Genomic DNA, 72089 nt, shown 5'->3' with positions numbered 1-72089 from the left:
CATGAGACCAATTCTTTACATGTTGCGTTTATATTTTGTTCAGAATATTTGGCAATTCCTCTGCAAACTGTAATAGTAGCCAAGTATATTATACAAAATATACCCCCAAAAGTTGTCATGGCTTTTAGGTGGGTTTTGTCTGTTCTTTGAAATTTCCTTCATGACAACGACTATAGTGAAGTATGAAAGTTATAGAGCCAGGAAAAATATAATTCAGAGTAACATTTTACCTTCCTAACACTTCAAATCTTTTCTCCCATTACTTAATTCACTTGGCTATTTGTATTTTCCATAATCTACAGTTCAACAAACAATCTAGGCCTGCAACAACAAGAGATGACAAGTGGTGTTCTCTATTCAAACCACTGACATTTGTCTTTAGAATCAAGACACATTACTGATAACAGCTAAAGTCTAAATTATTTTTCAACACCAAAAGGCCACTCTTACGACTCTACAGTAGCTTACCCTACATCCCTAGCCCTTGATCATGACTCTCAATTGCATTACATTACACATAAGAGGCATTGGACGAAGGCATCTTCCTTAGGGGGGGGGGGGGGGGGGGGGTTTGTTAAGAGCTGCTACACTCTGTCTGAACATTAACACCCATTGCTTGTGGTATGGTTTTGGAAGCATGAGGACCTTCTTTATCTTTCATATCAGCAAAAAACTAAACAGATGAAATTGATCAACTTTATATGTTTAGGGTTCCCACACGGACATATTTCCATGTCACAGCACTTGTTTGTGGAAAACAGATGGAAGACAAAGTGGACTGGCAGAATCTAAGCGATAGAGGTGAGAGAGACATAACAGGAGAGATGGCTGCCAAGATGGTGGACAGGAAAAAAAGGAGGAAAATGGGACATGAGTAAATATGGAGTGGGGAAATGCACAAGCCTTCTGAAAGATCTGAAGGAGAAGATGGTGGACAAGAATAGAAGGAAAAGTTTAACATGTCTTGAGGGAATATGGAATGGAGGAATTCACAAAACTTTTGGAAGAGCTAACCGATGGAAATTGAACGCAACGAGAGTGAGGATGAATTAACTGCGGTGGCAGTGATGAACACCGAGAAAGAGCTGAGTGTAGAGGGAAGCAGTGTGGTGAGGAAGGTTGGCGTCCAGTGCAAAACGAGGGACATGTGCTCCAGTAGTTCAGAGATGGAACCTGGTGAGAGTGAGGATGAAGTACCAGCGGTGAGGACCACCCAGTTCATGCCTCAACCCAATGACGACAAGTATGATTCTGGCCCAGTGGGATTGAGATTTCTGGAGAGAATCTATCCTTGTATTCTGGCTGATTCATGTGTGGTATGTGGTTGGGTAGAGAAGAGAATCTGTTGAATCTGTGAAAGTAACTTGAAGTGGACCCGTGATGATTTATTGTGTTTCTTCCGTCCAGTGGGAGGGGGTGCTCCGGACCAAGCAACAAGGACTGGGACTTGCTTCCCTCTCCGGAGCAGGGCGCCATTGAAAGGAGTGATAACAGGGGTAGCATTAGGTGTTGAGGAGGATCAGCTGAAATGGAAGATTCCTGGTGTCTGTGACGCCCAGCATTTGGTGTGACGCAGATCCGGGGTGGAATTGGTGAAACGGTGAAGACATTGTCTGTCCTGCTGAGTTTTGATGCAGAGTCTTTGTCCATCAAGGTCATGTTAGGATGTGTCAGTCAGTTATCCTATGAGAGATTTTGTTACGAAAATACTACAGTGTTTTAGGTGCCAAGCATGGTCATGTGGCAGCAGTGTGTAAGAGGGAGATTCGAGAAGTGTGCAGGAGGACATGAGATGAAGGAATGTGTAGTATCGGTGGAGAAAGTTGTGTGTGTTAGCTGAGGGGTTGCCCATGGGTCTGAAAATCAGAGGTGTACGGTGAGAGAAAGGCAGGTTGAGGTTTCCAGGGTCAGAGTAGTAAAGGAAGTGTTGTATGCTGAAGCAGTGAAGAGAGTGGTAGAGTAAGATGGGTACAGGGTGAGGGAGCCTGAGAGGATTCCTGTGAATAAGCAGAGACCAATACAGGGGGCTGGGAAGAATGTGCTTCTGTATGGTGGGTTTTCTTAGCATTCATTGCCATCGTTGTCAACTGTACTGCAGGAACAGTAAGTCACAGAAAATAAAGGTTGTGGTGGCTAGCTGTGCCACTAGAGGTCCTGGTTCGAGTCCAGGCTCTGTCGCAGCCGGCCGCAGACGGGAGACCCATGGGGCGGCACACAATTGACCCAGCGTCGTCTGGATTAGGCGAGGGTTTGGCCCGGCCGGGATGTCCTTGTCCCATCGCGCTCTAGCGACACCTGTGGCGGACTGGGCGCATGCACACTGACACGGTTGCCAGGTGTATGGCGTTTCCTCTGACACATTGGTGCGACTGGCTTCCGGGTTAAGCAGGCATTGTGTCAAGAAGCAGTGCGGCTCGGCTGGGTCGTGTTTCAGAGGACGCGCGGCTCTCGACTAAGAAGTAACGTTAGCTCCTTCAGTCCTATATTGGGCAGCTTACAACCCATAACTTACAGGGAGCCAAACAAAATACACTGACTCAATTGAAAACAATTCAACAATTCTACAATTATTTTTTGCATGAAATAGGAACTGTCTACAACCACACACCATTAGCAAAGCGATTACTGGTAATGAAGTGTTTTGTTATTGTTTAAAAGATACTTCAAACTAGCCCATACGCCAATGAAGGATGGACATTTATTATGACACTGCAATTTGGACCACTGACGACTAGCACTGCCGGACCTGACGATGAGTCATAAAGTTCCAACTTGAAATAATGTAAGATATTCTTTTAAACGTAGACATAATGCGTTGAGCCTATCAAAACCAGCTATCTATTAAAAAAGTTGCAATTTACCCATTTTCTATTGTAACAATCCATGGTTTAATTGTGGATTCATGCAATAACTCAACAAAACTAGAAGTTTTTCCATTAATAATGTTTCGGCCAATGAATGAACGGGAACACTCGAACTGAAGCCGAAATAAAAGATGATCAACTGAATGATACATTTTATGATACATTGCATTTTGAAGAACTATTTAAAATCACCAACGTTTAAACATAATTCATTCTTCGATTGCAATTCTTCAAGACCAACAGGAGCTTGTTTAAAACTGACGAAAAGCCTTCGCATTTCCTTCTCCTTTGATGGGGTTTGATGGCGGTTGGCACCCAATGTTAATGGTGCATTACTGTCACCAGCTGGACGGGGTATTGAAAGAGAAAATAAAAACATTCATTGTGGAAAAAACACTTCAACAAACAAAACGCATCCCACTTATTCAATCACAGTCCATTTCAGAATGCATCCCTACACAGGCTCAGAGGCCTGTGAGGATTGAACATTCACCGATCAGATTTATTGCAAGGCCTCGGCTGTGAAATCATGAATATCCCAAAAACTATAATCTGCATTCACAATGATTCCAATTTTCTCAGACTTCTTCTCTGATTGTGCTGTACAGTTTATAACCATTGAAATAAATAATACAATGTCCACCTTTTTAACATGTAACATTTCATGACCCCTTGTTTAATGAGAAACTAGTGTGGCTCTACTACCATTGTTTCTTCACCGCCATTTGCTCCTTCCACTCTTCTCTCCGCTTCCAGATAGGAGACACTCTGGACACCCCTTACTCTTTCCACCTCTGTCTCCTTCACCCTAAAAGGGCACTCCAGGAATTCGGACGCATGTTCACCACGACAATTGCAGCATTTCACTTCATCTGGCATATGATACTCTTCCCGTCTACACGCATTTGACACAAGACCAAAACTTCTGCATTAATGACACTGAAAGGGTTTGTGCACAAAAACTCATGAATCCTGACTTTATATGAGAAGGGAAACACTCTTCATTAAAGAACACTAGTAGGGATGAAGTAAATGTATTTTCTCCATCCACCATACGGGTCAGTCAAGGTGCAACAACCACTCCATCTACAGTATGTCTTCAGTTATATAATCTGCCTTTACTTCTTACGCAACCCCAGAAATAACCCTCTTGATAGGCAGGCACCCTGCTTCGGAAAAAAATCCATCCAGGAACATTCCACCGATGATCTTTTTAATAAGGATTAAAACATGCTTCTTCTGCTCGGTAAACACACAACATGTCTAAATATGACCACTTCTTGTGTCTCTCACCAACAACACTTTCCTCCAAAATATACCAGATTTTCCTTATCCTTCCGACTAAAATCTAGTCTAGGGTTTCCTAGTTTCCACCACAACTCTACTTATTTTGTTTCAGTTCTTCACCACTGTAACCCACTTATTCTCACTATCTGTGCTATTATCTTCACCCGACTCACTAGCAGTTTCAAACAAAACCAAATTATCCACAATCTCGTCAAATCCTTGGTATTACCTGACTGTCTTTACCCATAATCGGAACTAGTTTTCCCCCATTGAGATAGCTAGAGGGCTCTTGTGCCCAAATTTCAGCATGGGCAACGCCATTAAGAACTTTCACCATTTTACAGTAGTCAACTGGGTTAAAAAAAGAAAGTAGTCAACTTGGTGGGACCTCCTATGGATTAAGGAAGGATCACATGATCAGTGTTGCCAACAAATTTTCGGGGTAAGTTGCTAGAGGCAGGTTGATTTGTTGCTAAATGACGTTGTGATGTCATTGCGTGATAACGTAAAACTGCGTCATTATGTAGAATAAACAATAACGTTACTGAAATTGACTGGCCATCTTGGCAAAAAATATGATTTGACATTTGTTCAGGTACAGACTCCCACTCTCTTCTGTACTTCTGGCTGTACAATTTTGATTGAGACATGTTGATTGATGTTGTAAGTTCTGTTCAAGATCAAACATTCATGACCAACTATATTCATTGGGTTTGGCTTGTCGAACCCGTACTACTGCTGCTGCAGTCAGCCAACAATGATTTGCAATTTGCTGAAATTGCTGCTAGCCTGCTGCTGCCTGTGCACGAGCTGAGCGCCTGCTGCTGACGTCACTCACAATGCACTTTTGCAGCCAGGCACGTGTGTTGTGACTGAGTGTGTGACAGAGAAAATCGTTTTTGTTTCATTTAGAGGGAAAATGTGTGCATTTTAGCATTTTAGTCACTTTTCAAAAGTTGCTAAAAGTTCTAAATACATTTTTAAAGTAGCTAAAGATGGCATCACTGCACATGATTACATCCGGGTCACCAGAAGGGATCTTCTAATGAATTATACTGGTGAGCAAACATTCCATAACTGGATATGGTAGTAAATTACAAACCTTAGCTTTATACCTTTTCAAACAACCCACTCTAGGTGGCAGAATGCCCCCATTCAGTCTGTTTGCCAACTCCTAGAAGAAGTAGAAGAAGAATATCGACTACTTCAAAATGAAAATGGCCTCAATGGTGCTTTAGCTAATAGTCAATGTATTAAGCCTTAAAATTGCTACTTGATATCCACAACTCAATTTAGAAATTCTAGTTATCTACATGGGATAGCGATGTACATTGTAAAATGACTTTGCCTTGTTTTCTATTACTGTATTAATTGAATTAATGATATGTAAACACAATAGAATAGAATAGAATAGAATACCTTTATTTCCCCAAGAACTTAGAAGGTATTATATACAGTATATCTTACACATTTAACAGATTTTCTAGAAACAGAATCAATTGTTCCCACTGTGCAGAAAACAAAAACAAACACAGATAGTCAGTCTGTGAGGCTATAATGGGTTTCTCTACTTTATAATGCAAGAATTAAGAGTAACATTAGTTTGTCTACATTCGTCCGCAGTATGCCTTTACAGACACAATATGAAAATAATAGCTTTTCAGAGAGACACCAGGGATTGTAACATACTCTGCTTCATGAAAACATGGCTCTCTCTCAAGATATACTGTCTGACTCTGTAAAGCCAGTTGGGTTCCCAGTACATCGCGCCGACAGGAACAAACATCTCTCCGGGAAGCAGAAGGGTGGAGGTATATGTTTTATGATTAATGACTTATGTTTTAATTGATATCATTCAGCAAATCAAGACATTCTGTTCACCTGATCTAGAATATCTCACAATCAAATGCCGACCGTACTATCTCCGAAAGAGTTTTCGTCAATAATAGCCACAGCTGTCTATATTCCCCCCAAGCAGATACCATGGTGGCCCTCAAAGAACTTCAATGGACTTAATGCAAACTGGAAACCACATATCCTGAGGCTGCATTTATTATAGCTGGGAATTTTAACAAAGCAAATTTGAGGAAAAGGTTCCCTAAATTCTATCAACATATTGATTGCTGTACTCGCGCTGCTAAAACCCTCGACCATTGCTATACTACGTTCCAGAATGCATATAAGGCCCTCCCCCGCCCTCCATTCGGCAAATCGGAACACGATTCCATCTTGCTTCTCCCCTCCTATAGGCAGACACTCAAACAGGAAGCACCCGTGGTGAGGACTATTCAACTCTGGTCTGACCAATCGTAATCCACTCTTCAAGAATGTTTTGATCACGTGGACTAGGATATGTTCAGAGTAGCTTCAGAAAATAATATTGACACATTAGCCACTTGAATTGTTTGTAAATATTGCATCACACATCTCATATGTATATAATGTACTCTATACTATGTCACTGTATATTAGTCCAATGCCGCTCTGACATATACAGTTGAAGTCAGAAGTTTACATACACTTCAGTTGGAGTCATGAAATACGATTAATTAATTTATCAGGAAGTGCATAGGAGATGTTGTACCCACTGTGACTATCAAAACCTACCCCAACCAGAAACCGTGGATAGGTGGGAGCATTAATATAATGTTTACATACCGTACATTACTCATCTCATATGTATATGTATATACTGTACCCTATATCATCTACTGCATCTTTATGTAATACATGTATCACTAGCCACTTTAAACTATGCCACTTTGTTTACATACCTCACATTACTCATCTCATATGTATATACTGTACTCGATACCATCTACTGCATCTTGCCTATGCCGTTCTGTACCATCACTCATTCATATATCTTTATGTACATATTCTTATCCCTTTACACTTGTGTGTATAAGGTAGTAGTTTTGGAATTGTTAGGTTAGATTACTCGTTGGTTTATTACTGCATTGTTGGAACTAGAAGCACAAGCATTTCGCTACACTCGCATTAACATCTGCTAACCATGTGTATGTGACAAATACATTTGATTTGATTTGATTTGCGCAAAACTGAAAGCGCAAACCACAACATTTAACCAGGGCAAGAAGACTGAGAATATGGAAGAATACACACAGTGTAGTTATTCCCTCCACAAAGCAATCAAGCAGGCTAAACGTCAATATAGGGACAAAGTTGAGTCCCAGTTCAACGGCTCAGACACGAGACGCACGTGGCAGTGTCTACAGACAACCACGGATAAAAGGAAAAAGGAAAAAAAGCCACATCGTGGATACCAAAGTTTTGCTTCCAGACAGGCTGAACACCTTCTTCGCTCGCTTTGAGGATAATACAGTGCCACTGACGGGGAACGCTATCAAGGACTGTGGGCTCTCCTTCTCCGTGGCCAACACGTGTAAGACATTTAAGCGTGTTAACCCTCACAAGGCTGCCAGCCCAGAAGGTATCCATAGCCGCATCCTCAGAGCATGCGCAGACCAGCTGGCTGGTGTGTTCACAGATATATTCAATCTCACCCTATCCCAGTCTGTTGTCCCTACATGCTTCAAGATGGCCACCATTGTCCCTATACCTATGAAAGCAAAGGTAATTTAACTAAATGACTATCGCCCCGTAGTGCTCACCTCTGTCATAATGAAGTGCTTTTAGAGACTAGACGAGGATTATAACGCCTCCACCTTACCCGCCACCCTAGACTCACTTCAATTTGCTTACCGCCCCAAAAGATCCACAGACGATGCAATCGCCACCACACTGCACACTGCCCTGTCCCATCTGGACAAGAGGCATACCTATCTAAGAATGCTGTTCATTGACTATAGCTCAGCATTCAACACCATAGTACCCTCCAAGCTCATCATCAAGCTCGAAGCCCTGGGTCTGAACAAAGGCCCTATGCAACTGGGTCCTGGACTTCCTGACGGGTCGCCCACAGGTGGTGAAGGTAGGAAACAACACCTTTTCTTCGCTGAACCTCAACACTGGGGCCCCACAACAGTGTATGCTCAGCCTACTCCTGTACTCCCTGTTCACCCATGACTGCATGGCCAAGTACGCCTCCAACTCAATCATCAAGTTTGCAGACGACACAATAGTACTAGGCTTGATTACCAACAACGATGAGACAGTCTACAGGGAGGAGGTGAGGGCTCTGGGAGTGTGGTGCCAGGAAAATAACCTCTCACTCGACGTCAACAAAAGAAAGGAAATGATTGTGGACTTCAGGAAACAGCAGAGGGAGCACCCCCCTATCCACATCGATGGGACTGCAGTGGAGAAGGTGGAAAGCTTCAAGTTCCTCGGTGTACACATGACTGGCAAACTGAAATGGTCCACCCACACAGACAGTGTGGTGAAGAAGGCGCAACAGTGCCTCTTCAACCTCAGGAGGCTGAAGAAATGTGGCTTAACACCTAAAACCATAACAAACTTTTACAGATGCACAATTGAGAGCATCCTGTCGTACTGTATCACAACCTGGTATGGCACCTGGTATGGCAACTGCACCGCCCACGACCGCAAAACTCTCCAGAGGGTGGTGTGGTCTGCCCAATGCATTACCAGATGCAAACTTCCCGCCCTCCTGGATTCCTACAGCACCCAATGCCATAGGAAGGCCAAAAAGATAATCAAGGACATCAACCACCTGAGCCACTGCTTGTTCACTCTGCTATCATCCAGAAGGCGAGGTCCGTACAGGTGCATCAAAGCTGGGACCGAGAGACTGGAAAACAGCTTCTCAAGGACATCGGACTGCTAAACAGCCATCACTAGCTGCCTATAGACATCTACTTTGTGCATGACACAAGTAATATTTCCAACAATTGTTTACAGACAGATCATTTAACTTAAAATTCACTGTATCACAATTCCAGTGGGTCAGACGTTTACATATGCTAAGTTGACTTTGCCTTTAAACAGCTTGGAAAATTCCAGAAAATGAGGTCATGGCTTTAGAAGCTTCTGATAAGCTAATTGACATCATTTGAGTCAATTGGAGGTGTACCTGTGGATGTATTTCAAGGCCTACCTTGAAACTCAGTGTCTCTTTGATTAACATCATGGGAACATCAAAAGAAATCAGTCCAGACCTCAGAAAAACAATTGTAGACCTCCACGAGTCTGGTTCATCCTTAGGAGCAATTTCCAAATGCCTGAAGGTACCACATTCATCTGTACAAACAATAGTATGCTGGTATAAACACTCAGCCGTCAAACCGCTCAGGAAGGAGACACCTTCTGTCTCCTAGAGATGAAGGTAATTTGGTGCGAAAAGTGCAAATCAATCCCAGAACAACAGCAAAGGACCTTGTGAAGATGCTGGAGGAAACAGGTACAAAAGTATCTATATCCACAGTAAAAACGAGTCCTATATCGATATAACCTGAAAGGGCACTCAGCAAGGAAGAAGCCACTGCTCCAAAACCGCCATAAAAAAGCCAGACTACGGTTTGCAACTGCACATGGGGACAAAGATAGTACTTTTTGGAGCAATGTCATCTGGTCTGATGAAACAAAAATAGAACTGTTTGGCCACAATGACCATCATTATGTTTTGAGGAAAAAGGGAGAGGCTTGCAAGCTGATGAACACCATCCCAACCGTGAAGCACAGAGGTGGCAGCATCATGTTGTGGGGGTGCTTTGCTGCAAGAGGGACTGGTAGATGTCCTAACCGACTTGCCAAAACTATAGTTTGTTCACAAGAAATGTGTGGAGTGGTTGAAAAACAAGTTTTAATGACTTCAACCTACGTGTTTGTAAACTTCCGACTTCAACTGTATATTCTTAATCCATTCCTTACTTAGATTTACGTGTATTTTGTGTTCATGTTGTGAAACTGTTAGATATTACTTGTTAGATATTACTGCACTGTTGGAGCTAGAGGCACAAGTATTATGCTACACCAGCTATAACATCTGCTCAACACCTGTATGTGACCAATTGTTATTTATTTGATTTTGAAAATATTGATTCCAGACAAATTTTTGTCATGTTTACAGGAATTAGAATACTTTGCCATCAGCCTTGAATTTACTTTGAAATGTTTGTATGGATGATCATGCATCTCTCAACAATCCCAGTAGCTAAAACTGTGCCCAGACACTTTTTAATGTGAAAGTATTTTGTTTTTACTAAATATTTTTTGTCTCTAGATTGTTCTAGATACTAGATAGTTCTGGTTAATTCAAGCCTTTATTGGAAAAAAGGAATAGAACTGGCCAACAGTACCCTCTCCATCAAGGTCATTGAGAAAGTCCACAATTTCCAAAGCTGCTCCTCCATTACGAACAAGTTACAACAAAACACGGTTTCTGTTGTCACGGTGTTAAGTAAGTAGAGTAATTTCTGCTGCCTTCTTGTGGAAAATAATTGATATAGAAGTATCTTGTTTGGCATGAAACAGATGGTGGGCATACCAGTTGAAGAGCTTTTTTTTTAAACAAACAGTTCAATCAAAAATAGTTTAGAACTAAGTTAGTTCAACTAACAATGCCTAAGTGAGTGAGTGAGGGATAGATTGAGAGAGAAACACACTTAGGGAAAGAAAGCCATCTCATGATCTCTGAGTTTAATGAGCAAATGAGTGTCTGATTAGATACCTCACTGACTTCTGTCCTGATTTTATGCTGTGTGGACCACATCCTTATCTTCCAATGGGCTGTTATTGCCTCAAGTGTTACAGATTTATTTCTAGCCATGATTTAGTTTCTAGCAAATAGAGACTAAAGCTAATGGGTGTGTGCCGCATTTAAGAGCCCATGAAAGTTATGTTAGGGGAGAGAGGTGAACCGAGAGGTGTGAAGTGGGCCCAAAATATGAAGTTTCCAGCAGGTGGCGGTTTTTTGCCCCGCTCTGTTTCTTCCATTACGGATAGTGGACGAAACAACACGAATACTGTTCTCACGTCGGTCAGTGGGTAGCATAATTTCTGCTGCCTTGTGGAAATCAATTGACATGGAAGCGTCTTGTTTGTCATAAAACAGATGTTGGAAATAGCAGTTGAAGAATCTTTTGTAAATTCTCTATATTATCTGCTCAATCAACAATGCCAGATTCTTTGTACATGCCAGACAGTTTCAGTTTTACTGCAAAGGGTTGTGGGTAGAGTGCGACCACCTCTTCATGAAGGTTGACTTCATTTTGGACACTGAACTGGTGGTGATGCATGAGACAATGGGAAGTGATACATTGTCTTTATTAAAACACTAGGTGGCGACGTATACACATCTAATTCCGTTTTTCCTCTGACAAAAACTGACGCGGAAGCCTCCTGAACAAAATCAAGGAGCTCAATGGGTGTGTAGTGTAATTTGTATTTCAATAATGTCACATACCATAGAACTTAAAACATTAGTGAAATACTGCACAGTACTGTTGGCCAATCTTTCTCAGCAGCAATGATACTGTGATTGCTGGAGCAACTTCTGAGAAGGTGAAGGATGTATTGTGATGTCAACTGACACTTATCACCCTTCATTCCCCCATTGCTTTCCACTGAAACATTCTGTGCTGTATTGTGGTGTTCTCTGTCTCTGACCGTGTACCCTGATCCTGACCTTGTACCGTATCCATGACCTTCAGAGCCTTAATCAATCAAACTCAGACCATAGCTGATAACAGTCAATGTATTTAGTCATACAATTTCACCTGGATATCCACAGCTATGCATTAAGACATTGTAGTAACCTACTGGGATAGTGGTTTATAATTATAAAATAACTTGTTGTTTGCTGTTACTGTATTTCTTTCATTAATGATCTCTTAACATACTACCTTTATTTTCACAAGAACTTACAAGATATTAGACAGTAAAATATTAGACATTACATACATTTTCATTTTCTATGTATTGTGCCCAGTGTGAAGAAAATAAAAAAATGAATATCCTATTGTTCTGGATAGTCTGTCTGTCAGGCTATACAGGACCTCTCTACTCTATAATGAAACATTTAAAATAACATATTAGTTTGTCTGCAGTACATTGTCCACAGTTAACTTGTACAGACTCAATTCAAAATGTGGATTCCAGACAGCCTTGAATTTCCTTTCCAGTGTTAGTATTGATGATCATGCATCTCTCAGCAATCCCAGTAGTAAAATTAAGCACAGACATTTGGAATACGAAGGTATTCAGTTTGTACTAAATTAAAATTTGTCCTAGATTGCCCTAGATTTGTCCTAGTGGTATAGTGAATATATTTTCCACATGAATCAATCATAAACAGGATATGCAAATTTGACTGATTCGACAAGCAGTTCTGGTTAATTCAAGCCTTTATTGTAAAAAAAGGTCTAGAACTGGCTGACAGCACCTTCTCCATCAAGTCCATCCAGAAAGTCAACAATTTCCTCAGCTCTGTCTCCTCCGTTATGGACATTTGACAACAAAACACGAATACTGCTGTCACGTTGGCCAGTGGGTAGCATAATCTCTACTGCCTTCTTGTGGAAATCAATTGACCTGGAAGCATTGTGTTTGGCATAAAACAGATGTTGGGCATACCTGTTGTAGAATTTTTGTAAATCCTGTGGTTCCATTCCTTCTATTTCAAGAAGCAGGTCCTCGAAAATCTTATCTGCTCTATCAACTCTGCCAGATTCGTGGTACATGGCAGACAGTTCCAGTTTAACTGCAAGGGATTTTGGGTAGAGTGTGACCACCTCTTCATAAAGGCTGACTGCATTTTCAATCAGAATATGCCTCATTGGGTTCCTTTTCTCTTCCAGAGAGAAAATCTTCCATTTGTAGCACTGCGCAAGACGCTTTTTCAGTTGGCGTGAATCAGGGTGTCTCTCCAGGGTCCTTCTTGCCAGGTCAATGCTTGAATCATGAGAGACGTAATCTCTGAAAAATGATAGTAAGAGTCCAAATCCACCAAAGCTGTCCAAAGGCTTCTCTATCACTTCCTCTGCAAGTTTACGTGCTTCCTCAACCTGGCCGCTATCTGCAAGCCTCTGCAGGTACATCACTGTGATGGTCAAATGTTCTGGATCCAATTCTCTAGCAATCCGTAGTTGCTCCAACATCTCAGATCGCAGCCTTGGGGTAATGTCTTTATTTTCAAAAGATTTACTAAATGCTATGGCATAACCACAGCGCAGCACCTTGTTCTCAGGGTCCCCTTTCAAGGCCATCCGGAAGCAATATACCGCTACCTTCCTCTTGCTTACATCAAACTTATTCAAAGTCCAGGCCCTTTCGCCCCATACTACACCTGGGCAGGGCGAGGGGTTGTCCCGCAGTAGTCTCCCCACCTTCTCCACATAGGTCTGGCTCTCTGTTAGCTCCCCTTGGTGATAGTGCACCCAGGCCAAGTTCCCATAGTGGACCACCAGACTTAGCTCCACGTCGTCTGGGCTGTTTAGGCGAATGGCCTCTTCAGCCTTCTTCAGGCATTGAAGAGCATCCTCTGTGGAGCCCAAAGCGTGGTGTAGGTAAGCCAGGAGGTTGTACAGATGACCCGTCCAGGAACATTGAACCCCCTCGCTGCTGATGATATCTATCAGGGTATGTCTGAGACTTTCCAGTTTAGATCTGCTGTCGTCCAACTTCCAGGTGAAGTGGCATTCCAAACCCTGCAGCCTAATTTTCAAGGAGTTCTGAGCCATTCTGGTTTAAAAAAGGCAGCAGTTCAATCAAAATAGTTTAGAACTAACAATACTTAAGGGAAATATTTCAGACATGGATGGTGAACCAAGGACTTGTTTAGAGAGAGAGAAAGAGAAAGAGAGAGCGAGAGCTTACCTCTTAGTTGGACAAGAGAAAGCCATCTTGTCGTCTCTGAGTTTCAAGAGCAAATGAGTGTCTGATTAGATACCTCACTGACTTTTCTCCTGATTTTATACTGTATGGACCACATGGTTATCTTACAATCAGCTGCTCATGCTGTTTACTGCCTCACTTTACAAGCAGTATCAAAGTTTAATTTCTAGCCATAGTTTTGTTTCTAGCAAATAGAGACTGAAGTGAATGGTCATTGAAGACACCATTCCAATATCATTTACATTTAAAGATCAATCAACTTCAAACAACCAACCAACCAACCGACCCATCATCACAATTACTTAATATATAGGTATATGATATTTCTGAGAAATGAATACAAACATAATTCAGCCTTTTTTACTCTATGCAAAAGTAAGAAACACGTCAGTGGATTTCTAACTGACCCATTTTAATTGGCAGTCACAGAGATGTTGAGTAAACACGTTGAGCCAAAGGAGGTTTTGTGTATCACATCTTACAGGTTAAAGTGTATTAAGGTCAGAGAGCAGGCTCTTTCAGGTCCAAGGTCTAGATGTGTTGTACACCAGATGTAAAGGTTTCATATTTTATGACATCACGTTTGGTTTAGCTCCTCTTGGTGATAGTGCACCCAGGACAGGTTCCCATAGTTGACAACAAGACTTAGCTTTTTTAGATACATTTTATTATAATGTTTAAAACATCTTATGATACGAGTTCTTCTCCTTAAGAAATCAAAAGCAATGTTTCGTCATCTCACTTTTCAAAGAGAAAAAGATGGTGAGAGATGTGACGTTAATGTTAAATCGCTGTGTGCCCCTTTAAGAGCGCACAAGAGTTATGGGCTAAGCCAGGGTTTCCCGAACTCGTTTGCTTTTTTCCCTAGAGCTGATTCAAATGACTAAAGCTTGATGATTAGTTGGTTATTTGAATCAGCTGTCTAGCGCTAGGGAAAAAAACAAAATGTGGCCCCAGGACCGTGTTTGGAGAACCCTGGAGTTGCCAATCCCTGCATGAGACGATGGTGAAGTGATGCATTGACTTTATTAAAACACTAGGTGGAACCTTAAACAAAAATAAAATCCTGTTTTTTGTCAAGCCATTGCAAGGAAAATAGTGTTGTATTTCACGAAGACTGAAGGGGTAGTCTACTTTATAGTGATGGGCATTCCGGTCTTTTTGGTGAGCGGATCATTTTGCTCCGTTCAACTAAAAGAGCTGTTAATTTGCCTCTCAAATAGTTCTTCATTCTGTAGTGCTTAAACTTTTACATGAAACCATACAAAAGAGCACATCTGTAATGTAAAGCACAGCCTTTTACCTGCCATTATGTCACAATGTGACATGCAACTTAAAGTATATTTTTATCTGACCAAATTAATAGACGGCCTGCAAAGAAAATGTGATAATTTTTTTAACACAGTGTGTGGACCAGAATGATGCTCTCTCCTCACGACCTATTATTCCTGCAGTGAGGAATCTCCAGATAATATTTTAAATAACTCATCTACAGATAATTGTTGTTGGCAGCTCAAAAAGCAGTGGTAACAGCAGGCTAGACAAATCTGGGAGACGAAGAAATGTCTCTTCCACGGATGCGATTCGACGTTCACCAACAAGAGCCGTTCAAAAAGAGACGTTCGTTCGCGAATGACCCACTGTCACTACTACTGCACTGTACAACATCAAGAAGATCAATAGGTGTGCAGTGTAGTGGGTATTTCAATAATGTCATGTACAATAGAAGTTTAAGAATATGTGAAATACTGTACAGTAGGCCTCCTGGCAAAATGTTTCTAAGAGAAATTATACTGTGATTTCTGGAGCACTTCTGAGAAGGTGATGTATTGGGATGTCTACTGAAGTCTAGTCACCCTTCATTCCACATAGCTTTCTACCAAAACTCTGTCTCTGACCGTGTACCCTAACCCTGACCTTGTACCAACAGTACATGTCAATAGTTTGGACACACCTACTCATTCAAGAGTTTTTCTGAATTTTTTCTTATTTTCTACATTGAAGAATAATAGTGAAGACATCAAATATAAAATCAAATCTTTGGGTTACTACATGATACCATAGGTGTTATTTCATAGTTTTAATGTCTTCACTATTATTCTACAAAGTAGAAAATTGTATGAATAAAGAAACCCCATTAATGAGTAGGTGTGTCCTAACTTTTGACTGGTACTGCATATAAATCAAACTCAGGCGTATTCCTATTGGTTAACCCAGCAATAAATACTAAATACTAGTATTTTTGTAAATAAAAACACGAAACAAAACAAACATACACACAGTTGGAAACTAGAGTCCATGACGTGATCAAATTATGTATTTACCTGTCTATGGTTCAAGTGGGTGGAAAGGTGTTGTCATAGTAGACCATTTGAAAACAGTTACTATCAACTATGTTAAACTAATGAATAATGACTTACTTCGTTGTCTGAAGCATTTTGTCACCCTAAACATCATTTTATTTCCCTTTGAAAAATGACATTTTGATTTGAGGACAGTTGTTCATAGACACAGAGGGTTAAATAGTTTGGAGAGTGAAGCATGTCGTTCCCTCCTTGCGGAGTTCCCCAGCAGGAAAAGACTCATAAGGACCTGCTGAACGTCACACAGAGTAACAATACACCCTCTTTAAAAGGCAGGGCATCCTCTACTGCAGACTGAAGACCATTCGATCAGTAAAGATGGAGCCCTCACTGGAGTCCTCCTCTCCTTTCCTGCTACAGACTTTATGGGACAAGATAAGAGCACAAGAAGACTTTCTCCGCTCTCCCTTGTTCCCTGTCCTGTTCTCCATGACACTCTATCTGAGCTGCTGCCTGCCTTACCTATGCCTGGACACCCTGTCCTCCAGAGTAGCCCTGGTGCACCGCTACAAGATTCAGTCACAGAGCAGGGTGACCTGGGCAATGGCATGGAGCTGCCTGGCTACCTCCCTGCACACCCACGCTGTGTTCATTTTCCCCCTCAGTGTTCTGCACTGGTACTGGAGACCAGTGGTCCTCCCTGCCCAAGCCCCTGGTTCTCTTCGTGTGGCCTGGGATGTGTTAGCCTGTCTCCTTCTCTTTGACCTGCAGTACTTTGTGTGGCACGTGCTGCACCACAAGGTGCCCTGGCTCTACCGGACTTTCCATAAGGTGCACCACCGCTACACAGCCACCTTCGCCCTGACCACAGAGCACTCTGGGATCTGGGAGACCCTGAGTCTGGGCTTGTTTGCTGCAGTGAACCCTAACCTGCTGGGCTGCCACCCGCTCACCAAGATGTTCTTCTTCACCCTGAACATCTGGCTGTCTGTGGAGGACCACTCAGGTTATGACCTGCCCTGGGCCCCTCACAGACTGGTACCCTTTGGGCTCTATGGCGGATCTCCGCACCACGACCTCCACCATCTCAAGTTCATGGTCAACTACGCACCCTACTTCACACACTGGGACAGGCTGTTCGGCTCGCTGCTGCATACAGACAAACCAGACACGTTTGATGTAGATGTGTTGGATGCTTCAAAAAGATGTGATACAGCATCAAGTGGTGTGACTGATGTAAGCCATGAACCAGTGTATGAGACTACACAAAGCTGTGTGAAAGACTATGAGGTACAGTTCAGAGGAAAATGAGGAGGACCTTTTCTCTGACTGTTATTTGGATTTTTATGAATAATGACTAAATTATGTATACATTTAACTTAGAACGAAAACTAAACAGAATAGTACTATGTCACTGTATGAATGTATGAATCTTATCTCTGTTTTAAAAAAATGCAAAACTGTGAAGAAAAAAATGGAGAATCATGTGACCAATGGACTATTACTGTAGCTGCTTCAATACAATGAATGTATGTATATGTGTGTATATGAGTGTATATATGGGTGATTCTGCAACTTTGGCAACTTTGGCCGTGCAAACTTTCAGAAAGTAAAACTTATTCAAACACCATTTTAATAGTATTGTACTTGTCTTTGATTTGTCTAGAAACTATATCTGATAATGGCTGCGATCGTACTATTCAGGAATGTATATATATTTGTCCCTTTTCCCAGACAGCCATAGACAAATGTCATTTCCATCATGTCATTAAACATCCATTTTGTTGAAAATCAAATATCATACAATTGATTTATGACGGAGTTCTTATACATTTGTACATGAACTTGTATTGAATATTATTTTAAGTGATTTTTAAGGTTTTCCTAATATGAATAATTCAACACGATGCCTGAATGTATAAACTTGCCTTGGTGACAGTTGAAAAATGTATTTATCATGAAAAATAAGATATTTCCACCCAACCTTTTTGTGAGATTATGATAACAACCGTATGATTTCCATATCTAAACAAATAAATATGTAAATAATACATAATATACTCATTTACCTCAAAAATATGGGTTGTGATGGAAATGACAAGGTGTGGTGGAAATGACTTCTATGTTAAAAAAAACCCATATGAAAACAAAGTGAACTGCCTGGATTTCACTGGTGTTTTTACACAGGTACTGTAATTCTCTGCAAAGTTAATATGCACAATGATCTCCTCTTTCTCCGGATTCTCTATTAATTCTCTCAGTTTGGAGTATTGGTGTCAAATGTTGTACACGTGTTTCCCCAACTTCTCTTTCAATCCGTTGGAAAAGTCCTCCAATAGAATCTGCAGTGTGCCACATACCTTTTATTTTACTGTCAAATGTACAGTGAACTTCTCCATGTTTCCCTCTTTGTTTTTCTTCTCTCTCCCCTCAGCTTTGTTTTTCCACTCAAACCACTATGTCTGCTCACCAGCATCAAAGTCAGATATTTTAAGCTCTTTGGCTTGGCAAAGGGAGCACTCTCTATACATGCACTCTTTCATCAGGTTCTCACAGCACAAAGACTCAATAACTTTCTCAACGTTGCTGCAGCTGATCACTTTGTGATATTGTAGTTTGTCCGCCATGAACTGGAGGTTGGCGTGGGTTTTGCAGAGACATGTATCCCTATCTTGTACTGCTGCCTTGACAACACCAAAATGATGTCTTTTGCAGAATTCACAGTAGGAAATTTGAATTTCTGAATATTCCCTCTTAAACTTCTGATAAAGGTTCTGAATTGTGCCATTCAAGAAGCGCTTCTGCTTTTTCTTCTTGTTCCTCGTTAGTGTGTCCTTTTCCCTGTTGTCTCTGCTGTTGTCATCACGTTCATAGAATCTTGTGATGTTCTCTTCTGTGGCTGTGCTAATTCGGTTACACAAATTTTTCCTGGAGTATTGAAGACTTGACGGCCTGTTTTCATTGACCCTCATTTGTTTTGCTGAAAAGCAAAATTCTCTGTTTGCGGCTTTGACCAGGCCATTCTCAAGATGTCTGAGCATTTTTGAAGCCCCTTGTTTGTCCTTGGCACTGCACTTTCTTTTATACTTTTGTTTTAACTCTGCAATGATGGCATTTTGAAACAATTACAATCCTTCTCAAGTTCTTCAGAGTTCCCTTCATTTGCGGTTTTGTCTTTGTCTTTGGGGAATCCTGTCTCTCCATTTTGTTCATCAGTCGATCGTACCTTTTTTTGTATTTCTCAGCTTTCCATAAAGCATGATCAAGTTTGACATTTGTCATAATAAGATCTCTGTATGCTCTGTATGCACACTCACAATAAATATTGATATAGATTTTATTTAATTGACTCTTTCTGTAGTACATAATATTATATAATGTGTAATTATTAATGTTTTCTCATAGAAAAACGTAGTAGAAGCTTAAAAGTCTGGGTTAGGGACAAGGGCAAAATAGTGAAATTGAGGTATACAATGCATCTGAAAAGTAGCTAGAATACTTGATAGAGAGGTGTTTTAAAAAGTATGGGGTGATTCCAGTGTGAACTTAACATACAAATATTTGTATTTGTTTTATTTTTTATAAAATCCCCAAAATTGACCCGAGGACATAGAAGTGCCCGTAGTTGCATAATCACCCATATATTTATAGATCTATATCTATATCTATATCTATATCTATATCTATATATATGTGTGTGTGTGTGTGTGTGTGTGTGTGTGTGTGTGTGTGTGTGTGTGTGTGTGTGTGTGTGTGTGTGTGTGTGTGTGTGTGTGTGTGTGTATACATATAAATATATGTATGTGTATCTATATATATATATATACTGTATATATATATCTAATGTGTATATATGCTAAATAAAAACATGTGAAATGTTGGTCCCATGTTTCATGAGCTGAAATAAAAGATCCCAGAAATGTTCCATACGCACAAAAAGCATTTTTCTCTCAAATTTATTGCAGAAATGTGTTACATCCCTGTTAGTAAGCATTTCTCCTTTGTCAAGATAATATATCCACCTGACAGATGTGGCATATCAAGAAGCTGATTAAACAGCATGATCATTACACAGGTGGACCTTGTGCTGGGGACAAGAAAATGCCACTAAAATGTACCGTTTTGTCACAACACAATGCGAGGGGAGCATACAATTGACATGCTGACTGCAGGAATTTCCACCAGAACTGTTGCCAGAGAATGTAATGTTAATTTCTATACCATAAACCACCCAACCAGCCAAACAACCGTAACAATACCAGCCCAGGACCTCCACACAAATACCTTTTTTTTGTCTTAAAGGGGCAGTGTTGTATCTTGAGACAGGCTTGAATAAGCTAAGTAGCCAATGGGCAGAGGTTAGCATAATTTGTCTGATTCTCTGTAATAATAATGCATTTTATTTAATAAGGTGGATTCTTGCATCATTTTCAGTCAACTCCTTGTCTGAAGGAGAAGTGGATAAACAGGTTGATATCAAGCCCTGCATGTGTTTTTTTCAAAAGTCTCACGGAATGTAGACCTACATTGAATACCACACATTGGCTGCTAGTGTAGGCTGAATGATTGAACAGCTATGTTAAGATGTTATGGGGGGCATTTTCTCCATTGTTTTTGATGGTAGGTCACTCTGGTAGGCCTACATCATGATCAAATAGCCACAGTAGCCTTCTTGGCCACTTTTAAAACTGTAACTTAAAGTGGGTACAGCCTCAGAGTTCACAGTAAAAGTTTGCTGGAAGTTGCACAGAATTTTCACAACGTTCAGGTTTGCACTCAGCAGACATGACATTTGCTCAGTGACGAAAAACATTTGAGGGAACATTGGTGGTGGGTGCTGAGGAGTATTTATGTCTATAATAAAGCACTTTTGGCTGGGCTTGGCTCCCCAGTAGGTGGGCCCGGCTCCCAAGTGGGTGGGCCTATGCCCTCCCAGGCCTACCCAATTTCCTTATATGAAATGTAACTCAGTAAAATCTTTGGAATATACAGTATGTGTGTGTATGTGTATATATGTGTGTGTGTGTGTGTGTGTGTGTATATACAGTACCAGTCAAAAGTTTGGACATACCTACTAATTCAAAGGTTTTTCTTTTCTTTTGCTATTTTCTACATTGTAGAATAATAGTGAAGACATGAAAACTATGAAATAGCACATATGGAATCATGTAGTAACCCAAATAAAGTGTTAAACAAATCCAAATATAGGTTATTTTTGAGATTCTTCAAAGCTTTGCACACTCTTGACATTCTCTCAACCAGCTTCTTGAGGTGGTCACCTGGAATGCATTTAAATTAACAGGTGTCACTGGTTAAAAGTTCATTTGTGGAATTTCTTTCCTTCTTAATGCGTTTGAGCCAATCAGTTGTGTTGTGACAAGGTAGGTGTGGTACAGATGATTGCCCTATTTGGTAAAAGACCAAATCCATATTATGGCAAGAACAGCTCAGAAAGGCAAAGAGAAATGACAGTCCATCATTACTTTAAGACGTGAAGGTCAGTCAATTTGGACAATTTCAAAAACGTTGAAAGTTTCTTCAAGTGCAGTTGCAAAAAACATGACCGCCAAAGGAAAGGAAGAGTTACCTTTGATGCAGAGGATACGTTCATTAGTTACCAGCAATAATATTTTTCTTAGATTTTTTACTGAATAAAACACAAACATGAAAAGCTATCTGAAATGTATAGTGTGTACATATTCAAACCAGATGTCAAACTGTTAAGGAGAGCACACTGTGAGTAGAGTAGATTTATGACCTGTATTTCCTGACCAGTAATTCCTGTTTTAAGACCGAATGGAAAACTCACTGGAAAACTCACTGAAATTGTACCTCCCTTCCAACAGATCAGTACATGTCAATGAACTATTGGCAGAGGTACCAAAATTAAAACATTACTCACAATACAACTGTGACACAACATCCGCTGTGCAAAAATATCTTTCAAGACAAAACAATGCACAGAAATAGAGAATCATGCCTTGTCAGGTTCTATGTAGTAGGGTGCCACAGTGTTTTTCTTCTCACTTGGGCATTAGAGAATTGCGAAAGCAAACTGAGGTATGTGAATATTATGGGAGCAGTATGGGTTTTGGGATGTTAAATGCACATGAATCCATCAATGCAAAACTCACATTTACATCCACAACTGGTTCGTTTTGGGCATAACGTGAACTGTACCCGTCCCAGCGAAGAAAAACGAGGTTTGGGATTTTCCATTAAAAAAATGCTTTAGATTGAACTTTCATGACTATGTTTAGAGCAAATCTAATCAAATCACAGCAAATCAAATCAATGTCATTGGTTGCTAACACATATTTGCATAATGCATGTTGATGTATTCAGTAAGACTGGCTGAGACAGAGTGGCTGATGGTAAAGGGACAATGACCCTCAACAATCTTGTTCGCTAACCTGACATCCATATACAGTACCTGCTACTCCCTGTTCCTCTCGTTCCCTTTCCTTTTCTTTTCACCCTCCCATCTCTCTCTTGCACAAAACTTCTCTCGTTGGCTTCTGATATTTAACTTAATTATTCTCATGGCCTCATACTGTAGGTAGCTAGGAACCATTCCCCAGTGTATGCTCCTAAATATCCTGAAAAAACTTTCCCTGCCTTTCCCACTGATGACATAATTTCAAATGAAATTAACATCAGATGTTCATCAGATGTTTTTAAGACCAAGACAAACGCCATTAGATGCCAGAGACAGTGAAATATGTTTTTCATACAATAAACTCCTGGCTGAATAAAATAAAGTATTTTTTGTTAACCAATACGTTTTTATGTGAGTCAGGCTATACATGAGACAGATGATATCTAATTAACATTATATTTAATGTAGTCTTGCTATCTGTGCCAGGCTATAAATGAGACAGATGACGTAACATCATGCACAAACCTTTTCGTACTCAGTTGCTTTCATTCAGTAGGCCATTGCAAAACAATTATCAGTAGGTCATGTGTAGAAAAGGTGACATAGTGTTGATCACAATGTCATTGTATTATCCTCAACTTCTCAACTGTAGGCTAGCTAACGACTAACGTTAGATGGATATATGGAAACTCTTCAAGAGAGGCAGTGCCAGCAGCCAGAAGGCCAATTCGGTGAGAAATTAAGATTTGACCCGTTCAAACAAACAAATTAAAACTTAAACTGATTAATCACCTGTTAAGCCTTGAGTTATTGTAAATAGGAGTTTAATAACAATACATGTCAAAACACAGCAGACAAGAATGAGGGAAAGCAGCTGGAGGCTGACAGGGCTGAGGGAGAATGTCTGATGAAGGTTAGTGAGAAAAAAAGCAAGTAGATGTTTAAGCCTTCAGTTCAATTTGTACAGCATATGGCAGCATACAGTGGGGCAAAAAATTATTTAGTCAGCCACCAATTGTGCAGGTTCTCCCACTTAAAAAGATGATAGAGGCCTGTAATTTCCATCATAGGTACACTTCAGCTATGACAGACAAAATTAGAAAAAAAAATACAGAAAATCACATTGTAAGATTTTTAATGAATTTATTTGCAAATTATGGTGGAAAATAAGTATTTGGTCAATAACAAAAGTTTATCTCAATACTTTGTTATATACCCTTTGTTGGCAATGACAGAGGTCAAATGTTTTCTGTAAGTCTTCACAAGGTTTTCACACACTGTTGCTGGTATTTTGGCCCATTCCTCCATGCAGATCTCCTCTAGAGCAGTGATGTTTTGGGTCTGTTGCTGGGCAACACGGACTTTCAACTCTCTCCAAAGATTTTCTATTGGGTTGAGATCTGGAGACTGGCTAGGCCACTCCAGGACCTTGAAATGCTTCTTACGAAGCCACTCCTTCGTTGCCCGGGCGGTGTGTTTGGGATCATTGTCATGCTGAAAGACCCAGCCACGTTTCATCTTCAATGCCCTTGCTGATGGAAGGAGATTTTCACTCAAAATCTCACGATACATGGCCCCATTCATTCTTTCCTTTACACGGATCAGTCGTCCTGGTCCCTTTGCGAAAACCAGCCCCAAAGCATGATGTTTCCACCCCCATGCTTCACCGTAGGTATTTTGTTCTTTGGATGCAACTCAGCATTCTTTGTCCTCCAAACACGACGAGTTGAGTTTTTATCAAAAGGTAATATTTTGGTTTCATCTGACCATATGACATTCTCTTTTGGATCATCCAAATGCTCTCTAGCAAACTTCAGACGGGCCTGGACATGTACTGGCTTAAGCAGGGGGATACGTCTGGCACTGCAGGATTTGAGTCCCTGGCGGCGTAGTGTGTTACTGATGGTAGGCTTTGTTACTTTGATTCCAGCCCTCTGCAGGTCATTCACTAGGTCCCCCCGTGTGGTTCTGTGATTTTTGCTCACTGCTCTTGTGATCATTTTGACCCCACGGGGTGAGATCTTGCGTGGAGCCCCAGATCGAGGGAGATTATCAGTGGTCTTGTAAGTCTTCCATTTACTAATAATTGCTCCCACAGTTGATTTCTTCAAACCAAGCTGCTTACTTATTGCAGATTCAGTCTTCCCAGCCTGGTGCAGTTCTACAATTTTGTTTCTGGTGTCCTTTGGCAGCTCTTTGGTCTTGGCCATAGTGGAGTTTGGTGTGTGACCGTTTGAGGTTGTGAACAGGTGTCTTTTATACTGATAACAAGTTCAAACAGTGGCCATTAATACCGGTAATGAGTGGAGGACAGAGGAGCCTCTTAAAGAAGAAGTTACAGGTCTGTGAGAGCCAGAAATCTTGCTTGTTTGTAGGTGACCAAATACTTATTTTCCACCATGATTTGCAAATTAATTAATTAAAAATCCTACAATGTGATTTTTCTCATTTTGTCTGTCATAGTTGAAGTGTACCTATGATGAAAATTACAGGCCTCTCTCATCTTTTTAAGTGGGAGAACTTGCACAATTTGTGGCTGACTAAATACTTTTTTGCCCCACTGTATGTCTTACTTTTGTTAGGCATCAATAAATGATGTTCATGATATCTTAAACGGTAATCAGAAAGAGAGGCTTCTGTGCAAGGCAGAGAACAATATGCGAGCTGTATAAGTGAGAGAGAGCAAGCACGCCCAGAGAAAGAGGGACAAGAAACAGATCCAGAGAGGGAGGGATAACAAACAGATCCAGAGAGAGAGGAACAACAAACAGATCCAGAGAGAGAGGGACAACAAACAGATCCAGAGAGGGAGGAACAACAAACAGATCTAGAGAGAGAGGAACAACAAACAGATCCAGAGAGGGAGGGACAACAAACTGATCCAGAGAGGGAGGGACAACAAACAGATCCAGAGAGGGAGGGACAACAAACTGATCCAGAGAGGGAGGGACAACAAACAGATCCAGAGAGGGAGGGACAACAAACAGATCTAGAGAGAGAGGGAGGGACAACAAACAGATCCAGAGAGGGAGGGACAACAAACAGATCCAGAGAGGGAGGGACAACAAACAGATCCAGAGAGGGAGGGACAACAAACAGATCCAGAGAGAGAGGAACAACAAACAGATCCAGAGAGGGAGGGACAACAAACTGATCCAGAGAGGGAGGGACAACAAACAGATCCAGAGAGAGAGGGACAACAAACAGATCCAGAGAGAGAGGAACAACAAACAGATCCAGAGAGAGAGGAACAACAAACAGATCTAGAGAGAGAGGGAGGAACAACAAACAGATCCAGAGAGAGAGGAACAACAAACAGATCCAGAGAGAGAGGAACAACAAACAGATCCAGAGAGAGAGGGAGGAACAACAAACAGATCTAGAGAGAGAGGGAGGAACAACAAACAGATCTAGAGAGAGAGGGAGGAACAACAAACAGATCCAGAGAGAGGGAGAGGAACAACAAACAGATCCAGAGAGAGAGAGAGAGAGAGAGAGAGGAACAACAAACAGATCCAGAGAGAGAGGAACAACAAACAGATCCAGAGAGAGAGGGAGGAACAACAAACAGATCTAGAGAGAGAGGGAGGAACAACAAACAGATCCAGAGAGAGAGGAACAACAAACAGATCTAGAGAGAGAGGGAGGAACAACAAACAGATCCAGAGAGAGAGAGAGAGAGAGAGAGGAACAACAAACAGATCCAGAGAGAGAGGAACAACAAACAGATCCATAGAGAGAGGAACAACAAACAGATCTAGAGAGAGAGAGAGAGAGAGAGGAACAACAAACAGATCTAGAGAGAGAGAGAGAGAGAGAGAGAGAGAGAGAGAGGAACAACAAACAGATCCAGAGAGAGAGGAACAACAAACAGATCTAGAGAGAGAGGGAGGAACAACAAACAGATCCAGAGAGAGAGAGAGAGAGAGAGAGGAACAACAAACAGATCCAGAGAGAGAGGAACAACAAACAGATCCATAGAGAGAGGAACAACAAACAGATCTAGAGAGAGAGAGAGAGAGAGAGAGGAACAACAAACAGATCTAGAGAGAGAGAGAGAGAGAGAGAGAGAGAGAGAGAGAGAGAGGAACAACAAACAGATCCAGAGAGAGGAACAACAAACAGATCCAGAGAGAGAGGAACAACAAACAGATCTAGAGAGAGAGGGAGGAACAACAAACAGATCCAGAGAGAGAGAGAGAGAGAGAGAGAGGAACAACAAACAGATCCAGAGAGAGAGAAACAACAAACAGATCTAGAGAGAGAGGGAGGAACAACAAACAGATCCAGAGAGAGAGGAACAACAAACAGATCCAGAGAGAGAGGAACAACAAACAGATCCAGAGAGAGAGGAACAACAAACAGATCCAGAGAGAGAGGAACAACAAACAGATCTAGAGAGAGAGAGAGGTACAACAAACAGATCCAGAGAGAGAGGGAGGAACAACAAACAGATCCAGAGAGAGAGGAACAACAAACAGATCCAGAGAGAGAGGAACAACAAACAGATCTAGAGAGAGAGGGAGGAACAACAAACAGATCCAGAGAGAGAGGTACAACAAACAGATCCAGAGAGAGAGGGAGGAACAACAAACAGATCCAGAGAGAGAGGGAGGAACAACAAACAGATCCAGAGAGAGAGGAACAACAAACAGATCCAGAGAGAGAGGGAGGAACAACAAACAGATCCAGAGAGAGAGGAACAACAAACAGATCCAGAGAGAGAGGAACAACAAACAGATCCAGAGAGAGAGGGAGGAACAACAAACAGATCCAGAGAGAGAGGAACAACAAACAGATCCAGAGAGAGAGGAACAACAAACAGATCTAGAGAGAGAGGAACAACAAACCGATCTAGAGAGAGAGGGAGGAACAACAAACAGATCCAGAGAGAGAGGAACAACAAACAGATCCAGAGAGAGAGGCACAACAAACAGATCCAGAGAGAGAGAGGGACAAGAAACAGATCCAGAGAGAGAGAGGGACAAGAAACAGATCCGGAGAGCGAGGGACAACAAACAGATCCAGAGAGAGAGAGAGAGAGAGAGAGAGAGGAACAACAATCAGATCCAGAGAGAGAGGAACAACAAACAGATCCAGAGAGAGAGAGGGACAAGAAACAGATCCAGAGAGCGAGGGACAACAAACAGATCCAGAGAGAGAGAGAGAGAGAGGAACAACAATCAGATCCAGAGAGAGAGGAACAACAAACAGATCCATAGAGAGAGAGGAACATCAAACAGGCTTTAAAACAAATCCTGGAGGAGTATGGCCAGACCCCCCTAAAAGAGGTTTAGCCCCCCTATCCATAAATCTCTAGTGACGTCCCTGTTTAAAACCAAATACTTTTAGACTTTTACTGGGTGACTTTCACTTTTACTCAAGTATGACACTTGGATACTTTTTCCACCGCTGCCTATATGATTTGCCTCTAGGATGCTTACCAAAATAGAAAGCAACTATTCTCAAATAGAGAAAGAAGCTCTAGGTCTAGTGTTTGAAGTTATGACATTTCATGAGTATCTGTATGGTATGAAATGTACCTTGCTGACAGACCATACGCCTCTTGTTAAGATTATTGGTCCTAAAACAGGTGTCCCAACACTTGCAGCAGCTAGAATGCAACAATGGTCTTTGATTTTAGCAGCTTACACATATGAGATACAGTACAAACTGTCAGAGCAGCATGGCAATGCAGATGGATTGTCCATACTGCCACTGAGTGATTGTAGGGGTCCTACACCAAATCCAGTGTATAGAGTGTCATTTAGAGATGACTTGCCAGTCACTGCTAAGGATATATAGACCTCTTGAAAATAGTACAAATAAAGAAAGACTCTGGTGTGAGTAGGTGTGTCCAAAACCTTGACTGGTACTGTATGTGTCTGTGTGTATATATACAGTATATATATGTATATATGTATATGTATGTATATATGTGCATGTGTGTGTGTTGTGTTATTTACATGCACTGTTATTTATTTCACAGATTATACTATTTTTCACAATCAATGGGTATTGACATTGACTGTCAATCATATTTTACTTACATTTTCTACCAAAACAAAACACAAATATGAAAAGCAAATGTATAGTGTGTGTACACCTTTAAACCAGAAATAAAACTCTCAAGGAGAGCACACAAGTAAGTACTGTGTAATGACACACAGAACAACAACGTAAAAATGACTATTAAACTGTAATAAAAAGGTAAACACCAATGAAATTGAAATGAACGACTGAAGGAATGTCTGAGTTTCTTACTGTTGATAATTCCTAAAATTACCGTATAAATTACAGTTTTCCATTACAGTGTATATACTGCAAGGAGGAAGTGCAGTCACAGATTTAAGACCAGTATTTCCTGACCAGTATTTCCTGTTTCAAGACCGAATGGAAAACTGTCTGAGGACCAGTACATGTGATACATTATTTATAAACTCACTGAAATTGTACCTCCCTTCCAACAGATCAGTACATGTCAATGAACTATTGGCAGAGGTACCAAAACTAAAACATTACTCACAATACAACTGTCATGCAACATCCTCTGTGCAAAAATATCTTTCAAGACAAAACAATGCATGGAAATAGAGAATCATGCCTGTCAGGTTCTATGTAGTAGGGTGCCAAAGTGTCTGTCATCTCACTTGGGCATTGGAGTATTGCGAAAGCAATATGTATGTAGGTATGTGAATACTATGGGAGCAGTATGGGTTTTGGGATGTTAAATGCACATGAATCCATCAATGCAAAACTAACAGTTACATCCACAACTGGTTCGTTTTGGGCATAACGTGAACTGTACCAGTCCCAGCGAAGAAAAACGAGGTTTGGGAATTTCCATGAAAAAAAATGCTTTAGATTGAACGTTCATGAGCCCTTTTAGTGCGCAAATCAAATCAAATCAAATGTTATTGGTCACATAGAGTGGCTAATGGTAAAGGGACAATGACCCTCCACACTCTTGTTCACCCACTTGACATCCAGAAATAATACAACCTTGGTTTGTGGATAGGTTACTAATCTCATTTTTGTTTGCAAACAATACACTCAAAAAAACTTGGTTTCTTTGGAGATCTGCTACTCTATGTGAAAAAAAAGGTGCTATTTAGAACCTAAAAGGGTTATTCAGCTGTCCCCATAGGAGAACCCTTTGAAGAGACCTTTTTGGTTCCAGGTAGAACCCTTTTGGTTCCGTGCTTCTACACCTGCATTGCTTGCTGTTTGGGGTTTTAGGGTGGGTTTCTGTACAGCACTTTGAGATATCAGCTGATGTACAAAGGGCTATATAAATACATTTGATTTGATTTGAGGTAGAACCGTTTTGGGTTTCATGTAGAACCGTTTACACAGGAACGCAAAATAGTTATCCTATGGGGACAGCCAAAGAACCCTTTTGGAAGCCTTTTTTCAAAGAGTGTACATCCTAAACTCAGCAAAAAAAGAAATTCAAAGATAATTCGGTGAAAATCCAAATAACTTCACAGATCTTCATTGTAAAGGGTTTAAACACTGTTTCCCATGCTTGTTCAATGAACCATAAACAATTAATGAACATGAACCTGTGAAACGGTCATTAAGACACTAACAGCTTACAGACGGTAGGCCATTAGGGTCACAGTTATGAAAACTTAGGACACTAAAGAGGCCTTTCTACTGACTCTGAAAAACACCAAAAGAAAGATGCCCAGGGTCCCTGCTCATCTGTGTGAACGTGCCTTAGGCATGCTGCAAGGAGTCATGCAGACTGCAGATGTGGCCAGGGCAATAAATTGCAATGTCCGTACTGTGAGACGCCAAAGACAGCGCTAAAGACAGGACGGATAGCTGATCGTTCTCGCAGGGGTAGACCAAGTGTAACAACACCTGCACAGGATCGGTACATCCGAACATCACACCTGCGGGACAGGTACAGGATGGCAACTGCCCGAATTACACCAGAAACACACAATCCCTCCATCAGTGCTCAGACTGTCCGCAATAGGCTAAGAAAGGCTGGACTGAGGGCTTGTAGGCCTGTTGTAAGGCAGGTAGGTCCTCACCAGACATCACCGGCAACAACGTCACCTAAGGGCACAAACCCACCGTTGCTGGACCAGACAGGACTGGCAAAAGTGCTCTTCACTGATGAGTCGCGGTTCTGTCTCACCGGGGGTGATGGTCGGATTCAGGTTTATCGTCGAAGGAATGAGCGTTACACCGAGGCCTGTACTCTCGGGATCGATTTGGAGATGGAGGGTCCGTCATGGTCTGAGGCGGTGTCACAGCATCATTACATCCTCCTCCCTCATGTGGTACCCTTCCTGCAGGCTCATCCTGAAATGACCCTCCAGCATGACAATACCACCAGCCATACTACTCATTCTGTGCGTGATTTCCTGCAAGACAGGAATGTCAGTGTTCTACCATGGCCAGCGAAGAGCACAGATCTCAATCCCATTGAGCACGTCTGGGACCTGTTGGATCGGAGGGTGACGGCTAGGGCCATTCCCCCCCGAAATGTCCGGGAATTTGCAGGTGCCTTGGTGGAAGAGTAGGGTAACATCTCACAGGAAGAACTGGCAAATCTGGTGCAGTCCATGAGGAGGAGATGCACTGCAGTACTTAATGCAGCTGGTGCCTTACAACTGACTGTTACTTTTGATTTTGAACCCTCCCACCCCACCCCCCCTTTGTTCAGGGACACATTGTTCAATTTCTGTTAGTCACATGTCTGTGGAACTTGCTCAGTTTGTGTCTCAGTTGTTGAATCCTGTTACGTTCATACAAATATTTCCATGTTAAGTTTGCTGAAACGCAGTTGACAGTGAGAAGACGCTTCTTTTTTTGCTGAGCTTATTCATTACAGTAATCCTGAACATCTTTTTGTCACGTGAATGAGTCAGTGAATGCTAAACGAACACCATGGCACACACCCTGGTAAAAGACATGGTTCTTTGTCAAAGTGAGGCATTACTCAGAGTAATAAGTTTGTTGATTCCCCCCCCCCCAAAAAAAATATGAAAGTAAATGAAGCAACCTCTTTTATTAAAACGTGAATGAATGTCATCATTCAACAAGAATTTCATTATTTTGTGGGTGGTTTGTATTTGCTCACCTCGAGGTGTGTTCTGTCAGGAGTCTTTTATGACGTATGTGTCTCTTGATCCTTTCTTACATTGAGCAGTTGGGTAGATTCCCATATGATTGAGATGATATTGTTTACCAAGTTATTTTATCCCTCCAAAGCATGTGACTATCTCACTCTCACAAATCAGCCAGCTACCCTAAAGCTTTCGCCACATGAATTTCCAATTATGGAGTCTACCAATGCCAGGGGATGTCCCCTTGAAGAGAGATGCAGGGAATACTCTGCACAATAACTTGTGGTTAATCGTTTTGTGACTGTATAAAACAACAGGCTATTTGAAAAATATAGTCAGTCTTATCATGTGGTGACCTTTTACGTTAGGTCTGGCACACTCTTTGGGACTTCATTAAAAAAAGATTATTGAAGATGGCATTGACCACAACTGCCACAAGTCCATGGGCCAGAATAAGACTGCGGCCACTTTGGGGTGGCAAAGGTTTGATGGTATTCCATTTTTCCCCACAAGCCCCTGATCAAATTGATATATGACATCCTCTCCAAAAAAAGCAGCTTTCTATGTTTTTCACACCTTTTATATTTTGTTATATGGGAGTCTATGCAAAATAATGTTTGCAGGCTGATAAAATAATGTTGAGAAAAGTTGTAATGTTCACATGCTCATTGAAAATGACTGTATCTAACAACAACGGAACATTCTATCTTAAAAACCATGGTATTTGGTACATTTTTGCAATCAGATCTAATGATTTACCTAGACTGACTCATTACTGAAACAACAATGTTACAAGTAGCAGAACAGTTGGTCATACTGGGAAATAATACAAGTTCAAGAGATACAAATCTGGTAGCGTATTAGTTGTAATATTCTGTTGTATAGCAATACTAAGCATGCTAAGATGAAAAGTGTGCTCTGTTATTTGTTGAGTGTCCCAGCAATTTAACACAAATATTTAGTTAAACACAAACGATCTCTAAAAAGGAACATTGGCAATTATAATTTTTTCTGTCCTTAACCATCTTAAAATTATGCTCTAACCTTAGAAGTTATTTAATGAAACATGTTTCCTAATCATTTTGCAGCCATTAGTTCAGTGGCTGATTGACAAATTTAATTGAAATGATGCAACTGGTGATATAAAACAAATCCAGCATTTGACCAAATTGACTGTTGCCGGCCTCGACGACCCTTAGCAGCTACTAACCAATACATATTTCAGTAGGCCCTATGCTACAATATACCATTTTGCATTAGTATTGCAACTAGACACAATCTATAAGGCTTTAATACTTCGTCATCTTTGTAAGTTGATGCCCTCATCATCAGTCAGGTTTGTTAGAATGTTATGTTATGACAGGATTCAAGATCTTATATTTAACAATATGGCATAATATAATATTTTATATCATTATAATCACAACAAACCGGTGAAAGATCCCTTTAAGAATATTATAGATACATGTTTTATTGTTTGAAATTCAAATATAGAAATGAAGGATGCAAATACTGACCAAAACCAGTTACATGAATAGTGTTTTAGGCATATTTTGAAAACAATTTTGCTGATATTTTACAAACGCTTATATGTTTTGCAAGCCTAGCTAAATTGGCTGTGTTGTCTGAATAACTATTATCATTCAATATAATTATCATTAGGCATATTCCACCTATTATTGAAAGAGTTGTGGCAATGTCAGACCCATCCAATGAACACCAGTGGGGCCTGTTGGCTGCCTTATTGGAAAATGTGTATCCTATGGTTAAATCAGCAATACCGAGGCATCATGGTTTAGACTTTTCCTAGCTTCATGTCAGGTCTGGTGCTCTTGTAACAGTGTTGCTTCCATTCCTCTCCTCGCCCCTACCTGGGTTCCAACCTGGGACCATCTGTACACATAAACAACTCACACCCTCAAAGCATCGTTACCCATCGCTCCACAAAAGCCGCGAGCAAAGGAAACAACTTCTTCAAGGTCTCAGATGGAGTGACGTCACCAATTGAAACGCTGTTAGCGCGCACCCTGCTAACTAGCTATTCATTTCACACTGGTTACACAGTTATTATGAAGGTATTTAGTGAAAATGGGTTACCTGTACCTCTTTGCTGAAAGTAATGCATTCCTATATGATTTCATTTGAGGTACAATGTACAGGGCAGATTTTACAACACAATTTATAGAATCATATTGCATATCATTTTAATCACTAGACATCACTGAATGCCTCTAAATAATTTTCCAAGTGTTTGAATGTAATACATTTGAAATGGCTACAAACTCATATTTATACCAATATTTTGGAAATATTTTGCTAAATACATATAACTGAAGTACGTGGATCATCATTTTGGGTTGTCCTTATTTTAACACACATTTTAAGCCCAAAAAAATTGCATTACACAAATTATTTATTATATTATGGCCATGCAATCAATGCAGTTCCTCCCCATTGAAATGAATGGCAGCCATGTTAAAAATAGGATACTGGGACTGATGACACTATATACTGTAGATTTAAAAAAATATTTTCCCAATGGGTTTTCTTGTTCTGTCTTAAATTTGGAGTAGTCATCATCTAGGGCAGTGGTTCCCAAACTTTTTATAGTCCCGTACCCCTTCAAACATTCAATCTCCAGCTGCATACCCCCTCCCTCAAATGTTGTTTTTTGCCATCATTGTAAGCCTGCCACAAACACTCCACAATACATTTATTAAACATAAGAGTGAGTATGAGTTTTTGTCACAACCCGGCTCGTGGGAAGAGACAAAGAGCTTTTATAGGACCAGGGCACAAATAATAATATAATAATAATCAATAATTTTGCTCTTTATTTAGCCATCTTATTAAAAATATATATTTGTTCATCAAAAATTGTGAATAACTCACCACAGGTTAATGAGAAGGGTGTGCTTGAACGGATTGGGTTGTATTGGTGAGAGCCACAGTCTTAAATCATTTCCCACACACGTTCTATGCCTGTATGTAGTTTTCATACTAGTGATGACTGAGAATCCACTCACATAAGTAGTGGTTGCAAAGGGCATCAGTGTCAATTTGCCAAGGCAGGATACTCTAAGCGTAGTCCAATCCAGAAATCTGGCAGTGGCTTCTAAATAAATTCAATTTTCACAGAACCGCTTGTTGCAATTTCTATGAGGCTCTCTTGTTCAGATATCGGTAACTGGGCTGGAGGCAGGGCATGAAAGGGATAACGAGCCAGTTGTTAGTGTCATCCGTTGCGGGAAAGTACGTGCGGAATTGTGCACCCAACTCACTCAGGTGCTTCGCTATTTCTTATTTAACATTTTCCGTAAGCTTGAGTTCATTTGCACACAAAAAATCATGCAATGATGGAAAGACCTGTGTGTTGTCCTTGTTAATGCAGACAGAGAAGAGTTCCATGAATATAGTTGCGGAGAGTCCCTATAATCCTATATTCAGATCATTCAGGCGAGAAAAAACATCACCCAATTAGGCCAGTCTCGTGAGAAACTCGTCATCATACAAGCGGTCAGACAAGTGAAAACGATGGTCAGTAAACTTTATGCTAGACTCTCAATAAAGAAATAAAAAAGTTTTGCCTGTTGATAACCAGTGCAATTCTGTATGTTGTAAAAGTGTTACATGGTTGCTTCCCATATCATTGCATAGTGCAGAAAATACACAAGAGTTCAGGGGCCTTGCTTTAACAAAGTTAACCATTTTCACTGTTGTGTCCAAAACGTCTTTCAAGCTGTCAGGTATTCCCGTGGCATCAAGAGTCTCTCGGTGGATGCTGCAGTGTAGCCAAATGGCGTCGTGAGCAACTGATTGCATGCGTGTTACCACTCCACTATGTCTCCCTGTCATGGCTTTTGCGCCATCAGTACAGATGCTAACAAACTATTAGCAGTACTACCAGCAGAGCTGGTATGTGTCTCAATGGACGCCTTACTTTTTTTAACCATTTATCAATTTTCGAGCGAACGTAATGAGCAGAAGCTACGTTTGGCTACATTCGGACCCTTAGTGCGCTTTGGTCCACCTCTCCTTCAGATGAAGAAAACCATTACAGAATCACCCACCAACCAAGGACCAAGCAGCGTGGTAACGGGCAACGGCAAAAGCAGCAGCAGGAGAAGCAACAGAGGCAGCAGCAGCAGGAGCAGCAGCAGCAGCAGTGGGAGAGGCTGCACTATTTGGAGAGATGGACTTGGGAGGAGATTCTAGACGGTAAAGGACCCTGGGCAGAGCCAGGAGAATATTGCCGCCCCAAGGCCGAGCTGGAGGCAGCAAAAGCAGAGAGGCAGCATTATGAGGAACTAGCACGGCAGAGCGGATGGAAGCCCGAGAGTCAGCCCCAAAAATTTCTTGGGGGGGGCTCACAGGGAGTATGGCTATGCCAGGTAGGAGACCTGTGCAAACTCCCTGTGGTTACCGGGGGGCAAGAGAGACCGGGCAGGCACCGTGTTATGCGGTGGAGCGCACGGTGTTCCCAGTGCGGGTGCACAGCCCGGTGCGGTACATTCCAGCTCCGCGTATCGGCCGGGCTAGAGTGGGCATCGAGCCAAGTGCCATGAAGCCGGCTCTACGCATCTGGTCTCCAGTGCGTCTCCTTGGGCCGGCTTACATGGCACCAACCTTGCGCACGGTGTCCCCGGTTCGCCTGCATAGCCCAGTGCGGGCTATTCCGCACTGGCAGGGCGACCGGGACCATTCAACCGGGTAAGGTTGGGCAGGCTCGGTGCTCAAGAGCTCCAGTGCGCCTGCACGGCCCGGTCTATCCGTCACCACCTCCGGTGGCAGCCCCCCGCACCAGGCTGTCTCTCCGGCCCATCCTTACAGGGGCTCCCGCCTGTCCGGCGCCGCTGCCGGAGCCTCCCGCCTGTCCGGCGCCGCTGCCGGAGCCTCCCGCCTGTCCGGCGCCGCTGCCGGAGCCTCCCGCCTGTCCGGCGCCGCTGCCGGAGTCTCCCGCCTGTCCGGCGCCGCTGCCGGAGTCTCCCGCCTGTCCGGCGCCGCTGCCGGAGTCTCCCGCCTGTCCGGCGCCGCTGCCGGAGCCTCCCGCCTGTCCGGCGCCGCTGCCGGAGCCTCCCGCCTGTCAGGCGCCGCTGCCGGAGCCTCCCGCCTGTCCGGTGCCGCTGCCGGAGTCTCCCGCCTGTCCGGCGCCGCTGCCGGAGTCTCCCGCCTGTCCGGCGCCGCTGCCGGAGTCTCCCGCCTGTCCGGCGCCGCTGCCGGAGTCTGAGGCGCCAGAGCCCCTCAGCCCAGAGGCGCCAGAGCTTCTGCCCCTCTGTCCAGAGCTTCTGCCCCTCTGTCCAGAGCTTCCGCCCCTCTGTCCAGAGCTTCCGCCCCTCTGTCCACAGCTTCCGCCCCTCTGTCCCGAGCTGCCCCTCTGTCCAGTGGGGTCATTGAGAGGGGTGGCCATGGTTAGAAAGCCACGGAGGCGGACAATGAGGCGGACTAAGACAATGGTTAAGTGGGGTCCGCGTCCCGCGCCAGAGCCGCCACCGCGGACAGACGCCCACCCAGACCCTCCCCTATAGGTCAAGGTTTTGCGGCCGGAGTCCGCACCTTTGGGGGGGGGTACTGTCACGTTCTGACCTTTATTTCCTTTGTTTTGTATTTATTTAGTATGGTCAGGGCGTGAGTTGGGTGGGCAGTCTATGTTTGTTTTTCTATCATTTGGGTATTTCTATGTTTCGGCCTAGTATGGTTCTCAATCAGAGGCAGGTGTCATTAGTTGTCTCTGATTGAGAATCATACTTAGGTAGCCTGGGTTTCACTGTGTGTTTGTGGGTGATTGTTCCTGTCTTTGTGTTTGCACCAGATGGGACTGTTTTAGGTTTTCTCACATTTGTTGTTTTTGTTAGTTATCTCATGTGTAGTTTCTTTAATAATTAAAGAATATGAATAACCACCATGCTGCGCTTTGGTCCACCTCTCCTTCAGATGAAGAAAACCATTACATAATGTGATTGGATGTTAATTATTTGACTAGGCTACCTGTATTTGACACTGTGTTGTTATTTCTCTGAACAGAAATTGTTTAATTTTATTTTTGGCAGTGAAACGAGGCTACCCAGGCGAGCAAAAAACCTCACCCAGATGTATAGCCCCGTTGGAAAATATAAATGGACAGTTTTCTTTTTTTTGTTGTTAAAAGTGAACCACATTTTTATTTGGTGTACCACCGACGGCATTTCTTGCGAATAGGTGCTATAGGGTACGGAGTGGTAACAGAGCACATCCCAATACTGCCCATTCTGTCTCAATGTACCCTAAAATAATGACATGCCCACCTCTCCAGGTGGGCCCATACAGATGTCATTACCAATCCAATTGTTTCATACCTTCATACGTGTTGTATTAAGAAGTTAATAATATCAAATTGCCTTAGGTTGAGAAGATTGTTCCCTGGTCATACAAAATTACATTTCATACCCTCAATCCTGCTGGCCCAATTAACCGAGTAGGGGTCATTATATATAATGCAGTGATAACCACATTTAGCTAACTCCAATAAGTGGTTATCATACCAAAATATAACCCACAGACATGGACCTTCATGAAAATCATCATTAGACTTTGTCAACCCAAAGTGGACAAACATTAGAAATGTAGCCTTCTGGGTCATGGACTAAAATAGTATTTTCGTGTTTGTCTTCATGGTTGATGCGGTATACCCCTTTTCCTCTTATGGAGACAATTGTGACATCTCTAGATTATAACAGAAAGTATAGATAACATTGTTGTGTGGTGGCTAACCACTGGTGCATATCTTCCATCACTTTCGATTGACATCAACTGCAGAAGTGAGAGTAGACAGACAGGATAATAAGCCGGGGCTCAAAATATCACTCAGGATGAGTCTGTGGTCAGTTTTCTTCCTCATTCAGAACCCGACACCTATGGGGAATGTTTGACTTATGGGTAGCATGTGATGCCATTACTGTAAGTGGGTCATAACACATAGTATTACTCCATGATTTTACAACTAGTTGTATACACATACAGCAGACAGTACAGTATACACACATGCAAACACGAACAGAGAGAGAGAGAGAGAGAGAGAGAGAGAGAGATGGAGAATCAGGCATCTGGATATCAGTGAGGTGGAGAATCAGGCATCTGGATATCAGTGAGGTGGAGAATCAGGCATCTGGATATCAGTGAGGTGGAGAATCAGGCATCTGGATATCAGTGAGGTGGAGAATCAGGCATCTGGATATCAGTGAGGTGGAGAATCAGGCATCTGGATATCAGTGAGGTGGAGAATCAGGCATCTGGATATCAGTGAGGTGGAGAATCAGGCATCTGGATATCAGTGAGGTGGAGAATCAGGCATCTGGATATCAGTGAGAATAAGTTCTCCTTTGATGCAAGGGGGATAATTATTCACTGCTGTGACGTTTTTATCTCACATAGGTCTTATTGAGGAGAAATAGAAAACATCCCCCAGAAACACCAGTTAGCTAATGTTCCCTGCAGTCATAAAGCGTACATGGGTGAGTGCAGCAATACCAACACCTGTGTCTGGAACTGTGATGGAAAAATTAAGCTTAATGACAATTGTTAGACAACTGTACTGTGAGCTTTAAAGTTATTATCCAAGTTGAATAGATAAGCTTGCCAGATGTTCCTAGCCTATATAAGCTAAAACGTATTTATGTCTAAGAGAGTCCAATGCTGGCTGCATCCAGAAAAGGTCTCCCCTGCGCAGGTCACTATTGAATAAACCCTGGGTGAATGCTTAACAGTTTTCTTGACTACAAGAGCTGGTTTTTCTACAACAGAACCACTGAACTAGCTTTTGGTAATGGAGGGCAGATATTGGTAGGCCAGGAGGTATGATCAGAAAGAGTCAAATGGTGAGCATACCACAAGGGAAATGCTGACACTTCGACGACCTGTCTGTAGTAACCAACCACCTGCATTCAATAGGATTCGACTAATCATACCAGCAAAGTAGGTTGATACTTGATCTCAGTACAGGTAAGTTTGAAGTAGTTGCTTTTTGCAGATAAAGGTTGAAAAAACAGGGCCAGAGAAAATGTTTCTGGTTTACTGAATTCAATTAGATGATCTACTTGTGTATTTAGCTGTCTGCGGGATCAGAAGTTGTTGATTAAATCAACTCATCCCTTTCCACTTATAACAATTAGTGATCCAACCCTCAGCCCCCACAGACAAAACCAACTCTATGAAGATGACTCATGCTGGCAGCGTAGGAACAATATTCCCCACCCACCTTCCTTCAGCAATGGAGTTTTTATTGCGTAGGAAGGTCATGGATTGCATCATCAGGAAAGTGAGGGTGTAGGCAGCACTGTGTGACTGCAGAGTCCAAGTCCTAGGATAGGTGCCAAGTCTGGGACAATGTGACATTAATGGAGCAATGGAAACCTGGCTGAGGTTCAACTAGTGGGGCTATGAGTGACGCCACAGCAGCCTAACCCCCCAAAAAGCTTAGGGCTAACTGGACTGGAGCCAAGCACATTAGCTCTATTGGAGTGTCAACCTCAGTTAGTCAACAGAGGGTAAAAGCAGGTGTGATGTCGTAGCTCTTGGGCAAGAAAGACGTGGGAGTATGAATACAATGTCTTTGGAAAGTATTCAGACTGCTTGACTTTTTCCACATTTTGTTACATTATTCTAAAATGGCTTAAATAAATAAAACTCCTCAGCAATCTACATAATGACAAAGCGAAACCAGTTTTTAGATTTTTTTTAAATATCTGTATTCATAATAAAAAACAAATACCTTATTTACTTAAGTATTCAGACCCTTTGCTATGAGACTCGAAATTGAGCTCAGGTGCATCCTGTCTCCATTGATCATCCTTGAGATGTTTCTACAACTTGATTGGAGTCCATCTGTGTTAAATTCAATTAATTTGACATGATTTGGAAAGGCACACACCTGTCTATATAAACTCCCACAGTTGACAGCGCATGTCAGAGCAAAAACCAAGCCATGAGGTCAAAGGAATTGTCCGTAGAGCTCCGAGACAGGATTGTGTCGAGGCACAGATCTGGGGAAGTCATTTTTAAACGGAAGAAGTTTGGAACCACCAAGACTCTTCCTAGAGCTGGCCACCCGGCAAACTGAGCAATCAGGGAGAAGGGCCTTGGTCATGGAGGTGACCAAGAAACCGACGGTCACTCTGACAGAGCTCTAGAGTTCCTCTGTGGGGATGGGAGAATCTTCAGAAGGACAACCATCTCTGCAGACCTCCACCAATCAGGCCTTTATGGTAGAGTGGCCAGACTCCTCAGTAAAAGGCATATGACAGCCCACTTGCCTGTGCCAAAAGGCACCTAAAGTCTCTCAGACCATGAGAAACAAGATTCTCTAGTCTTATGAAACCAACATTGAACTCTTTGGCCTGAATTTCAAGCTTCACGCCTGGAGGACACATGGCACCATCCCTACGGTGAAGTATGGTGGTGGCAACATCATGCTGTGGGGATGTTGTTCAGCGGCAGGGACTGAGAGACTAGTCAGGATCGAGGCAAAGATGAACGGAGCAAAGTACAGAGAGATCCTTGATGAAAACCTGCTCCAAAGCACTCAGGAACTCTGACTGGGACAAAGGTTCACATTCCAACAGGACAACAACCCTAAGCAAACAGCCAAGATAACGCAGGAGTGGCATTTGGATGATCCAGAAGAAGATTGGGAGAATGTCATATGGTCAGATGAAACCAAAATATAACTTTTTGGTAAAAACTCAACTCGTTGTGTTTGGAGGACAAAGAATGCTGAGTTGCATCCAAAGAACACCATACCTACTGTGAAGCAAGGAGTAGCTTCGTAAGAAGCATTTCAGGGTCCTGGAGTGGCCTAGCCAGTCTCCAGATCTCAACCCCATAGAAAATCTTTGGAGGGAGTTGAAAGTCTGTGTTGCCCAGCAACAGCCCCAAAACATCACTGCTCTAGGGGAGATCTGCATGGAGGAATGGGCCAAAATATCAGCAACAGTGCGTGAAAACCTTGTAAAGACTTACAGAAAATGTTTGACCTCTGTCATTGCCAACAAAGGGTATATAACAAAGTATTGAGATAAACTTTTGTTATTGACCAAATACTTATTTTCCACCATAATTGGCAAATAAATTCATAAAAAATCCTACAATGTGATTTTCTGGATTTTCTTCTTCTCATTTTGTCTGTCATATTTGAAGTGTACCTATAATGGAAATTAAAATCAAATAAAATAAAATTTATTTGTCACATACTCATGGTTAGCAGATGTTAATGCGAGCGTAGCGAAATACCAACAAGTAATCTAACTAATAATTCCAAAACTACTGTATTATACACACAAGTGTAAGGGGATAAAGAATATGTACATAAAGATATATGAATGAGTGATGGTACAGAGCGGCATAGGCAAGATACAGTAGATGGTATCGAGTACAGTATATACATATGAGATGAGTATGTAAACAAAGTGGCATAGTTATTTGCTATTTGTATGTTTTTCCTGGAAAGATACGGTCGCTAGTGTTTGTATAAGGTATAAACTGAACGTTTTAATAGCTTGTTTGGTTTAAATTGATAGTAGGGATAAATTGAACTTTTTAATAGATTGTTTAGGTTAAATTGAGAGACTAATTCATTCAAAATAATAGCGAAGTGAATTTCGATGCCAGACGGTGTCTGTTGCCTAAATGATCTGCTGGAATAACGTATTGGGAATGGAGTCATATTTAAAATGCTGAACCATAGGAGAGACAGTTACCTAAATCGAATGAATTCTAAATAATAACGAAGAGACAATTACGATAGAGTTGTGCCCATCGAAATGTTCTTGTAAATTTAGCGAAGTACATGGTACGTTAAAGCCCAACCAATTAACCTAACTAAACACAGGTGTAACTAATAAACAGACAAGGGGGCGGGGGGGGGGGGGGGATCAGTGGCAGCTAGTAGGCCGGTAACTACGACCGCCGAGCGCCACCCGAATGGGAAGGGGAGCCACCTTCGGTAGGAGTCGTGACAGTGAGGACTTTAGAAATTGCCACCATAGACATGTTTTTTCAAAACATCCATGAGTTCAGTTAATGCCAAACAGTGAGACACTTAGTTAATGTTTGGAAACAACACATAGTTGTTACGGACTGTTATGAGAAAGAGCTACAGACAGATAGGGGAAATGGCAGACAGAGGAGCCCTCCTCGCACTGTTTAGACCTTAAAGGTTTGAGAGCAGAGAGGAGAAGGTTTAGAAGGGGGGCCAGGAAATGAGCAAGATAGGGGAAGACAAAAGGGGGAATGAAAGCTTAGTTGGTTTCAGGAACTAAGGGGTTTAACACGGAAACATTGCCCAGAAATGATTCTGCACAATCAGGCCGAAATAGTAGCATTGACTAGTGCCTGTGAAATAAGAAAGGAGAGAAAGGTTACTGTTTAAATAGACAAACACATATATATATAAGACCATACAAAGCATACAAATCACTGTGTTTTGAGTAACCTTCACCTGTGTGACTGTGTTAGTTTTGTGGAGATGATTCCGGTGTGAAAGGTTCTCATTTTCAGGACTCTGGGGAAATCGATGACGCAACAGATGGTGAGATACGGACTGATTCCGAGCTCTGACCAGTGGAATGATGAATACATTACTTTAGACCTAGCAGATGGATCCGGCTCCATCACATACGAGGAGCCTATGTTGGATGAGACCATTTTTAATGTTTAAGTTCTCTCTTATTTTGATGTTTAGAGTGTTTTTTGATGAAGATTATAAAGAAATCCTGATAAGAAGAGTTATGATTCTGATGTAGGCCTAGAACAGTCAATGTATATATATTTTTTTCATGTGTTTTCTCAATTTTGGGGGGGGGGGGGGTGTGTTAGAATACCATTTTGATATTTTGAATATAGTTATTCCATTCAAAATGTATAACTTCACCAATTTGGCCACTTGGGTACATTTGGGCTACTTGTGTGGGACACCTGGGTGACTTCATGATAAATGTCATGTAGCACACTCATTTTGGAAGTTATCATTCTGAAACTTTGCACAAGTACTGTTGCCCTCTTATGTTTTTAACTGAAATTGTCGCCATCATCCTATCTGAATTTTTGTTTTGTCTTGTCCAATTTAAAGATGATGATACAACAATAAAAATGAAAAAATGTATGGTTTTGTCATAGTATTATCTAAACCAAATCTATTGTGTTATATACTCCTACATTCAATTCACATTTACACAAACTTCAGAGTGTTTTCTTTCAAATGAAACCAAAAATATGCATATCCTGGGTCCTGGGCCTGAGCTACAGGCAGTTAGATTTGGGTATGTCTTCATGGGGGTAGCTGTAAGAGGTTAATTTAATTGGTTAATGAACACATAGTTACTAAATTCATCTAACAGCACTCCAGTTCCGCTACTTGCACACTCATCTTCTGCACATCTATCACCCCAGTGATTAATTAGCCATACTGTAATATCCTATCTCATTTGCACACACTGTATATAGACTTTCTCTATTGTATTATTGACTGTATGTTTGTTTATTCCATGTGTAACTCTGTGTTGTTGTGTTGTTCTCTGTGTCGCACTGCTTTGCTTTATCTTGGCCAGGTCGCAGTTGTAAATGAGAACTTGTTCTCAACTAAATAAATAAAACATTATCCACTTCGCCTGGTGAGAAAACATTTGGTTCATTCCCCTCAAATTACTCACCTTACAAAACAAAGCATGAGTGAATAAAACTCATGTGAATGAATAAAAGTACAGGCATGGCTTTAGGTGTTATTTCTCTGTGCCGTTGAATAACTGTGGATCACTTTTAGATCATCACCTATCTCATTTAATTTTCCTCCCCCTATAGTTGTCATTAGGGAATGTGACTGACTGGCAATGCTTGAGAGAGAAAACTAAACTTTACAATAGTTTACTATTAAACCAAATTTTATTTGCAATTTACAGGCACATACTGTATATTTTTGTAACAATAACTTAGAAGTAACTGGCTTCCAGTAAGTTAATGTAAAAACTGGATATATATATATTTTTTACAGTGTAAGTTATCCTTTAACAGTTTTTCAACAAACTACTCAGATACGCTCTTGATCATTTAGGTATTTGACTGAAATACTACACAATATTGGGCTTTTCACCCATTTTTGTCTTGGGCTTACTTCATATAGCCTAGCTTACACCTAACTTCGTCCTCACGTGGGTGGCTTCAGCCAGGCTATACGTCATAAGCTTCACAGCCCTTTGTTTCATTACTGCCACTTAATCAGGAGGAGAATATTGCCAGTCTTCAAAGAAATGAAAGTCCAACACCATTATCTTCATTGACCTTTGATTTGTTTGCCACACCATCTGGAAAGGGACATTGGGTAGATAAAATGAAGGAAAATAATTGCACTGCAATATAAACAAGTGCCCAACTTTCATTTCTTTGAAAGTATAATTTTTTCCACTGGTCATCATCACTTTGCAAATTGTATGTGAACAGGCACAAAAATCATAATGCCAATATGAGCCAACTGTAATGTATATTATAATGCAGAATACAATACATTATAATTTTATCTTTATTTAACTAGGCAAGTTAAGAACAAATTCTTATTTTTAATGCTGGGATTTTACAATCTTACATACATTAGCACTCATGGCTTGGTGATAAATAAATAGTCTCAAATTCATCAGATGCATCTTCCAATTTGATTTGGAAACTAATAATACCAAATGGTATACAAAATGGAAGTACAGGTCAAACCAATGAGAGCGTACTTAAAAATTTGATATAAAAATAATGTGTACAATGTTGTATATATCAGTCAACCTACAAACCATTAATTTAATTGTTCTACAATAATACGAACCATATCTAGTCTCAAAACAAATGTGGATACAAATAGTTTTGTAATCTAATCGCGAGCTATGCTTTTTGAAGTTGGAAGTTTACATACACTTAGATTGGAGTCATTAAAACTTGTTTTTCAACCACTCCCCAACTTCTTGTTAACAAACTATAGTTTGGCAAGTCGGTTAGGACATCTACTTTGTGCATGACACAAATAATTGTTCCAACAATTGTTTACAGACATATTATTTAACTTATAATTCACTGTAACACAATTCCAGTGGGTCAGAAGTTTACATGCACTAAGTTGACTGTGCCATTAAACAGCTTTGAAAATTCCAGAAAATTATGTCATGGTTTTAGAAGATTCTGATAGGCTAATTGACATCATTTGAGTCAATTGGAGATGTACAATTGGAGCAATTTCCAAACGCCTGAAGGTACCACATTCATCTGTACAAATAATAGTACGCATGTATAAACACTGGGACCAGGCAGCCGTCATACCGCTCAGGAAGGAGACACCTTTTGTCTCCTAGAGATGAACGTACTTTGGTGCGAAAAGTGCAAATCATTCCCAGAACAGCAAAGGACCTTGTGAAGATGCTGGAGGAAACAGGTACAAAAGTATCTATATCCACAGTAAAAACGAGTCCTATATCGACATAACCCGAAAGGCCTCTCAGCAAGGAAAAAGCCACCGCTCCAAAACCGCAATAAAAAAGCCCGACTACGGTTTGCAACTGCACATGGGGACAAAGATCGTACTTTTGGAGAAATGTCCTCTGGTCTGATGAATCAAAAATAGAACTGTTTGGCCATAATGACCATCGTTCTGTTTGGAGGAAAAAGGGAGAGGCTTGCAAGCCGAAGAACACCATCCCAACCGTGAAGCACGGGGGTAGCAGCATCATGTTGTGGGGGTGCTTTGCTGCAGGAGAGACTGGTGCACTTCACAAAATAGATGGCATCATGAGGCAAGAAAATTATGTGGATATATTGAAGCAACATCTCAAGACATCAGTCAGGAAGTTAAAGCTTGGTCGCAAATGGGTCTTCCAAATGGACAATGACCGCAAGCATACTTCCAAAGTTGTGGCAAAATGGCTTAAGGACAACAAAGTCAAGGTATTGGAGTGGCCATCACAAAGCCCTGACCTCAATCCTATAGAACATTTGTGGGCAGAACTGAAAAAGCATGTGTGAGCAAGGAGGCCTACAAACCTGACTCAGTGACACCAGCTCTGTCAGGAGGAATGGACCAAAATTATTGTGGGAGGCTTGTGGAAGGCTACCCAAAACATTTGACCCAAGTTAAACAATTTAAAGGCAATGGTACCAAATACTAATTGAGTGTATGTAAACTTCTGACCCACTGGGAATGTGATTTAATAAATAAAGGCTTATATAAATCATTCTCTCTGCTATTATTCTGACATTTCACATTCTTAAAATAAAGTGGTGATCCTAACTGACCTAAAACAGGGAATGTTTACTATGATTAAATGTCAGGAATTGTGAAAAATTTAGTTTAAATGTATTTGGCTAAGGTGTATGTAAACTTTCGACTTCAACTGTATATAAATATATATTTTATAATGCAACAAACAGGTAATTCAACAAACTATTTGCACATAGGTACTTAGTACTGGCATGGACAGTACCACTGACCGTACGGTATCTACACTTGTTCTACCCCGGAGTTCGAAACTGTGTTTTCCTTGTTGCTGATGATAGCCATGATATTATTTGCCTTGGCATTTTTATTCATGCGGCGTAGAGTATGGATCAGTGTCTCAGAGGCTGTGGTCATCCCCTTCTTCTCCACCCAGGCCCTAAGTAGGCTGGAGCACTGCTCCTCGGAGTCATTGGGATAGTTTAGCTGGTGGGATTCTATGGTGGCAATAGTCATCCCACTGCGCTCGGCCACCTGTTTCATGTCCTTCCACCCCAAGGTCTTAGCGATATCTGGGAGATGTGGCCAGAGGTCAATACCTGAAACCAAGAAGCAGGATTGAGGTTCATTCTTAGTTAGGGATGGCATATATGGGTCATATTAGTAAACATGGTAATATTGATGATGTCATTACCCCTCAGTGGCTGCATTTCCTGCAAATAAGCAAACAAATGTTTACAAGTAAAACAAATTCACTAATGATATTTCACTCAGTAATTATAATAAGCGTCATGATACACTATATATACAAAAGTATGTGGACACCCCTTCAAATTAGTGGATTTGGCTAATTCACCCACACCCGTTGCCAACAGGTATAAAATCGAGCACACCGCCATGCAATCTCCATTGACAAACATTGTCAGTAGAATGGCCTTGCTGAAGAGCTCAGTGACATTCAACGTGGCACCGTCATAGGATTCCAACAAGTCAGTTCGTAAAATTGCTGCCCTGCTAGAGCTGCCCCGGTCAACTGTAAGTGCTGTTATTTTGAAGTGGAAACGTCTAGGCGCAACAAGGGCTCAGCCGCGAAGTGGTAGGCCACACAAGCTCACAGAATGGGACCGGCGAGTGCTGAAGCACGTAAAAATAATTGGTCCTCGGTTGCAACACTCACTAGCGAGTTCCAAACTGCCTCTGGAAGCAACGTCGGCACAAGAACTGTTCGTCGAGAAGTTCCTGAAATAGGTTTCCATGGCAGAGGAGCGACACACAAGCCTAAGATACCATGTGCAATGCCAAGCGTCAGCTGGAGTGGTATAAAGCTCGCCGCCATTGGACTCTGGAGCAGTGGAAACGCGTTCTCTGGAGTGATGAATCACGCTTCACCATCTGGCAGTCTGACTGACGAATCTGGGTTTGGCGGATGCCAGGTGAACGCTATCTGCCCCAATGCATAGTACCAAATGTAAAGTTTGGTTGCGGAATAAATGGTCCGGGCTGTTTTTCATGGTTCAGTCTTGGCCCCTTAGTTCCAGTGAAGGGAAATCTAAACGCTACGGCATACAATTTTAGACAATTCTGTGCTTCCAACTTTGTAGCAACAGTTTGGGGAAGGCTGTTTTAGCATGAAAATGCCCCCGTGCACAAAGCGAGGTCCATACAGAAATGGTTTGTCGAGATCAGTGTGGAAGAACTTGACTGGCCTGCACAGAGCCCTGACCTCAACCCGATCTAACATCTTCAGGAATTAATTGGAACGCAGACTGCGAGCCAGGCCTAATCACCCAACATCAGTGCCAGACCTCACTAATGCTCTTGTGGCTGAATGGAAGAATGTCCCCGCAGTTAAGTTCCAGAATTTTGCGGAAAGCCTTCCCAGAAGAGCGACCAACTCCATATTAATGTCCATGATTTTGGAATGAGATGTTCGGTTAGCAGATGTCCACATACTTTTGGTCATGTAGTGTATGTACTGTGACATTAATGTAGCACTAAAGATGCATGGGTGTGTTTTAAGCAGTGGTTTTGGTCAAGGACAGGGTGGAGTAGTGTAACCTATTGAAGATAATTACCTCAGCTACCTCTAAATTCTGGTTGGGCATTTTGGTCAAACCATCATTTTGCCCCAGCTTTTTCCCTAACGAAGCAAAAACAGACATTTAAAAAAAAAATTCAAGGGTAAAAACATAATTTTGATACTTTTGGACAGGGACCTTTCCAACAAAAAAACAGACTTCCTCTCTCTCCAACTGCTTTACTAACTAAAATGATAGAACAATCTCTTGTGCCTCCTTCTGGTGGTTTAGCATAGCCTACAGATGTCTGAATGACCCAAATGCTTACCAAAACAACATTTATTTGTTCGCCTCAGACAGCAAAAAATAAGAAAAACTGCAATAACCATAACTGAGCCAAGTACTGCTGCATGAGTTCTTCCTCCTGAAACAAAGAAATGAAAAATAACAGCCACATTTTCAAATAAAAAACAGACTTATTATAATCATACTGTAAGTGAAACCACATCTTTGTAATGCATTGAAATGTTATGGTTTTGCTCAATCCCCAAACCTCCTTGTTTTTGGTAGTCATGGCATATGGTGTTGTTGGTGGTGGTACAGGCAACCTTGGTACCTTCATCCCCACATCTTGAAGATAAATTAAAAGATTTGATGCAGGTTGATATCTCTCTAGTCTATATAATAATAGGCCTACAACCGACTTAACAATGTGTTATAAAGGTAGACCCAGCAATATGACGTAGATGCAGAAAGTTAAACAGCATAGTGGGTCAATGTCCGCATCAAGTAAGTGTTGAAGCGTGAGGCTCAACTTCTCCGCTGTTTTGGTCCCGTGTCTACCACACTTTAACAGAGTGAAGCGAACCCATGTACATGCGCAGATACTGTGTGTGACTGTGGGAAAGCAAAGTCTTGCATCTCACTCATCTCAATATCTGTGGCGCTACTCGTGGCAACATCATTTCGCTGAGTCTACCTTTAGCATTTACAAACAATAAACCAAATCAATGTTTTATTTGATGGTTATTTGGTTAAACTACAGTATTCTGGACTTACATGGTACACGGGTAGCAGGCCCTGCAGTGCACCTTCCCCTTGTCACAGTAGTGGCCCTGCTGGCATCGACACACTGTGTCCCTGATGATGGTACATTTGTCCTCCACCTCCAGATTGGCTACGGAGGACAACCACCACCATAACAGTACGTTAGAAACCTCACTTGCTACAGTGGGTAGGACTTATGTTAGGGTGTTAGTTCCACCTGTTGCGTGTGTGTGTATGCCTACCTTTAGGGTTGCAAGATGTGCAGGGCTCACAAGAGTCCAGGAAGTTTGGGTAACTGTTGTAGGTTCTGCCTAGCTCACAGAGAATACAGGTCCCATCGTCTGTGTTCATACTACAGTGGCTGTCCAGATGATGGCCTGTACACACAGAGTACCAAGACATAGGGAGTCAAAGGGAAAGACATAGTAGCATACAATCATTTTATTCATGCAATTTACAGTTGACTGAGACAGTACATATATTAACTAGTTCTTGCGCTGTTATTATGGTATTATGCTGTCATGGTGGGGACCATAAAAAAGCTCAAGTTAGATAGTTTCTTTACAGATAATATTAAACATTTTAGATGCTTACCAGCAGCACAGAGACAGCATGTCTTGTTTTCATATTGGTAATTGCCATCTTGACATCTCTGCCTTTTGGTGCGCAATTTGATGGTTATGTCTTGGGAACTCTGCTCTGCTTTGGAAGTTGTAGCTGAACGAACTATACACTGTTAAATGCCATGACATTATTGCGTGTTATTAAAACAGACACGAGTAAGTAGGCAGTTACAGTAGGCACATAATGTGTGTGTGTGTGTGTGTGTGCGTGTGTGTGTGTGCGTGTGTGTGAAAAGAGAGAGGAAGCGAGTGAGAAAGAGCTAGCGGGGTATTAGTGATTTAAGTATGATTGGAAGGTCAATAATGATCATTAAGAAAAAAAACATGCCTATGTGTGTCAACCCACTAGGCACAAACTGGTTGAATCAACATGTTTCAACGTAATTTGTCAATGTATTGTGATGTGGAATCTACATAGATAATACATTTAAGTTTTGAAAAAAGTAATCAACAGTTGGGTTGAGGGTGACATTTCAACCTCAGGATTATGTCATCATGGTCACCAATTTTCAACATAGAGAATTTTGTATCAAAAACCTTGTATCAAATATGTTGAATTTGTACCTTTGACACATCATCAGATCTTCAATGTTATATCCACTATCTGGAATTTGTTTTGGGCTGAGCAGCACCTGCTACTGGAGAATTGAACTATATACTGTACAGCTATCCATTTGGTCTCCCATCCAGGTTTTTAACCAAGCCCAACCCTGCTTAGCTTTGATATGCACTCAAGTGTACAAAACATTTTGAACACCTTCCTAATATTATGTTGCACCCCCTTTTGCAATCAGAACAGCCTCAATTCGTCAGGGCATGGACTCTACAAGGTGTTGAAAGAATTCCACAGCAATACTGGCCCATGTTGATTCCAATACTTCCCACAGTTGTGTCAAGTTGGCTGGATGTCCTTTAGGTGTTGGACCATTCTTGATACACAGGGAAACTGTTGAGCATGAAAAAACACACCATCGTCGCAGTTCTTGACACACTCAAGCTGGGGTGCCTGGAACCATACTTACAGTAAGTGTTAGGTCTCTCTTTATGTAGTGTTGTGTTGACTCTCTAGTCATGATTTATATTTTATTTATTTTGTATTTTTAATCCCAGCCCCCATCCCTGCAGGAGGCCTTTTGCCTTTTGGTAGGCCTTCATTGTAAATAATAATTTGTTCTTAATTAACGGACTTACCTAGTTAAATAAAAAATGAATTAATCATTCAAGTGCATTCATTTTAGTATAGCTAGGTGAGACAACCATATATCACAGTCAAATATTCAGGATACAAACATTCCATTCCAGCTAAACAATGGACATATAGCGTTTTGCAAAAACAACACATTGCCATACACATCTAAAATCTATGAATAAAAAAATCAGCCAACAGTAATATTTTACACACATGTGAAGCAATCAATTCTCAAACATTAACCCGGACGACGCTGAGCCAATTGTGCGCAGCCCTATGGGACTTTCAATAACGGCTGGTTGTGATACAGCCTGTAATCTTCAAGTTGTTCATTAGTATGTTGGTTTCAGGTCTCCATCTCAACCAAAAACCTAAGTTAAAGAATAAGACTGAATCTAATTTTATCTAAACAGCATTTAAAGTTTGATTTGATATAATTTAGTCCTTTTCTTTAACATACATTTTTTGGATGAAATGGAAGTGTGAATCCAACATATAAATTATTAATTTGTAGACAAACTGGAATCAAAGCCAGACTAAGTATGTGGCACAAAAGATACATCTCCTTCAAATGTTGATATTTCAACCAAACACAATTCAAGATGACTTTTGCAATAAATTAATTTGACTTAACTTTAGGCTATTTAATGTATCTTACAAACTAATGCAACAGTATTTTTTCAACCTTAAAATGAGTAACATCCAACTGTTGAGTGTGAAAAATCCACCAGTGTTGCAGTTCTTGACACAAACCAGTGCGCCTTGCACATACTACCATACCCCGTCCAAAGGCTCTTAAATCTGTTGTTCTTATTTACAATGACGGCCTACACCGGCCAAACCCGGACGACGCTGGGCCAATTGTGCGCCCAGCGGGGACATCTATGGGACATCCAATCACGGCAGATTGTGATACATCCTGGATTCGAACCAGGATGTCTGTAGTGACACTTCTAGCACTGAGATGCAGTGTCTTAGACCACTGTGCCACTCGGGAGCCACAACACATGTCTCAAGGCTTAAAAATCCTTCTTTAACCTATCTTCTCTCCTTCATCTACACTGATTGAAGTGGATTTAACAGGTGACAGCAATAAGGGGTCATAGCTTTCACCTGGATTCACCTGGTAAGTCTGTCATGGAAAGAGCAGGTGTTCTTAATGTTTTGTATACTCAGTGTATATGACATTCCAACTTGAACGTTGTTGTGCTTTTTAAATGGCTGAAAGCGAAGTGATAAAACATGTTAATGACACCTAAATTATTGTTTTTCTATTGGAATTTGGTTGTGCTTTTAGGTGGTTGAAAGTATAGTGATAACACATTGGGAATTCAACCAATTTCTGGCTGTATTTTAGGTGGGTGAATAAAGAATGAAATCTCATTGATCAACGTCTCAAACAAATATTACCCACATTTCCAGTGGTAAGTCCCAAGAAGTGAATAAAAAAAATACACATATACTGTACATCGAAAGTGAAACTAACGTTACTTGTCTTCAGCACAGACGAGTGAATGAATTTGACTAGGCTAGACTTTACGGAGTTATAAAGATACATGTATCTTACAGTGGCAATTATGTTAGTTGACAATTAAATATGTCTTAAATATATGATATATCAGACTATTGATACATCGTGTTTTGTAGCTGTGTAGTCATCTATTTAATTGACGCAAGATCACGGCGTAGTGACTTGAGTTGGATGGAAGTTAGTTTAGTTAGCTTCCGCCTGACAATAATAAAGTGTTACGAGTTTACCCTATACAAAGTATGCCAACGATAAAATGTTGATCGTCAACTCACCAAAATGCACAGGACACATAGAAACGTATATTTGTTCATCTTCCAAATTGACGCCACCAAGAATAAATTTCTGCGCCCTCTGTACGGTCGTTGCAAATGTTCGTTAGTTTTAGTTTTGAAGGAAGTAGACACCCACAATAACCAGTCTGTCATTAATGGTGTACTATATGTACAATTTAGCACAATGTTTTTATTTACTAACGAAATCCAAATGTACGCTTGACTATTGAAAAGGCGTATCATCTCATGAGATCCACACAATGCGTTGAAGTAGGAATTTACAGTGCCTTCAGAAAGTATTCACACCCCTTGACTTTTTAAACATTTTGTTGTTACAGCCTGAATTTAAAATGGATTAAATTGAGATTTTTTTTTGTCACTGGCCTACACACAATAACACATAATGTCAAAGTGGAATTATGTTCTTCTAAATATTTACAAATGAATTGAAAATGAAAAGCTGAAATGTCTTGAGTCAATAAGGATTCAACCCCTTTGTTATGGCAAGCCTAAATAAGTTCAGAAGTAAACCTTTGCTTAACAAGTCACATAATAAATTGCATTGCCTCACTCTGTGTGCAAGAATAGTGTTTAACAAGCTTTTTTAATGACTACCTCATCTCAGTACCCCACACATACCTGTAAGGTCCCTCTTTCGAGCACTGAATTTCAAACACAGATTCAACCACAAAGACCATTGGTTGATGAGTAAAAATAAAAAGCAGACATTGAATATCTGTTTGAGCATGGTGAAGTTATTAATGACACTTTGGATGGTGTATCAATACACATAATCACCACAAAGATACAGGCGTCCTTCCTAACGCAGTTGCCAGAGAGGAAGGAAACCACTCAGGAATTTCACCATGAGGCCAATGGTGACTTTAAAACAGTTACATGTTGTTGAATGGTTGTGATCGGAGAAAATGAATAATGGATCAACAACATTGCAGTTACTCCACAATACTAACCTAATGTGACAAAGCACATAACTTTTTGTCCTGAATACAAAGTGTTATGTCTGGGGCAAATCCAATACAACACATTACTGAGTACCACTCTCCATATTTTCAAGCATAGTGGTGGCTGCATCATGTTATTGGTATGCTTGTAATCATTCAAGTCTGGGGAATTTTTTAGGATAAAAAATAAATGGAATGGAGCTAAGCAAAGGCAAAATTCTAGAGAAAAACCTGGTTCGGTCTGCTTTTCACCAGACACTGGTAGATGAATTCACCTTTCAGCAGGACAATAACCTAAAACACAAGCCCAAATCTACACTGGAGTTGCTTACCAAGAAGGCAGTGAATGTTCCCAATGGCCTAGTTACAGTTTTGACTTAATCTACTTCAAAATCTATGGCAATACTTGAAAAATGGTTATCTAGCAATGATCAACAACCAATTTGACAGAGCTTGAATCATTTTGAAAAGAATAATATTGTACAATCCAGGTGTCCAACGTTCTTAGAGACTTACCCAGAAAGATTCACAGCTGTAATCGCTGCCAAAGGTGATTCTAACATGTATTGACTCAGGGGTGTGAATACTTATGTAAATGAGATATTTCTGTATCTAATTTTGAATGAATTCACACAAATGTCTAAAATGTCACTTTGTCATTATGGGGTATTGTGTGTAGATGGGTGAGAGAAATATATATATATATATATATATTTAATACATTATGAATTCAGGCTGTAACCACATAATGTGAAAGAAGTCAAGGGGTGTAACTACTATCTGAAGGCATAGTATATCACTGCATGTACCACTAGAGGAAGTGAGTGGCCTTAGCGCGGGAAGGACTGGGTAGCTCCTCTCTTTACTTATTTTCAGGGGTCCGTTACTGCAGCGAACCGTCAGGACCGACAGGATGTGTGCTGGTCATTTTTCAAGCACACCAAGTCCCGAGGCAGATTCGATTGTTTCACTATCAAGCTCTCTTCCTACCATGCTGTGCAATAGAGAGCATTGGTTGGTAATCCTAAACTGCCAGTCAGTGTATTAGCTACAGTCAACAATGCTGAGACTACATTGCATAAGACACTCCTCGGGGACTTATACGGCCTCAAGGTTTTCTTCTAATCAGGTGGACAGGAAAAACTTCTGGCCATATACCCATGTCATCAATTTGTTCCAAATAGAATATGAATCCATGATAGACATAATATGGAGAAATGGATGCAATAATTGTAATACATTTTCGAATTTCTAACGTTTTATTTATTTTATATATTTTACCTTTATTTAACCAGGTAGGCAAGTTGAGAACACCTTTATTTAACCAGGTAGGCTAGTTGAGAACACCTTTATTTAACCAGGTAGGCTAGTTGAGAACACCTTTATTTAACCAGGTAGGCAAGTTGAGAACACCTTTATTTAACCAGGTAGGCTAGTTGAGAACACCTTTATTTAACCAGGTAGGCAAGTTGAGAACAAGTTCTCATTTACAATTGCGACCTGGCCAAGATAAAGCAAAGCAGTTCGACAGATAAAACGACACAGAGTTACACATGGAGTAAAAACAAACATACAGTCAATAATGCAGTATAAACAAGTCTATATACAATGTGAGCAAATGAGGTGAGAAGGGAGGTAAAGGCAAAAAAGGCCATGATGGCAAAGTAAATACAATATAGCAAGTAAAATACTGGAATGGTAGTTTTGCAATGGAAGAATCTGCAAAGTAGAAATAAAAATAATGGGGTGCAAAGGAGCAAAATAAATAAATAAATAAAAATTAAATACAGTTGGGAAAGAGGTAGTTGTTTGGGCTAAATTATAGGTGGGCTATGTACAGGTGCAGTAATCTGTGAGCTGCTCTGACAGTTGGTGCTTAAAGCTAGTGAGGGAGATAAGCGTTTCCAGTTTCAGAGATTTTTGTAGTTCGTTCCAGTCATTGGCAGCAGAGAACTGGAAGGAGAGGCGGCCAAAGAAAGAATTGGTTTTGGGGGTGACTAGAGAGATATACCTGCTGGAGCGTGTGCTACAGGTGGGAGATGCTATGGTGACCAGCGAGCTGAGATAAGGGGGGACTTTACCTAGCAGGGTCTTGTAGATGACATGGAGCCAGTGGGTTTGGCGACGAGTATGAAGCGAGGGCCAGCCAACGAGAGCGTACAGGTCGCAATGGTGGGTAGTATATGGGGCTTTGGTGACAAAACGGATTGCACTGTGATAGACTGCATCCAATTTGTTGAGTAGGGTATTGGAGGCTATTTTGTAAATGACATCGACAAAGTCGAGGATTGGTAGGATGGTCAGTTTTACAAGGGTATGTTTGGCAGCATGAGTGAAGGATGCTTTGTTGCGAAATAGGAAGCCAATTCTAGATTTAACTTTGGATTGGAGATGTTTGATATGGGTCTGGAAGGAGAGTTTACAGTCTAACCAGACACCTAAGTATTTGTAGTTGTCCACGTATTCTAAGTCAGAGCCGTCCAGAGTAGTGATGTTGGACAGGCGGGTAGGTGCAGGTAGCGATCGGTTGAAGAGCATGCATTTAGTTTTATTTGTATTTAAGAGCAATTGGAGGCCACGGAAGGAGAGTTGTATGGCATTGAAGCTTGCCTGGCGTAACAAAATGTGGAAAAGTCAAGGGGTCTGAATACTTTTCCCGAATGCACTGTAGCTAAATATGTATTTACATTTCTGATTTATTTTTTATTAAGAAGTCTACCACTCTACCACTCTACCAGGCAAAAATGGGGTGGCTCCATATCTATATTTTTTTAAGGGTACATACATCTATCACATTTTCATTTTAGGCACTCACCACTAGTATACAAAAGAGAGATTATTTTTCCACCCTCTATTTTATCACATAAATCGTGGTTAATTGTGTTTCTTGTCTGTGACTAGTTGCTTGACAATGTCGTAGAATTTTGTGATAAAAATATGGTTTAGAAATAATTTTTGGAACCCATTGGGGTTCAAATTTACCCCTGTTTGCACTTTTAGGGTTAAAGGTTGACGCAATCCAGAGCTCCCTACAGACCAACGGTCTGCATACTACACTTATGGAGTAATCACTACTGGTGAGGCACAGCAGCGACTGTCACATCACTCAGTTACCACACATCTCTATCAGACACATACAGTATGTTTGTACATTCATTGGAGCCATGACTCTAAATCACTATATCACATGCTATCACAGTGGAGATGTGAGGACCAATTGTTACAATTTTAATTGTATAGGCCGGTAGTGATTTTTTGGTGTGATATTTTTATGATTGTATACTGAGAATAAAATAGCCTTATAAGATATTTATGATCCAGTCGTAGGTTGGTACATTAGTTAAACACTTACTGTTACGTGTTACTCCTGTGATGCCTTAAAAAAAAAACGGAGCTACTGTACATGGTATCACCCCTGCCATTCTAATAGCTTATTGACATTTTGGGGAGAGGGAAAGTAGAGAGAGCAAGAGAGTGGTCAGAGCAGACCCGGCACCAGGATAAAGTGACTAAGGGGGCAGCTAAAATCGGCGAGGGGGCACAATTTTGTGGGGGTTCTTGCATTGGAATTATATTGAATTCTACTTATATAACGCTACACCATAGTAAACATAAAGTTCAAATGCCGAGACTCCAAGACCATTGAGTGCTTTTAAAGTGACATGTTGGCGCAAAATCTGTAAACCATCTCCCCTGTATCAGCACAACGGACAGCGGCCTACACTGTAAAGCAAGGCCTATTTGGCAACGAATATAGGCTACAAGATAGATAGGCTGTTAGTAATTGGTGAATTACCCTATGTGAATGCAGCCGAATACAACTTGTTTTTCTTTCCATAGTGTAGTGCATTTCAAATGCTCCTTGCTTTATGCGTGCCTAGCGAATCCTTTGTTTCTATCAATAGCATGCTTCCAGATAGAATACATGCCTTGGGTCAAGGCCTTGTCTGAATTAGCATTAGACCTAATACAGGACTTTTGACATGGGAACCAAAATGTCGCATCTGCAGTAACCTATTATTCCAGCCACTCTCTGCCTATGAACCAGTTGCTATTAATTATCAGGAACAGTCGGGGTGGAGGGGGCTGTGAAGCCATTATCCTGGCGGAACTTGTGGAATGGGGGGGGGGGGGGGGGCTCTTCACACAGAGCTAGCTGGAGCTTGGCAGCTTCAGTGCTGCTGGGCTTGGCGGCGGCCTCTGTGGTTTAATTTCTGATATCCATAATGGCAGTGGCAGATTAGCTGGTTAGAGCTAAATAGGCTAATAACACTAATGCCTTTTAAAGCTAGCTAAGAAGCGAACTAAACTCTGTAGTGGTGTGGCGTGAGGCAGAGTTCAGTGAAGCAGCTTCAACTGTAAACTTGACCCCGTCCTTATAAATCAAAATCAGATATTACAGGCGGAGGCGTATCTCTTTATTCACGTATCTTACCACGTTATTCACATAGCTTACCACAGATGAGCAGAATTTTTTTATGCTTTTTATGGACACTCAAAGGAGTCATACCTAACCACCCAGTGGCTTTCCATAGCCCCCCTACACACAAACACACACACACAATCCGTGGCACGCTCTGTCCATGGTGCTGATACTGTAAGGTTCTGTGTTTATTTTCTTAGTCAACCTTGTGTTCTGTTTCATTGTGTTCTTGAACGTAGCCCTCTTTCTTTGTGTTCTTGGACATAGCCCTGTCTTTCATTTTTGTTCATTGATTTCACCTGTGTTAGTTACTCTCCTGGTCTCATCAGCTCCTTATTTAGTTCAGTTCATTCTGTTTGTGCCTTTGTGAGGTATTGTTTGTTTTGACTCCACTAAGCCTTTTCCTAGCTCGTTTGTGAGAACCAGTTATAGCCTTCAGTCCTAGTTTTGATTCACCTGCCTATTTGCCTACCTGTGTATGACCATTGCCGGCCTGTGACCAAAATTTGTGCCTTCTGCAAAGGCGAAATAAACACCTGCCGCGCTCTGAGCGTGAATCTACACCTTTTTCTCCCTGAGTATTCATTACAGACACAGCACAGCAGAGATACAGATTCAACGTCAACCTGTCATTCAATCATTTGAACTTTTTAACTATTTCTATATAGGGACATAAAACTAAAACTGAGGTGGTATGAGTTTCAATTTAGGGGGCTAATCCCCCTTTTGCACCCTCGTGGAACCAGGCCTGGGTGAGAGGAAATGTAATCCTTCACATTGGTTTTCTGTGAGTCCTATTCAGATAGATAGGGCAGGAGGGAGTGGGAAAGAATATTTGTGGAAATAGTATGATGTGTGGGATCACTGAAAAGATACTGAAATAGTGGATATTCCAAGAGTGGCCATTCAGGTTTGAAATAGAGAGTAGACATGATAAGTGCACAGCGGTGCACAGCTGGGACGGGACTCATTACTGTTATAAGTCTGGGGACTGTGCTCAGGCCTCTCAGACCTCTGGATGACTTTATATTCAGCAGTTAGTTATGGTACTAGTTTGATGGCCAGCAGTGGATACGACACTGCTTGTAACACTGGGAGTCTCCATCAGCATCAAAGGGACAATATAGTGAACCAGAAAAGTGGTAGAATCTTCAATTCTTCTCATAGAAATAGTATTGAAAGAATGGACACTGAAGTCGTGGCTGATTGAATGCTTCTAGTTAGGGGTTGCCCATAAAGCTATGATCTAAGATCAGCTAGCTATACAATAATCTAGGTATGTTGCAGTGAATTATTTCAATGTAACCTGGTATGTTAATTCTTTTTTACAAACAATGTTTAAAAAACAGTTCCCTCAACTATTTGTTTGATCTCTGCCAAGTGGAGTCAACTAGGACTTTAGCCTTTCTACGAAAAGGCCTCATGTAAATTTTTATATTAAAAGAAAAGTATTTTTGGCTGGAGAACAAGAACTTCCTAGAAGCAGACCTCCTGTGGGATTTGTTTTGTTTTTTCAAGTGTATCAAATTTCAGCCCTTTGTAGACTGACTGATTCTTGGAAGTTCCGACTTAGCTTTGTGCTAGCCTACAACGTCTGTTCTTATGGCTCTTCAAAACTGAAATATAGACCTATACAGCTGATAAACATGTTTAGTCACATATCTCTATAAAAATGTATCATATTTTCAAGCAATCACACATATTATACGTCTTTGGCAGTTCACAACAGATGTATGTCTGATGGAGAAGGACATTTGATATTGAAATAGCTCAATAAAGTGTTCAACCTGAATCGTTCACATTTTCATCATTTTCTTAATTGACAGTGACATCATGAATACTAGACTAGGTCAGATGAATGGTATTCGTTCTGTAGGTCTCTGATATTGCATCAGGGAGTGATGTAGCCAATGTTTATCTTCACCCAGGACTGTAAATATCACACTAGTCTGACTGTTTAATCCTATAGATTGATATATTAAATACTTTGAGTGGATGTTTGCATTTGTAGACCTGTTTGAGCTTGACAGGCAAGTAGCACCTTATCAGATGCTTAAAGCCTTTAAGCAAAGATGTGTGTGTGTGTCTGTGTGCGTGTGTGTGTGTGTGTGCGTGCATGTGTGCCTACGTTAGCCAGTACATATACACCCTGAACGCTGACTTTTAGGTAGGCCTATAGCCTGCACATAGACACATAATTTGGTTAGTACTTTACTTATGTTGAAAAGTAACAGCAGTTGAAGATTCCAAAACCGTACTTTGACCCTTAATTTACAGCTATGGTTGGGGATTCTGCCACGGTTTGCTGTGAGGCTTTCAAACCAGACAATACCTCTCATTTATTCAAGCCAAATGGATGACAGAATTAGTTCAACACAGTCGTTCATTTAATTTCTTGGAAGAGATTCCCCTGAATGAGCGCTGAATGTTTCTCATCAAATTTTGAAAGCGTAAAGTCTAGCCAGTCTGTGTTCCCCAAACAGTCTTTTTGGGTGAATAGTAGATTTGGTTTCCAAGCCTCAGCAGAATGTTTTTTTTCCTTCTCGTACTAGCTTTGCTATTCCACAGAGATGGAAAAAGCAGTGTTGTGTTTTGTTGTGTGGAGGATGCATAGGAATGTATAGCGAAGTTTCCCTTCAGAGAGTACGTGGAGTAAGAGGACACAGGTAATAGATCTACTTGCAGGGGGTATGAGTCATTTTGTACAGTAGTGAATTTCAAGACGATGTTATTATTATTCAATGGTAGCCCATTTGTTTAAACTGTTACTGTTCTAAAACTGGTAAAGTTGTAGAAGTGACTTGCTGTTAAAGTATGTCAGACAACAGGGTTTTCAAAGCTGTTTAATTATTTCCATTCCAAATTGAGTAATTAGGTAGTCTGCTCCGTGATTTGGCCTGAGTTTAGGTAGTAATTATTCAACGTTCACTTCATTAAAGTTTGACATTTTAGTCATTTAGCAGACACTCTTATCCATATCGACTTAAGGTAGCTAGGTAAGACAACCGCATATCACAGTCATAGTAAGAATATATATATTTTTTATCTCCCTTTGGAGACACTGTCTAAACTTCAAAGTGTTGTTGCTTTCAGCCCAGTGATCCTGACCGCTGAGCTTTGACCTGGTACCACTGCAGCCTAGCACTCATGAACTTAGACCTTCTAAAGTTGGAAACATTTGTGGCCCACAAGACGTTAGCAGTCAGAGTGAGAACAGGGTGAGATAGGATGTGACCACTGTAAATGTGTAAGCAGACCATCTTAGAGGGCATGTGACTCATAGACTGTTGCCACTGTTTGCCTGCTTTGCACCCCTTCCCGCCTGATGCCTTCGCACGTACAGGGGACAGTGGGGATGTGGAAGTGTAGGTTGCCCAGAGAGCTGATGTTGTACAGCACATAGAACAGGAAAAGAGACATGCTGCTCCATGACCACAGGACGTGACCTCAGAGCTGATGAAGAGGAGCTCAGGGGCAAGCAGAGAGTGTTGAGTGGATTTTGAGTACTTTATGTGCTGAAACACACACACACACACATGGAACGCACACACTCATACTTTCTCTCTCTCTCTCCCTCACACACAAAACACACACATACAAAACCCACAGAAATAAATCTGCAAAGCTGGCTCTAGACGGTATGTCTGTACAGAGAGATTTCCCTGCCCCGTTTCTAGTGGTCGGCCTAATTAAAGCTGAGTGTATCTGTGTGTCTGTACACTGCTGAGGGATTTGACTGGGAACATTCAGCCAGACAGTGTCTGGAGGGAAAGACAATGGAGGAAGGAGAGTGAATAGTATGCCTTGTTACAACTGGCTGTGCCGAGTGCGGCTCTGACTGCCATAGAGAATGACAGGAATAATCCCAGCTGAAAATCCCATAGAGATAGATTTATCGGGGGGTAGTGGTATCTGAGAAATCCGGTTAGGGACTTAATGCAAACAGAACAGAGGCAGAATGAGCTAAACCAGTGTGCCTGCAGCTGTACAGACCCCTAGTCAACATGTCAACTCCTCACCACCTGTCTCTGTCATGTCATCACACTGTCCTCAACCTGTCCTCTTCCTGTCCTCATGCTCCTTAAACTCTCTACTTGCACAGGTCTTGTATAGGACATGTGAGCTAGCTAGCTGGTGATGCTGAAATCTGAAGTAGTCTCTCCCCTAGCAAACTCAAGGCCATGGTCCAGCCATGGTCCAGTTTATTAGGTACACCCATTTAGTACTGGGTCAGACCCCCCTTTTCCTTCAGAACAGCCTGAATTATTTGGGGCATGGCACCATTGCTCAATTGGTATCAAGGGACCTAACATTTGCCAGGAAAACATTCCCCACACCATTACACCACCACCACCAGCCTCTACCATTGACACCAGGCAGGATGGGGCCATGGACTTATGCTGCTTACGCCAAATCCTGACTCTGCCATCAGCATGACACAATAGGAACTGGGATTCGTCAGACCAGGCAATGTTTTTCCACTCCTCAATTGTCCAGTGTTGTTGATCGCATGCCCACTGGAGCCATTTCTTCTTGTTTCTAGCTGATAGGAGTGTAACCCGGTGTGGTCGTCTGCTGCCATAGCTCTTCCGTGACAAGGACTGACAAGTTGTGCATTCCAAGATGCCGTTCTCCACACCACTGTAGTACTACTCTGTTATTTGCCTGTTTGTGGCTCGCCGGTTAGCTTGCACGATTTTTGCTCCTTCGACCATCGACCTGTTTTTGCCCACAGGACTGCCGCTGACTGAATGTTTTTTGTTTGTCACACCATTCTCGGTAAATCCTAGACCATGTCATGCGTGAAAAGCCTAGGAAGCCGGCCAGGAAGCCTTTCTGCATTTCTGGCACCAACGATCATACCATGCTCAAAGTTGCTTAGGTCACTCGTTTTGCCCATTCTAATGTTCTAACCATTTGTTCAAAAAGAAGGCAGACACTTCCACACATGCATCTGGGCATATCTACAAGATTAGCCTATATACTGTAGGGAAACAATCTTAACACAGGAAATGAAAAACATTGTCCCATGTCCCTCAACAGTGCACATCTGCCCGCTAGATAAGTTAGAGGAGGAAAATAGAATTTTCCAGCTAACTTAACACAGATATCCTACAGTCAGTTTTCTCAAGAACAATTCTTAAAAGCATGTAATATTTATTGTAGGCCTTACTGTGACTACATGTTGATTACATTAAATTAACTTCAGATGTCAGATCAGATGTTTTACTTCTCCCTCACTCATTCTCATTCACACTCTCTATCCCCCTGCTCTCTCTCTTCTCTCTCTCTCTCTCTCTCCTATTCACACATTAACATACACATTCACCTTCACATTCACAGAGCAGTGAAGCTCCACACCACTATACTTGACTATCCAAGAACAAAAATGGAATATCTCAAATCAAGGTGAAAGACAGAGATTATAATATATTTAAGCAATAAGGGAAAGAGCTGTTCTTATGCACGACGCAAGGCGGAGTGCCTAGACACAGCCCTTAGCTGTGGTATATTGGCCATATATCACAAACCCCCGAGGTGCCTTATTGATATTATAAACAGGTTACCAGCGTAATTAGAGCAGTAAAAATAAATATTTTGTCATAGCTGTGGTATATAGTCTGGTATATAGTCTGACATACCACGAGTGACAGCCAATCAGCATTCAGGGCTCAAACCACTCTGTTTATAATGGAGAATAACACAGTAAAAAACACACATAATTGTGAGCATAACAGTGGCTGCAAAGAGTCCTCATTTATTATTCAGAGGCGTCGTCCCAGGCAGAGATATGAGAAAGGACGCGTCTGTCTGCATTACGCAAGTGTTGCCTTAATGTTGCATCATCCTCCTGGCTGTTTGGTTTTCAGAAGTTTAATAGGTTCCCTGTCAGTTGTGTTGTGGCTCAGGCTCAGATAAGAGGCATTATTTGCCATTGAGTTTCTAAGCCGCCCTGTCTGGTCACATACTGTGTGTCGACATCATGTGATCATTTTGTGTTAAAAGATATGTTTGAAGATGAGTGTTGTAAGGTCGTTGTGTGTTAGAATGTCTTTAAGTGATATTCATGCACACACACACACATGAACACACACGATAGATAATATGATAATAAGGCCTCTATACACTGTCAGATCAACCCAACCTCCATCCCCCATACACACATGTACAGTCATCTCACTACACAAAGGAACTGTGCATGTGTGCCGTCTTTCACATACACACACACACACACACACACACACACACACACACACACACACACACACACACACACACACACACACACACACACACACACACACACACACACACACAGCTGGCTGCTGGTCTGTCTGACCTAGTTTAGTTTTGTGGACTGCTCTAATGGAGAGAGCTGGCCCTGGTGGATTATAGGGATGCAGCTGATTTGCATTTCTTCCCTGTCGCTGGCAGATGGCACCAGAGGTCGGCAGGAGAACTGGAGAGCTCCTTCTACTACAGTCTACACACACTACGCATACTTATACTTTCTATGTATAGCTAATGTATGCAGGGTCTCTGTCCACATACTACATGGACTAAACCAGCACACACACACACACACACACACACAGAGAGAAGGGGAGAAAAGAGTTTACACCCTGTGCTCTTGCGCTATTCATGCTCAATAGGAAGGAAGTGATGAATCACACATTTATTTGTGGTCGAGAGCTTTTAACTGCAGGTCTTAAGCATGCCTTTCTCCCTCTCGCTCTGCCAAAATCACAGAGGAAGTGAAAAGACATGAAACCTCAGCACATTGTCATACTAACTGTAAACTTGATAAGAGTGTCTGCTAAATGACTAAATGGTCATGTAAATGTATAAATGATGTACTGTTATAGTAGATAAATGCAACTGGGGGAACACCCTGCGCACACACATATGCATGCACTAACACACGAGCACACACACACATGCAAACACACTGTGTCTTTGTAGGTGCCATCCCCAACTGGGTGGGGTGGGTTCCTATGAACACATTCTAGTTCTACAGATACACTGTTGATAGCATTCTGTCTGGCTGCATCAGCAGCAGCTGCCCGCCCTCAACCGCAAGGCTCTACAGAGGATGGTACGGATGGTCCAGTACATCCTCGGGGGTGAGCTCCCAGCCATTGAGAACATCTATACCAGGCGGTGTCTGACATCTATACCCATCCACGCTCCCATCCACATCGACGGGGCTGCAGTGCAGCAGGTAGACAGTTTCAAGTTCCACGGTGTCCAAATCACTAAAGACTTCAAATGGTCCGAACACGCGCATAGTCGTGAAGAAGGTGCGACAGTGCCTCTTCCCCTCAAGAAGTTGAAAAAGTTTGGCATGGGCCCTCAAATCCTCTAAAAGTTCTACAGCTGTACCGTTGAGAGCATTTTGACTGGCTACAATAGCAACGCCCCTGAACGCATTAAATGGTACTAGTATTGGCCTTGTATATAGTGTACATTCTCATGTGTATTATTTTATATGATTTAGCATAATTGCATTGTTGAGGAAGAGTAAGCATTTCACTATGCTGTTTATACCTGAGGTATCATGTGCACGTGACAAATACACTTTGATTTGATTTGAGATAGATACCGTATGTGAGAAATGAAGCTGATTGGGGAACTGCTATAAGAAGACATGCAGCTTTATGGATTCAATCAAGGCTATTTCTATTCTGATTACTCTTATAACAGCTACAGTACCCTGCTCAGTTAGCCCCTACAGTAGAGGATGTTGCTAGTTAAGATTTATTCTATTTGGCACAGATGTGAATTGCAAATCAAAACAAAAATGGAACCAAATGAATATATATTGTATACAGAGAGACATGCTTGTATACAACACATAGGAATATGCTAATACAAAAATGTTCTTCACAATTTGTATAACACTTATTTTCATTCAACATGCACACGCAGTATACAGTACACACACACACACACACACACACACACACACACACACACACGCACACGCACACGCACACACACACACACACACACACACACACACACACACACACACACACACACACACACACACACACACACACACACACACACACACACACACACACACACACACACACACACACACACAGGAAACATCAGGGTGTGCTCTCTCTCTCACACGTGTTTCCCAAACCACCACTAACAGAGTGCTGGTTTCTCAATGTGGTCAAAGCGCATAAACTTTACTGTTAAAGTGTGTCAAAAACACCAACCTTCCAATTAACTCTTATACTCAGAGTTAGTGTCTATGTACCTATCTGTCAGGCTGATACAATCACTACCCCACCAGGAGCTGTGCGTGGGTGAAGTCCCTGAGGAAGCAAAGACAGGGAGGGGGAAGCCATATTACAACCTATGTGTTGTGATAATTGCATTGTTTGCTCTATGACCTGTTAGTTCATATCCCTTGCCAGTGTGATACAGTGCATTCAGTAAACTACTCCTTCACTTTTTCCACATTTTGTTACGTTACAGCTTTATTATAAAATTGATTAAATACATGTTTCAATCTACATACAATACCCCATAATGACAAAGCGAAAACAGATTTGTATTATTTTATGCAAATGTATAATAAAAAATCATTTAAAAAATACCTTATTTACATAAGTATTCAGACCCTTTACTATGAGCCTATGAGTGCATCCTGTTTCCATTGATCATCCTTGAGATGTTTCCTACAACTTAATTGGAGTCCACTTGTGGTAATTTCAATTGATTGGACATGATTTGGAAAGGCACACACCTGTCTATATAAGGTCCCACAGTTGACAGTGCATGTCAGACCAAAAACCAAGCCATGAAATCCATAGAGGTTCGAGGCAGGATTGTGTCGAGGCACAAATCTAGGGAAGGTACCAAAAAATGTCTGCAGCATTGAAGGTCCCCAATAACATAGTGGCCTCCATCATTCTTCAAATGGAAGAAGTTTGGAACCACCAAGACTCTTCCTAGAGCTGGCCGCCCGGCCAAACTAAACAATCGGAGGAGAAGGGCTTTGGTCAGGGAGGTGACCAAGAACCCGATGGTCACTCTGATGGAGATCCAGAGTTCCTCTGTGGAGATGAGAGAACCTTCCAGAAACACAACCATCTCTGCAGCACTCCACCAATCAGGCCTTTATGGTAGACGGAAGCCACTCCTCAGTAAAAGGCGCAACAGACCGCTTGGAGTTTCCCAAAAGGCACCTAAAGAACATTCAGACCATGAGAAACAAGATTCTCTAATCTGATGAAACCAAGATTGAAAACTTTGTCCTGAATGCCAAGCGTCACGTCTGGAGGAAACCTGGCACCATCACTACGGTGAAGAATTGGGGGGGGCAGCATCATGCTGTGGGGATGTTTTCAATGGCAGGGACTGGAAGACTAGTCAGGATCGAGGAAAAGCACACAGCCAAGACAAGGCAGGAGTGGCTCTGAATTTCCTTGAGTGGACCAGCCAGAGCTCGGACTTTAACTCGATCGAACATCTCTAGAGAGACCTGAAAATAGCTGTGCAGTGAGGCTCCCCATCCAACCTGACAGAGCTTTTGAGGATCTGCAGAGAAGTATGGGAGAAACTCTCCAAATACAGGTCTGCCAAGCTTGTAGCGTCATACCCAAGAAGACTTGAGGCTGTAATCGCTGCCAAATGTGCTGAGTGAAGGGTCTGAATACTTACACTACCTTTCAAAAGTTTGGGGTCACTTAGAAATGTCCTTGTTTTTTAAAGAAAATCTTTTTTTTTTACAATTAAAATAACATCAAATTGATCAGAAATACAGCGTAGATTGTTCATGTTGTAAATGACTATTGTGGCTGGAAACGGCTGATTTTTAATGGAATATCTACATAGGCATACAGAGGCCCATTATCAGCAACCATCACTCCTGTGTTCCAATGGCATGTTGTGTTAGCTAATCCAAGTTTATCATTTTAAAAGGCTAATCGATCATTAGACAACCCTTTTGCAGTTACGTTAGCACAGCTGAAAACTGTTGTTCTGATTAAAGAAGCAATAAAACTGGCCTTCTTTAGACTAGTTGAGTATCATGAGCATCAGCATTTATGGGTTTGATTACAGGCTCAAAATGGCCAGAAGCAAAGACCTTTCTTCTGAAACTCGTCACTCTATTCTTGTTCTGAGAAATGATGGCTATTCCATGCAAGAAATTGCCAAGAAACTGAAGATCTCATACAATGCTGTGTACTACTCCCTTCACAGAACAGCGCAAACTGGCTCTAACCAGAATATAAATTAGGAGTGGGAGGCCCTGGTGCACAACTGAGCAAGAGGACAAGTACATTAGAGTGTCTAGTTTGAGAAACAGACGCCTCACAAGTCCTCAACTGGCAGCTTCATTAAATACTACCCGCAAAACACCAGTCTCAACGTCAACAGTGAAGCGGCAACTCCGGGATGCTGGCTTTCTAGGCAGAGTTGCAAAGAAAAAGTAATATCTCAGACTGGCCAATGAAAAGAAAAGATTAAGATGGGCAAAAGAACACAGACACTGGACAGAGGAACTTTGTCTAGAAGGCCAGCATCCGGAGTTGCTATTTCAACTTCAATATTTCAACATCATCAAATCACCTACGCTTAGCCTAATACAGTCACAGCTAAGATACCAAAAACTATTTTATCCAATCAACATAAACTAAATTTGATATAGCTGTCCATGGTGTGTGTGTGTGTGTGTGTGTGTGTGTGTGTGTGTGTGTGTGTGTGTGTGTGTGTGTGTGTGTGTGTGTGTGTGTGTGTGTGTGTGTGTGTGTGTGTGTGTGTGTGCGCATTTGTATCATCAGCAAACTTAATGATGGTGTTGGAGTCGTGCTTGGCCACGCAGTCATGATATTCGTGTGCGCATGTTGAGTCACCCAGAAACACCAATGCCATCCTCCTTTCTTTCATGACTGTCATACAGTACAAGCTTTTTGTTTTTGTTGTCATAGTAAACTAACTAGCTAAAATGCTTTTTGTGGGCAATGATGCACCAGGCCAGCTAGTTAACATTAGCCTACTACATCTAGCCTCATATTGAATTTAGGTCAAGGGCACAATGTAAGAATTTATGGTTAGATCGAATTACCGTTATAATCATTGGCCAGTACGGATAATGAATAATTAAGTAAAACCACTGCCAAATCCCTATCTCCATCCATAGCTAATTCTACAAGCAAAAACTAAAGCAGAAAGTACCAGTGACTCGCTTAATACGGAAGTGGTCAGATGATGCGGATGCTACGCTACAGGACTGTTTTCCTAATACAGGCTGGAATATGTTCCGGGATTAATCAAATGGCATTGAGGAGTATACCACCTCAGTCACCGGCTTCATCAATAAGTGCATCAAGGAAGTCGTCCCCACAGTGACCATACGTACATGTCCCATCCAGAAGTGATGGATTACAGGCAACATCGTTAGCCATGAAGTGCTTTAGAAGGCTGGTCATGGCTCACATTAACACCATATGCCGGAAACCCTAGACCCAATCCAATTCGCATACCGCCCCAACAGATCCACAATCTCAATCGCCCTCCACACTGCCAATTCCCACCTGGACAAAAGGAACACCTATGTGAGAAGGTTGTTCATTCACTACAGCTCAGCATTCAACACCATATTACCCACAAAGCTCATCACTAAGCTAATGACCCTGGGACTAAACACGTCCCTCTGCAAATGGATCCTGGGCTTCCTGACGGGCTGTCACCAGGTGGCAAGGGTAGGCAACAACAAGTCTGCCACGCTGATCCTCAACACTGGGGCCCCTCAGGGGTGTGTGCTTAGTCACCTCCTGTACTCCCTGTTCACCCATGACTGCGTGGCCAAGCACGACTCCAACACCATCATTAAGTTTGCTGATGATACAAACAGTGTTAGGCCTGATCACCGACAACGATGAGACAGCCTATAGGGAGGAGGTCAGAGACACTGCCAGGACAACATCCTCTCCCTTCATGTGAGCAAGACAAAGGAGCTGATTGTGGACTATAGGAAAAGGAGGGCTGAACAGGCCACATTAACATTGAAAGGATTGAAGTGGAGCGGGTCGAGAGTTTCAAGTTCCTTGGTGTCCACTTCACCAACAAACTATCATGGTCCAAACACACCAAGACAGTTGTGAAGTGGGCACGATAAAACCTTTTCCCCCTCAGGAGACTGAAAAGATTTGGTATGGGTCCCCATATCCTCAAAAAGTTCTACAGCTGCACAATCGAGTGAAGCCTGACCAGTTTCATCACCGCCTTGTATAGCAACTGCTCGGCACTACAGATGGTAGTGAGTACGGCCCAGTATATCACTGGGGCCAAGCTTCCTGACATCCAGGACCGACAGTTGAAGTCGGAAGTTTACATACACTTAGGTTGGAGTCATAGTCGTTTTTCAACCACTCCACAAATGTCTTGTTAACCAACTATAGTTTTGGCAAGTCGGTTTGGACATCTACTTTGTTCATGACACAAGTCATTTTTCCAACAATTGTTAACAGACAGATTATTTCACTTATAATTCACTGTATCATTATTCGAGTGGGTCAGAAGTTTACACAAACTAAGTTGACTGTGCCTTTAAACAGCTTGGAAAATTCCAGAAAGTTAAGTTATGGCTTTAGAAAGTTCTGATAGGCTAATTGACATAATTTGAGTCAATTGGAGGTGTACCTGTGGGTGTATGTCAGAGTCGTGTGCATAGGTGGCAGGGAAGTCAGGCACAGGAGAATCAAACTGACTGTAATGGAGTTATTTAATAACATTAAACGAAACATACTCCAAACACTAAATGTAACAATAAACAAAGTGGATACGAGGACCCATCGCGCACCAATACAAAAACAACACTGAATAACAAACAATCTCTGACAAAGACATGAGAGGAAACAGAGGGTTAAAAACACAACAGGTAATGAATGGGAATGAAACCAGGTGTGTAGGAAGACAAGACAAAACCAATGGTAAATGACAAATGGATCAATGATGGCTAGAAGACCGGTGATGTCGACCGCCGAGCACAGCCCGAACAAGGCGAGGCTTCGACTTCGGCAGAAGTCGTGACAGTGTATTTCAAGGCCTATCTTCAAACTCAGTGCCTCTTTGCTTGACATCATGGGAAAAT

At 41.6% G+C, this 72089-nt stretch overlaps 3 protein-coding genes across 3 annotated transcripts; 1 reads left to right on the top strand and 2 right to left on the bottom strand.

Moving 5' to 3' along the window:
* Nucleotides 1-11341: 11341 nt before the first annotated feature.
* On the bottom strand, nucleotides 11342-13993 carry LOC109888979 (interferon-induced protein with tetratricopeptide repeats 1-like). Its single transcript, XM_020480125.2, has 2 exons — nucleotides 13911-13993; nucleotides 11342-13775 (listed from the first exon to the last, which is right to left on the bottom strand). The coding sequence occupies exons 1-2, from the start codon at nucleotides 13934-13936 to the stop codon at nucleotides 12458-12460; spliced, it is 1344 nt and encodes a 447-aa protein (XP_020335714.2). The 5' UTR covers nucleotides 13937-13993; the 3' UTR covers nucleotides 11342-12457.
* A 2571-nt stretch (nucleotides 13994-16564) lies between these two features.
* LOC109888795 (cholesterol 25-hydroxylase-like protein) lies at nucleotides 16565-19565 on the top strand. The gene has a single exon (XM_020479968.2). The coding sequence runs from the start codon at nucleotides 16610-16612 to the stop codon at nucleotides 17540-17542; it is 933 nt and encodes a 310-aa protein (XP_020335557.1). The 5' UTR covers nucleotides 16565-16609; the 3' UTR covers nucleotides 17543-19565.
* Nucleotides 19566-46883: 27318 nt separating this feature from the next.
* Nucleotides 46884-53725, bottom strand: LOC109889950 (tumor necrosis factor receptor superfamily member 6). Its single transcript, XM_020481804.2, has 9 exons — nucleotides 53585-53725; nucleotides 50564-50702; nucleotides 50212-50346; nucleotides 49982-50099; nucleotides 49476-49552; nucleotides 49251-49346; nucleotides 48980-49044; nucleotides 47599-47617; nucleotides 46884-47503 (listed from the first exon to the last, which is right to left on the bottom strand). The coding sequence occupies exons 1-9, from the start codon at nucleotides 53621-53623 to the stop codon at nucleotides 47190-47192; spliced, it is 1002 nt and encodes a 333-aa protein (XP_020337393.2). The 5' UTR covers nucleotides 53624-53725; the 3' UTR covers nucleotides 46884-47189.
* Between the last annotated feature and the right edge of the window lie 18364 nt (nucleotides 53726-72089).

The sequence above is a fragment of the Oncorhynchus kisutch genome, linkage group LG4 (assembly GCF_002021735.2).
Source record: "Oncorhynchus kisutch isolate 150728-3 linkage group LG4, Okis_V2, whole genome shotgun sequence".
NCBI lineage: Eukaryota > Metazoa > Chordata > Actinopteri > Salmoniformes > Salmonidae > Oncorhynchus > Oncorhynchus kisutch.
This window is presented reverse-complemented; position numbering and strand designations above follow the sequence as displayed.

Excerpts from the sequence above, each read along its gene's own strand:
- LOC109888979 (XM_020480125.2), bottom strand. The coding sequence starts at position 13,936 with ATGGCTTTCTCTTGTCCAACTAAGAG. Across the intron at positions 13,776-13,910 it reads TTCTCTTGTCCAACTAAGAG|AATGGCTCAGAACTCCTTGA; the intron begins GTAAGCTCTCGC and ends TTTTTAAACCAG.
- LOC109888795 (XM_020479968.2), top strand. The coding sequence starts at position 16,610 with ATGGAGCCCTCACTGGAGTCCTCCTCTCCTTTCCTGCTACAGACTTTA.
- LOC109889950 (XM_020481804.2), bottom strand. The coding sequence starts at position 53,623 with ATGAACAAATATACGTTTCTATGTGTCCTGTGCATTTTG. Across the intron at positions 50,347-50,563 it reads ATGCTGTCTCTGTGCTGCTG|GCCATCATCTGGACAGCCAC; the intron begins GTAAGCATCTAA and ends CTGTGTGTACAG. Across the intron at positions 49,045-49,250 it reads AACAAATAAATGTTGTTTTG|GGAAAAAGCTGGGGCAAAAT; the intron begins GTAAGCATTTGG and ends TTGCTTCGTTAG.